Source organism: Globicephala melas, chromosome 12, assembly GCF_963455315.2.
Source record: "Globicephala melas chromosome 12, mGloMel1.2, whole genome shotgun sequence".
NCBI classification, from domain to species: domain Eukaryota; kingdom Metazoa; phylum Chordata; class Mammalia; order Artiodactyla; family Delphinidae; genus Globicephala; species Globicephala melas.
The window spans coordinates 69,227,312-69,288,701 of record NC_083325.1 but is presented as its reverse complement, the minus strand read 5'-3'; the positions used below and the strand labels follow the sequence as shown (position 1 = coordinate 69,288,701).

Here is a 61,390-nt window from a genome sequence, read left to right as displayed (position 1 = left end):
AGTTTCGGCAACACTGGGTAAATGGTCCGAGGGTTCAAGGTCCGGCCCCGCATTCCGCCTGAAGACAAAGCGCTCCTGAGGCTCCTACTGTGTAACCAGGGCACACCCGCGGCCCCCTGTTTGCCCCCTTCTCTCAGGACTCTAAACCCCCAGTCCCCGCCCACCTCCTTGAGCTCCACCAAGAAGCGTGACTGTTCCAGGCACCCAGGAGCCCAGGATTCCCTGTACCCCCATGCCACACCCTGTCACCACTGTGCAGACTGCCTGCCCGCCCCCCCCATCCCACTAGACTTGCAGCCAAGCATGGGTCCCATGACCTGGCTGGCAAGTGGCTTCCAAAAGAATCACCACGGTTCTTGCTTTGATGATGAGAAACTCCAGGAGTGAAGATCTATCTCCTCTTTGTTGAGCCTGGATTTCCTACTCCCCCACCCCCAGACTGGCTGCTGGGAGCACTTCCCCTCTTTGGGGCTCTGCCTCCCCAGCCTCAGGTTTGGAGAGGAGCCTCCTCCCCCAACACAGCTAGGGGCCAGCTGCTGAGCAGGGAAATAAAGGACAGGGACCACCTCAGCTGCCCAGGGCAGAAGCAGCAGGATTAAGTGCAACCTACAGGAGATGCTGGAAAGACGGAGTAGCCAACCACCAGCCACTGGGGAGATCATGCGGACCGAGCGGGAACTAAGGACCATTGAATTAGCTGAGAAGTTATGAAGGGGCAAAGACAATTGGGCGTTTTTTAACCTGAAAAGAAATTGACAAATTATCAGATTACGAACACTCCTCCACATTAAAAGTTGAGTAAATCAGGCTGGCCTAACAGCAGGTCTATCAAGGTTTCAGGGGTCAAGAACGTCTGGGTCGGGTCCAAGTGGTGTGAAAATAAGTTCTGTGTCACACATCCCAGAAACCACAGTTAACTGCACAGTGGCTGGCAGAGTCCTGGTGAAAACACAGGTACACTCTCTCTACAGACGCAAACTTTGAATAGGGCTTGGAGAGGGGTCCAGGTGAATATAAAACTAGCAAGATGTGATATGCTCTGAGAGGAAGTACAGTAGCATGAAGCAGAAGTTGAAGCAAAGCTCAGTTCTAACTGAAGTGGGAGTATATGCCACGCCAGCTGGGAAGGGCTACATCTCATCACAAGAGGCCATTGGCCCTGACATTGGCAGGGCTGCCAGACATGGGGAGTGTCGGTCAGGGCTGGTTTAATGTGCCTCAAACACAGTGGTAATACTCCACCAACTAGCCAAGGAGTTTCTCTTTTGGCCAGTCTTACCCGGTGCCTATTGGCAACAACATGCTGCCGCCATCATTTCCCTGGACAGAAAGGCAAACCAAGGCAGACCTATTTTGCTCTTGGAAGGTTGTCATAAAATATGCCGTTGACCCAGACAGGCAGCCTCTCATACATTACTACAAAATGAACATTTACCTGTGCCTTTGAAAGTGGAACTCTACGTGGGGAAAAACTGGTGTTACTGAAAAATTATGAAATCCTAGGCTGTATTTTGATGACTACAGGACCCAGAGTTAACAGAGTTTCGTGGGGCTCCTGTTATATGTGAGCCATGGGAGCATTGGACGAGAAGACTGGATAGCCCTTTTTGAAAGGCAGTGACACTTTGTAGAAGAGATCCTGGTATTATAAATCCTCCCAAGAAACCAACTGTTAAAAACACTACCAGTGGGGCTTCCCTGGTGGTGCAGTGGTTGAGAGTCCGCCTGCTGATGCAGGGGACACGGGTTCGTGCCCCGGTCCGGGAAGATCCCACATGCCGCGGAGTGCTGGGCCCGTGAGGCATGGCCGCTGAGCCTGCACGTCCGGAGCCTGTGCTCCGCAACGGGAGAGGCCACAACGGTGAGAGGCCCACGTACCGCAAAAAAAAAAAAAAAAAAAAACACTACCAGTGAAGTGATGAAGTGTGTCATTAACACCAAGCTTATTTAAGACCTAGAATGGAAAGGGGCTGGTCTCCTGCATATTAAAAGAAACCATCAGTAGCCTCCCAGGAACGGTGAAAATCCTAAGTTGGTCCTCCTGAGGCCTTTTATGAAGGAGAAAAGCGTCTTTTCTGGCTTAAGAAGACACAGATATTGGCTGGGCTTTCTGCCCACCACCTGTGCTGGAGGATTTTTTCCTTTTCCTTTTCTTTTAAAAAAAAATTTTTTTTTTTTAAATTTTTTGGCTGCGCCGCACAGCATGTGGGATCTTAGTTCACTGACCATGGAATGAACCTGCGTCCCCTGCATTGGAAGCGCAGAGTCTTAACCACTGGACCACCAGGGAATTCCTGTATTTTTTTTCTTTAAAGCATTTCCAGGATGATCTTTGTACAAAGTCAGAACTGGAATTGTTCAGAAGACCCCCTCTGGTTTCTTTACCAGAACTGCTCCACTTAAACTTACATCCCAAGACAGGGAGCTCATCTATTTTAAACAACTCCTAGCTCTTCCTAAATTGCAAAATTGTGAAAGAAGATGGCTCTGATCTTGACAGAAAGGCATCATTTGGGTTAATCATTTCTCCCATAGCTTTTATTTTTTCCCAACTTAATATGGTCCTGGATGGTCATCTCATTACCTGGTGCAATAACTGCTATTTGTAGGGAGTCTTCATTCAATTTGCTCTCACTTATGGCAACTACACATTTATAGAGGGAATTTCTCCTGAGACGCCCTAAACAAACAGGAAGAAACACAGTAGGAAGGAGAAAACTTGGGTTTGTAAAAAGTCTTCGACCGACTGCTGAAGAAGAAACTATATGCCTTATGCGGCTCCTGCGTGAGCCTCATATTTTCTAAGAAAGATTATTGGACTTCCATTTCTGACAATATGGTAGACTCATGTGCAGGAAAACCCTCCTGGTACAGAACACTCAAAATGATGGATAAAAAGCTTTACAGGTTTTAAAATTCATTGCTGGGCTGGCAGAAAAGTGAGGGAAAGGAATAAGAAAGTATAAAACCAAAATTGTTAAGCCAGGGCTTCCCTGGTGGCTCAGTGGTTAAGAATCCGCCTGCCAATGCAGGGGACACGGGTGAGAGCCCTGGTCCGGGAAGAACCCACATGTCGCGGAGCAACTAAGCCTGTGAGCCACAACTACTGAGCCTGCGCTCTAGAGTCCATGAGTCACAACTACTGAAGCCTGCACGCCTAGAGTCCGTATTCTGCAAAAAGAGAAGCCACCGCAATAAGAAACCCGCACACCGCTCGCCGCAACTAGAGAAAGCCTGCGCGCAGCAACGAAGACCCAATGCAGCCAAAAAAAATTGGTAAGCTAGCACTGAAGCCAGTGTAGCCCTGGTGGTATCTGCAGGTTCCTGGTGCCCAAGGCCAGGGTTTTAAGAAGCCAAATCTGGGGACAAGAGACAAAAAGCCCGGGCCCATACAAAATGCAAAGTTGGATCAAAGACTCTGTAATAAACTTGGGATCTCCAAACGCCAACACCCTCAGTGAGTAAAGGAGAGATGAGAATATTTGCCCAAATAGATCTTGGCTTGGGGTGGAAGGTGGGGGAGGGAGTCTCCCACATATTTCCAAGCCCTTAAAGTTCGGGGGTCCAAAAACGCCCCAAATTTTAAGTGATCTCAATTTAGTAATGATTCTAAGCACAAGAAATTACAATTCTTCTCTAGAAGAACATACTTTAAATCAGGCATTGAAGGATTCCCGTGGATAAAATTCTGACAGACTTGAGCTCATAGCAAACAGTTCTAAAAATCAGAAGGAAACATGCTACCATAAGCAATGAGAGTGGAAACATTGAACTTGGGAGTGATAGGATCACACTTGCAATGACTGCAGATACTGTAATTTTTAGGTACAGAATATACATTAAATATGTTTAATATGTTTAAAGAAATAAAGAGTATTTTGAAAAGACAACACAGGAACAAGAGGCTGTCAAACATGACCAGGCAGAATTGAGGGAAAATGTAGAATTTTTAGGCATTAAAAATATAATATTTTAGTTAGAAATCCAGTAGATGATTAGAAACTGCTGAAAACAGAACAAATTAGAAAACAGGTCTGAAAAAAATCACTAGAATTCAGTTCATATGGACAAAGAGATGGAAAATAGAAAAAAAAAAGAATATAAGAGAGTATCTTCATGACCCTGGAATAAGGAGATATTCCTTTAAAAAGATACAAACAGCACTAACCCTAAAGGAAAAAAATTGATACATTATACTACATAAAATTAGGAACATCTATTTATCACAAGATGCTGTTGAGAGAGTGAAAAAAGGCAAGTTCACAGACTGGGAGAGAATATTTGTAATACATGTAATCAAAGGGCTTATATCAGGAATATACTTAAAAACCCCATAGAACAATAAGAAAAAGACTGACCACCCACTTATAAATGGGCTAGAACCCTGGCTGGAAACCTTTCTAAAGAGGATATCCAAGTGATCAAAGATAGTCAGCTTCAATAGAAATTAGAAATATGCACATTGAAATCCCGAGATACCACTACACATTCTCCAGAATGGTTACTACCTGTATCTATTAAATCCAGCAAGTACACACCTAGGTATATACCCCCCAAATATGAGTGCACAAATGGCATCAAAAGATACACACAAGAATGCCCACAGCAGCGTTGTCTGCGACAGCCCCAAACTGGAAACTTGTTTTTGTTTCCTATGGCTGCTCGGGGCTGGACTTCAGCAAACCAGCTGGCACCTTGTTGGACTCCACCCGTAGGGGAAACCTGCAAGGCTGGAGGAGAGAGAAGGGACTGGCTTCTTGTGGTTTGCGCCCAGCAACAGCTCTTTAGGGCAGTTCAAGTTTCCAGCTTTTCCCCGTCTCAGAACCAATCTTACTGTGTGCATCAAAGATACCTGCACCAACTGTCCAGTACTCCTTCCTCTGAGGCCTGAGTTGCACCTCTTCCAAGCTTCTGGATTCCTGTTGCCTTTTTTCACCACTACCCATACAGGGGCTTCCTTCTGTTGCCACGTCTATGTTTCCTGGGCCCTTTCCTTTGGCCTTTGCAGTCCTTATAATAAATTCCCTCTGTTAAAAATAACTGGTAAGGTTTTTATGTTCCTGACTGGACCCTGAATGATATTACAGCCGTAGCAATTCTTTTTGGCAGGTTTCATTCCTGACCTGCCTCCTGACCACGAATGCATTGAACATCCCTCCTCTTTCAAACAGGGAACCTGAGGGCTGCGACAAGGTTCACAGATCCTCCCAGCCTCACTTGGTTGATTGTCAATGGCATCTTGACGTGGTCACAGAAATCTCTCAGAGCTGGAGAGGAGAGCATCTTGGGCGTCTACAGCTGTGACTGCCTGCCAGGAGGACAAGGAAGGTCACACCAACCCTTAGGAACATTCTCTGGCTGCGTGCTTTTTTCTCCTGTGCATGTGCATGGGAAAATGGCCTCTTTCCTAAAGGCTCACAACCCTCCTCAGATGTTGCTGAGGAAACTGGATTTGAGAGCATCCAACTCCAGAGGCTCCCTGCTGTTACTATGGCCACAACTGTGTATGTTTGTGTTTAATAACGTCATTGTAAAGGCTGATTCTTTAACCAGATTGTAAACATGTGTGCAGAGCTTGCCCAGCAAATGAACAAGAAGGTTGTGTAATTTGTGAGAAAAATAACGTGAGTTGAGACCTTGATGGGCCGTGATCTTTCAGCGTTCTTCCCCTAGCAGGCTTGTACCAACTGTTATGAATTATTATAAAGCCACTCCACCCTCCATCCCCCCAAAAACAAATAACCTCATGGTATACAATTTCCTAACCCACTTAAGTACACATCTCCATAGTTCCCACCATTTAAATCTGTGTCTAAATAAAACAGAACACAAGCTGCTTATTCAACAATCTATTTTTATCTACACTTTCAGCCAGAATATTCTCAGAAGATTTCCCTATTGTATACGTTCTAGATGCCAATCCTTTGGTTCTGCCCAGAGGCGTTATCCAACATCTTGGGAACTCAGCTCCTGACCTGCTCAAATGCAAGTTCCTGTTCCCTCACTGCAGCCACTCACTCCTACGGTCATACCCTTTCACCAATAACTGCACCATCTCCCAAATCTCTGTTTCAAGCATTCTGATTTGATATTTTGATCCCTATTTCCCATCCTTCCATCTCACCCAGGCTAGTGCTTGCGGTCCCATATTTCTTCTATCTTATTGAGGCCTCTGATTGTTTTAACACCTTCTGTTTTACTAACCATCTTCCCCCATATCCTTACTTCCTCTTCATTCATCTCCGATTCCATGTTCATTATCATAATCGCTCCCTTGCTATTACCCTTCTCACTTGCCCCTCCCCCTCCACTGTTTTTGCTCCACAGCTTCCTGACCTGATACTATCTTCCCAATCCAGGCCTGAGCACGGCTGGAGATGAAACCATAACTGTGGCCCCTGGCTTCCCTTGACATTTTCACCATAAATCTCAAATGGGACTCAACATTGCAGCAACCTTCCCTCGTACGTTTCCTTTCCCACATTCTAACACATTGATTTCCCACTTCTTTTTTTCCACTAGAGTCCTCTCAGCTTGTCTTCATCACATACTTCATGAGAAAACAAGAGCAGTCAGGCAGGAACTCCTCCATCAGCATACCATCAACCACACCTACCACTTCTCCAGCTGTGTCCACGCTCACGATGGATGAAGCTTGTCCTCTGTGTGGGCCTGAATCCCACCGGCTCTTGCCCTTCTGAAGGGCCTCACTCTTAAAAGTATTCCCTCTGCCTCCTTCTGCATCCTTGGCTTTTTTCTTACCACTAGATAGTTCCTCCCACTTTTATCAGCCTACAGATATTCTCTAGCATAGCATCTCCCACTAAAAAACCCTTCCTTGACCCTGTTTCTCCACCTGCCACCACATGTCTCTGCCCCACCACAGAGAAACACTTTTTCAAAGTTCTCTCCATCGCCTTTCCTCACTCACTTGCTCCAACAAGGTGTTTATCTCCACCATTAAAACTGCCCCCCTTCTGCCGAATTTGATGTTCATTTCTATGGCCTTGTCTTAGTTTCTGTTTTGTTTTGCATCATTGGACCCTTTAGACAACTCTGTGCTTCTTGAAATACTTTTCTTCTCCAGATTCTTTAACCAGCTGTTCCTTCTCAGTCTTCTTCCTGGCTCCTCCTCCTCTGTTCTCCTTATAAATATAAAAGTAGCATGGAGAAAATTAGCAAGGCAAAAGTCACTACAGGTAAAGTTAGAAGGCAAATGACAAACTTGACAAAGAGCATTTACAGTTCAGGTCATAGACATAGTGATAACATCAATCATATTCAAAAAGCTCCTAGAAATTATTAAGAAAAAGACCAACAACCCAACAGAAAAATGGAGAAAGAATATGAACAGACAGATCTCAGGAAAGCGAATCAAATGCCCTTTAACATACAAAGAGATAGACACACTCATTAATAATAAAGAGAAATAAAGATTGAAACGACAATGAAATACCATTTTCAACCATCATACTAATAAAAATCCAAAAGTTTGACAACATGCTCTATGGAAAAGCAGATCTCATATATTTCTGTAACATTAGTGTGAAAAGATCTTTGAGATAGAAATAAATGAAGACAAAGAAAAATACAAAACAGCATGTATTTTACTCTCCCAGAATATATATGATTTGTTTGTATTTGCATAAGGAAACACACACACACACACACACACACACACACACACACAAAACAATGAAAAGCAGTTACTTGTTGGAGGGGGAATTGAAGTGGATGGGGAATAAGGTGAGAGTGAGTCTTTTAAGGCTACTCCTTTTTAGGTTGTTTGGCTTTTGAACTATATGAATGTATTATTTAATTTTTAAAAAGAGAAACAAAGAACAGTGGTCCAAAGAGTGTCTCAGTGAAATTTTTCTATGCATTGGCTTAAGGAACACAAACAAATGTGTTTCATCTTCAGAGGGAGTTAGGGCATTATTATAAGCATGCTGTGTGGATCCTGAGTTGTACTTAAGTCCTGTACCATTCAGAGATGGTCATAACGGACTGAAATGACATTTATGATGACAGGCAAGAGCGTCATCAGGCATATGTTAATCTATTTGAATACTCTGCACTGGTTCCATGACTTGGCTATGTACAGACTCAAATTTTTACCAGAGCACCATCTAAACATTTATCTGCTTCAATTACCACCTTCACCAGAAGCACTGGCATTCATTGGGTGATTTAGTTGCTAGAAAGAAAGTGTTCAAACCAAATACCCAAACAATAACTAACATCAATAGTCATTAGGGAAATGCAAATCAATACCACTGCACACCTACTTAGGCTGGCCATAATTAGAAAAAAAGACAAAACAGAAAATAACAAACGTTAATGAGGAAGTAGGGAACACTTGTATATTGCTGGTGGGAATGTAAAATGGTGCAGTCACTGTGAAAAACAGTGTGGTGGTTCCTCAAAAAGTTAAACAGAATTACAATATAACCCAACAATTCCACTCCCTGGTATGTACCCAAAAGAATTAGAAACATGTGTTTAAATAAAAACTTATGGGGCTTCCCTGGTGGCGCAGTGGTTGAGAGTCTGCCTGCCGATGCAGGGGACGTGGGTTCGTGCCCCGATCCGGGAAGATCCCACATGCCGCGGAGCGGCTGGGCCCGTGAGCCATGGCCGCTGAGCCTGCGCGTCCGGAGCCTGTGCTCCGCAACGGGAGAGGCCACAATAGTGAGAGGCCCGCGTACCGCAAAAAATAAAAAACTTATGAATGAACATCCATAGCAGCCCTATTCAAAATAGCCCCAAAGTGGACACGACCCATATGTCCATCAAATGATGAATGGATAAACACAATGTGGTATATCTACACAATAGAATGTTATTTGTCAATAAAAAAGAATGAAGTATTGGTACATGCTACAACACAAACGAGCCTTGAAAACATGATACAAAGTGAAAGAAGGCAGACACAGAGGTCACATATTGTATGATACCATTTATATGCTCCCAGCATTAATCACTGTGCAGTCCTACAGAAAGTACAGACCACTTCATCACCCCAGAAGTTATGTTGACTATATATCTAGCCAGGGTGAACTGTGCAGACCTACATTCAGGAAAGAGATTCTGTTGTGAAATTTTTACCTGTTTACCTGTTCAATATCTTCTTTCTTCTTGTTCTTTTTGTGTAATCATAAAAATGTCTTTCACTGTTACTGATAAGAACTTTCTTGTAGACATTAGGCATCCAAAAATTTCATATTATCCCTTGTAGAGTGCAACTATCAATCTCCTAGACTTGCTAATGAGTTATCTTGTAAAATACCAGTCAGTGTTGGATCTGTACCTCAGCTACTTAAGTTTCTGGATTTTGCTGTTTGCCAGAAAGTTTTTTAGTTTTATTTTGCTGGCTTCTTCTTCCTTTTGCCAAAGAATTATTGATATAATCACTAATATAGCATATTTGTTGTCGTAGAATGGTGTGTTAAGAAGTTTTTTGTCTATTCTAGTACAAAGAGATGCATGGGAAGAAGCACTGCATTTTCCTTTTTGCTGGATGAAATCCTGTCTTCCTGCATTGTCTGCAGTTGCTGCAGCCATCTTGAAACCCCAAGTGGAAGCATCTCCAACATGCTGAGGATGGCAAGGCAGAAAGATGGACTTGTTGGTCTATTGGGATCTGCAATGACCTTATCAAGCCCCCAGACACCTTGCTATGGACCACCTAGCCCCCAGACATCTTGCTTTGTGAGAAAAATGACTGTCCTTATGGCTGGTCTGTATTTTGGTTGGTTTGTTTTTTGTTTTATCTTTTTGGCCACACCACACAGGCTGTGGGATTTTAGTTCCCTGACCAGGGATCGAACCCGCACCCGCTGCAGTGGAAGCATGGAGTCTTAACCACTGGACCCCCAGGGAAGTTCTGGTCTGTAGTTTTATTTTCTTGTGATGTATTTGTTTGAAGGACACTCACAAACAAACTCTAGACAGGGAAACACTTTCATATTTATTTCTGTTGCCCCAAGTCGCAGAAGTATGAAATTAAAGGTGGTAAGAATGTGATCAAGGATTCTTATTTGAACGTTGGATACGGCACCAAAGGTCAGTTTTGACACCTTAAAAGACCCTGTGCTTTTAACCACTGCTCAGTTTGGGAAGCTGAACCAAGCAAAGATAGTCATGAAACGGAGCAGCATTAGATACGACAAAAGGCAAATTATTATTTATGATAAAGAGAGAAACTTTTTTTTAAAAAGTATCCAAAAGTTTTGAAATGCACCCTTATGGCTACTGAGTCCTATAGGTCCAACTGCAAAAATATTTTCTGTGTCTGTATCCTGTCATGACTTCCTATTTTAGAGAAAAACTTATTGGCAGATAATTTTTTTTTACATCAAAAGGGTCATTGAAGAGTCTCTAAAGTGCCAGAAAAAATCATATGGTGCAATGGTTGTTCGGCAGCCCTTGTATAGGAGGTTACAACACGTTTCCCAAACATTCTGTTGATGGGAGTCCTCCTGACAACACAGAATGACAGTGAGTTTATTTCGTGCGAAATGTGTGAACACAGTGGTTATGGATGACCTGAGAGGCAGAGCACGGGGTGAAGATTAAAGTGAAATGCTGTCACTAAACATTTATAGCAGCAGAATTTGTCATCCTTCACAATAAACTATGACAGGGCAAGAGAAGCCACACGATCAATTGATTTGTGATACGGAAATCCCTCATAAGAGAGAGCTGGAGAAGGGTATCTCTGATTTTGTCTATAAACTGACACAAGTCTGAGGCTCACCCCAGGCTGTTCATGTGCAAGACACACCCAAAGAAGCACACAAAGCTTTAGGTATGAAACTACAACATAAATATATCGATAAATCAACACCCAAGTCCCAGACCAACTCCAGAGTGAGACATGAAAGGGCAGATCCAAACAGTACAGCGAAGTCTTTGAAAACTGAACTGATGCGGGAACTACCTCCCAAAGAAGGTGAACCAGAACTTGCAGTCTGAAACTTGCTGGATTGGTTGCTTGTTAAAACGACAACAAAGTAATCAGCGTTATTCAGAGGATTTCCCAGGACCCAGAACGTCACTTCTAGGTATTTACCCAAGTGAAATGAAAACCTATGTTGACAGAAAAACTGAGAAACCACTACACAAATGTTTATAGCAGAACCTGGAACCAATCCAACACATTGTGGCACGTTTATAAAATGGATTGCTAGTTAGCAATTAAAAGGAAAAAAGTATTGATAGTACAACACAGATGACTTTTAAATATATTACGTTAAATGAAAGAAGCGAGGTTCCAAAGACTACATAATTCCATTTAAGAAAACCCTGGAAAAGGCAAAAATAGAGAGATGAGGAACAGACCAGTGGTTGCGCCTTTGATTCCTTACACTTTCCTGTGTTCTGCTGAGCCAACTGGCTTTCTCTTTATTGGTGCCCTCCACTGGCCCCCTCTATCTGCTGCACCCCTTTCACCAGCTCCCATCTGTTTAAGTCTCTCCATTCTTCTAAATCAGTTATCAATCTTCCATCTGCTTTCATTTTCCAATATCGTGTTGACGTCTCTTAACTCCTGTCATCATTTCTCCTTTCTCTTTAACCCTATGGGTTTATGGTCTTTTTACTTCTTTACTGTTATTATAGTGGGGATTTAGGAAGGAAAGGATAAAACATATTCAATCTTTCATGTTTACCCAAGCTCTCCTTTAATCAAGTCGGCAACATATAGTCTAGGAAAATGATATTATTTTTTCACCAAAAAATATATATACATATGAAGTTTATTTCTGGCCAACCTCAGAAAACTTAGGTGTTTATCAGACATGATCCCAGTAAGTATCTTCAGGCAAGCCATTGGATTTTTGTCTCCCAGAAGGGACACTTTAAAAAGGTTGTCACACTGTTTCCAGTCTGACAGCCGGAATTTCTGAGCTGCCTGGGCTGTAGGCCAGAGTTCACAGGGGTCTGACAAACCAATAGTTTTACACAGGGCTGGGGGAGCCGGGCAGCTGCTAACAGTGTTAAGCTGGTGACTTGCAGAGGGGTTGGGGGCCCATGTTTGTCTTTGAGCAGCCTCCCAGTAGTCACTATAATCAGGACCCAGAAATGCCTTTTCATTACTGACATCATAATCATCCCCTTACATAAAAGCATAAAGATAGTGTTGAATGGGCACTGACTCCCATGGGAAACATTCCTGTTCACTCTCATCATTTCTATGGCACCTTGATCTTCAATCCCAAGTGGTCTTTGAAAAAGCAGTGATACTCAAGTCTTCCACACAGAAAACTCCAGGGTCTCAGGAAGCATCTGGGCTGGTGTTTCCTTTTCTTTAGATGCACAGCAAAGCTGGTGGTGGCTTTTCAAACTTAGGCTCACACAAATGTAAATTACATGTGATAACATGCCCTACACGCATATTATTTTTAACAAATCTGTCACTCTTCATCTGACCATGCCAGCTGACCCTGAAATTTTGGATTTTGTTCTGTAATATTATAAAACTATGATCTTGGATCTCCCCCTGCCCAACCCACTCCCCCAACCCTCCAACACACACACACACACGCACACGCACACGCACACACACGAAAACCCTGGGCTGCATAAACCAGGACTTTCTTTTTATTGATGGTACATGACAAGGTAGAGCTCCCTGAGCCCCTCCCCTCCTTCAGGGAGTCTGGGATGGAAACTGTGGCATGAACAGGAGATTCACATTGTGTTGGGGGATAGGACTGGGGCAAGGACTCCCCAGCAGCTGAGACCCTCTCTCTCCCTCTTGTTCTCTCTCCACTGGTGGTCCAGGGGACTTTCACTCCTTGGATGCCATGTGGACCATAAGGTCGACCACCCTGTTGCTATAGGCAAATTCACTGTCATAACCAGGAAATGAACTTGACAAAGCAGTCATTGAGGGCAATGCCAGCCCCAGCATTGAAAGTGGCTGTTGGGAATTCCCTGGTGGTCTAGTGGTTAGGACTCCTCGCTTCCACTACAGGGGGCCCAGGTTCAATCCCTGATTGGGGAACTAAGACCCCACAAACCACAGGGCGTGGCCAAAAAAGAAAAAAAGAAAAAAAAAGTGGGTGTAACTGTTAAAATCCAGGAGAAAACCTGGTCTTCAGCACAACCAATGGGTCACAATGACCCAATACTCCCTTTGTGTGTGCAGATCTGGATTGTGTAAACTGTTTCAAAAACTTATATAGGGGCTTCCCTGGTGGCGCAGTGGTTGAGAGTCCGCCTGCCAATTCAGGGGACACGGGTTAGTGCCCGGGTCCAGGAGGATCCCACATGCCGCGGAGCGGCTGGGCCCGTGAGCCATGGCCGCTGAGCCTGCGCGTCCGGACCTGTGCTCCGCAACGGGAGAGGCCACAACAGTGAAAGGCCCGCATACTGCAAAAAAAAAAAAAAAAAAACTTATATAATTGTGCTTAGACCTCTAACGGGTGGAGCAGCCCTTAGAGCTTTCTGAAAGACCATCTCCCAGGTTATAATCCTCACACTGGTTTGAATAAAATTCTTCCATTTCTTTCTTAGATCAACTATTGATTAATTTTTTTGGTTGACATTAGCATGGCATAGTGGGCAGGATATCAGTGATACCCACCAGAGGACACCTAGAATCTACACCGAACTGGCACTCAGTACCAGCACAGGCCCATTGAGCCCCACCAGCCTCTCAGTACTCCTCAGGTGTTCTGGTGAATTCTCCTCATATCTGGATCTCATTGTTTTTAAGTGATCATCCTAAAAATGTTATTCAAGCTGTTTTTACTTAAGACTTGGAGTCTTAAGGGGTACCAGTACATGTCCTAAGTAGGGACCTAGGGGAATCTGGGCCGTAGGCTTAGGAAAAATACAGGTGGCTGGGTTTTTGTTAAATTTGGCTTATGTTGAAAAAAAAGGTCAGTGTATGATCTGAACAAACCATTTGCTAGCGAAATGAGAGACAATTATTCATGTCCTAAGAACAAGGGACATTTGCTTCTCTGGCCACAAGGGGTCCTCAGGTGACTGAGAACCCAGCAGAAGTATCTGAGGATCAATCCTCGTGACTGCGGTGGCCCTTCAGAGGAGCCCCACTACAACCGTTAAGTAAATACTGGTACATCAGTCCTTTGATATCCTTGAGGTGACCACCCAATTCTTTGAGGAATTAAAACCAGCTGTTTTAATTCCTCAGTCAGCTGACAGCCCTGACTATAAGACCTCTCCCTATTCCCCAAGGAGGAGTGCACAGTTCTTGAGGCGCTAGCCTGCTATGTTAAGCCACCCTTTCTTTCTCTTCCAAAACCATGTCTCCGTACCTCATTTCAGCATCAGTGTACAGGGAGCCAATATTTTGGCATCAGTATTGTCAAAATTAGTTTGTAAAAGATCTGTATATAATCGACCTAAAGGAAATTAGGTGCTTATATAAATACTCTGAAACATAAATGAAACTAACCCAAATGAATTTCAGGATCACATGATTTAGGATTAATTTTTAATGAATGAAAACAAGTTTAAGTTTGTTGGTTTAATTAATACAGACATGTCTTTAGAGTCACCAACATTAAGTATAATACTTTTATTGTACCTAAGTTTACTAGAAGTCAAATAAGATCTTATTATTCCTGTTACAAAATTTGTCTGCAAGAAAAATAACTTGATATGATGAAATTTTTAAGTTAAATGTAAGTGAGATAAGAGGTTTTTAGGTGAACTCTTTAGGAATAATTATGTTTTATTGTATTTCTACTCAAAAATAGTTTCCACTGAACTGGGTAAGAAATTAGAGAGTTTTAATGGAAAACCTGATGGCTTCATAAAACTGTCAACAGAAGATTAAGATCAAGAATTAGTCACATAGGACTGAGTGAACTGATGGATATGGTTGTAATTTGGCAAGGGGAGGGGTGCCTGAAATATCTCTGGTTTTTAATCTGTGTTTTCCAGATATAAAGAAACCCTTCCCCTCAAGCTAAGTATGACTTACAGAAATTTAATGAATTATAACTTTGTAAGTAGAATTGAAACATTTATCTTTCCTCTACCTGCTCCTTCCAGAAACTAGAAATTCTTAGGTTCCCAAAAGCCTTATCAGGTGAATATGAAGACCACCTCCTGCTGGTTGCAGGAATTTCAAGATATTTCGGGACCTTGAGAAGAGAGGAATCCACCCACATCTATAGATATCTCTGGCAGAATCTGATGGCAAGCCCTTGATGTGGCTTTCCTAGCCTTGAGAGGCCTTTTTTGTTGTTGTTGTTGTTGTTGTTTGCGGTACACGGGCCTCTCACTGTTGTGGCCTCTCCTGTTGCAGAGCACAGGCTCCGGACGCGCAGGCTCAGCGGCCATGGCTCACGGGCCGGGGCACGAACCCGTGTCCTCTGCATCAGCAGGCGGACTCTCAACCACTGTGCCACCGGGGAAGCCCCATGCTGTTCCCTTTTAAGTATATCTTTTATAATAGCGAAAGCTGGATTTCTTTCCTTATTGCCAAATGTATAAATCTATGACTTTGTTTTCCTTCCATATATTCATAAATATTGAGATGAGTGATACTCTTGGACTTATTTTTACCACGTTATTCAGCATTTTTATTTAGAAAAATCCCCTCCCCCCCTCCACCTATGCTTGGAATAATCAGGGGTTTTTTGTTCCATTTGATTTTTTGCTTTAACGGTATGGGAGTGATATATCATATTTCTTTTATTCTATTAGTTATCTTTAAATGTATAACTCATACCTTAATTTTTCTATTATCCAGTGTTGGTCTACATCTTGTTCTCTAAAAAACAGAAAAGAGAATCTTAGTTCAATTAGCTTAGAGAATCTTAGCTCTTGGATTTTAGTTCCAGATTATATTAATTGTTTGAAAAATAATCCCTGCTTATTTAGATGTAACAATAAATATTATTGGTTAATTTGGTCATCATTCTCTCTAACAGTTGACGTCTGTTGACTTTATGTTCCCTTGTATATCTGAAAATGTCTTTATTTCATGCTCCATTTGTATTATGTTTTGATTAAGTGTAAAATTCTGGGTTGGTAAACATGTTTCTCGGACAATAAATCCAAAGAGTTTATTGCTCGGGAGCTAGAACCTCTGCCAATGGCTTAGTGAACACACAGGAATGGTTGGAAGGATTATTCTCTAACTGGCAAAAATAGTTAAATGGACCAAAGACCCCACCCACCCACCACCACCAGCCCTGCCATGAAGTCATCTGTTTTCTGCTTTGTCAGATGACGGGGAGCCAAGGCTGGCTGTTGGGACTGGAGGGTGATAGCCCTTTTGCTTCTCACAGGAAGGGGAACAGCCAGAAATGGCTTCTCAGAGGACATGACCGCTTTAGGAAAATAGAAAATGCATGGAGGCCTTGGAATTCTGGGACCATTGGTGGTGGGAAGTGGGAAAGAAACCCATTCCCTGTCTGAAAGCTGGGAAGGAAGCCTAGCACTACAGTGTTTTTAGCGGATTGCAACACATCAGTAGATCATACATGAAGTTGTGTATTTCCTACTAACAAGAACATTATCCTACATAACCACAACAGAAGCATCAAAGTCAGGAAGTTAATGTTACTTCCATCTAATACTCAGATCCTATTTAATTTTCAGCTATGGTCCCAATAATTACAAGCCAGTTATTTTATAGAATGTCTCTCAATTTTATTTTGTCTGATGTTTTCTTATGATTAGATTCAGGTTATACATTTCTGACAAGAGAATCACAGAAGTAATTACATGTTCTTCCCTTTGCATCTTATCAGGTGATGCATGACTGATTTATCCCATTACAGATGATGTTTATTTTGATCACTTAAGATGGTGTCTGCCAGGCTTCTCCACTACAGTTGTTTTTCCCTTGTAATTAAGTATTTTGTGCAGAGAGAAGTATTTGAAACTATATAAATATACCATACCTTATCTAATTTCCAACTTACTACTTTTATCAGGATGAATTCATGATTTCCTTTTTTCATTCAATAGCTTATAATCCATTACTATTATTTTAATGCTCAGAATGTTCCAGATTTGGCTAGTGAGAGTCCCTTCAAGCTAACTTCTGTGTCCTTTGATATGATCTTATCTTTCCTTGATAAGTTCTTTGCTTTCTGGTACAAGATGTTCCAGGCCTATCTTGTACTTTGGTCCCAGCCCTAGAATCAACTATTTCTCCAAGAAGCCTTGGGTTTTTGTTGTTGTTTTAGTGGAAAGTGGTATTTAGAATCCAAGATCTAGGCACAAAACACTTATTGCTATCACACTTCTGCTCCCAAACCCTCAGTGGACAGAGCTACTTCCCTCCCTGTTTATTTCTATATTTACGTAGATCTGTTGAAAACCATGAACACGTGCGAATATCCCTTTCTCCGATCCACCACCACAGAGTTCATTCTTGCTTTCTCCCTTTCCATGCATGTAACACCCTTCTCCACTAGTGAGAAACGTGGCTCAGGTTATTCCTAATATACTTATTTGATTAATCTCTCAGCATGCAGTCAAAGCCCCAACACTCTCACATATATGCCCTCCTCATCCTACTCTGGCTCTGAGACTGTAATGGGCTGGCCCCTGTGTGGACGTCTTCATCTCCCCACCACTGGCTGCCTCTATGGCAAGTGACCCCCTCACCCTACTTGGACTGCCACCTGATGACAGATCTTCCTCCTGTATAGATGCCCTCCTCACTGCACTCGCACTCTAACAGCCCAGGGTGAGCTGCTTGCATGTGTTGCTCGCACCTGTGGATGCCTTCTTCATTCTTTTTTTTTTGGCCGCACAGCATGTAGGATCTTAGTTCCCCGACTAGGGATCGAACCCGCATCCCCTGCCTTGGAAGCACGGAATCTAAACCTCTGGACTGCCAGGGAAGTCCCGCCGCCTTCACACACACACACACTGGCTCGGACAAGCCATGCTGAGCCACCTACCTTGTGGATGCACTCCTCATGCTGACACCCCACGTCAAGCTGCCCCCCCTCTTAGGCTCCCACCTCACTCACTCCAGCTGACAACCCGCACGTCTTTTCTCCTGTGAGGGCTCCTTTCTCTTTCTCCAACCCCACACCAGGCTCCCGACCCCCATGGACACTCTCCTCATCCAGCTTGGGCTCTGGCATTCAAGCTGGGCCACTCCTGTGCATGGCCTCCCTCCTTTCACTTGTGCTCTGACACCTAGCCCCCAGCATGAGTGCCTACCTTGCTCTGCTCCACATAATGGCTTAAGGACTGAATTATTCAAGGAGGGAAGGAAAAAGGAGAGCTCCAGAAATATTAGTTATACCCACAGACACTTTTTCATGAAATGTTTTAGTAACACAACGCAATATATCAGTATACTGGGTCATGCTGTGAAATACATTCTTACTGTGGGTCTCAAGAAAGGTTTGAAGGCCACTGACTTAGAAAGATTCTAGAACGATGGTACAGTAGCACCCCATTTAGTACATCGTTGTTCTCTGGACTGCTATCTCAGGAGAGACCCTGTCACCTGTGTGAGCACCCTATCAAAAAGGACACTGCTTCCAGGCAAGAGATGTGACTTTGGTGGGCTAATGGGAGTCACAGACCCGGGTTCTAGCTCTGTTTCAACCCTTCACTAGGCAAGCAATCCAGTTACCTTATACATTAAATATGCAGATGATATGGAACGTACTTCTCTCCCGAAGTATAAAATTAGGTAGCACATGAAAAGTGCTTTGAAAACTACAATAATTATCACAATAACTGGCATTTAAGGAATGCATCAGTCCTTTACACACAATATAATTTTGAATCTTTAACTGTGACATTCACACCTAATAGATGAAGTAACTGAAGTCAGTATTTGAACCCAGGTCTGTCCATTGGACTCCACCCTCAATCATTAAATGGTACTTTTAAAACTCTGCATGAAGATAAAAGTTACTGCGTTAGAGACAAAGGAACATCTATGTTCTGTTACAGAGTTTGAATTATATGGAGAATGAATGTTTTTTACCATTCCCCTTAAATATAATTCTTGTAAGTTCTGAGTCCTGTAGGGTCTCCCCTTTTTCTATGTAAATATAGCCAAAATGCAAGAATTTGAGACAAAAAGGGGCAACTCAAAGGCCAACGGTGGCACAGTCATTTCCTTAGCTCTAAGATGGCAGCCAAGGTAAGGCCCTTGAATGAAGTGGGTGATGGATAAATATGTTGAAGAATGAATAAATGAGAGCCCGGCTAGGTCTACAACTCTAGCAGCTGGCTGGGGTGGGGATGTGGGCTGAGCAGTGGCCCTCAGCCCCAAGGTGGGGGGCTGTCAAGAGGAGGGCAGACCTCAGGGCAGAGTCAACCTGGCATTTTCTGGGACTGGCCATGGCTGTGTGTGGGACTAAGTCTCTGCTGAGGGGCCTGGAGAGCTTTCCCAGAGCTGCTTCTGGGCAGTTGGATGGGGCCAAGCAGAGCTAGAGACCAGGTGTGGGTGGACAGGAGCAAAGTGTTCTTCACAAGACCATTAAAATCCACCTCGAATGTTCTATTTTTAAAAGCCAAACAGCAGCATTCTTCCTCCTGCCCCAAAGGGAACATTCCCAGAGCAGCAGTGACTGTACTGGTCGAGGACATGGTGGGTGGGACAGGGAACAGACTGAGCCACAGGGGAAGAGAAGCAGCAGAGGGAAAGTGTGCATCTTCCACCCCATAAGCACAATGCTACCCCCTGTAGACACATCAGCCACAGAGACCAGAAACCTCACCAAGCCATCACTGGTCCCCTGTGCCTCTCTCCTCAGCAGAGGAAGACCTGTGCATGGGAAGAGGGGCTCTTTATCTTTGCCAGGGATAGCACTAAGGTGGACAAGAGCAGGTGCAGACAGTACAGAAGCCCAAATTCTAGCCCAATAGCAGTTTTTACTCCCTAGGAACAAAGAAATGTGGGGAAGAAACTCCAAAAGGAAACAGCATGAATGACCAAATGCCACTAGGGTGGCGTGGCTCAGGAGTCAGGCGGATGGCACGCTCTACAGTGGACCTGGTCATGCCCTAGTTTCTTAAATTAACACTTTCCCCGTCTCCAAGTACCCATTACAGAGGTGGGGGGTGGGGCAGCGAGGAAAAGGGAACGCTTCCCTACTCTACACAAGGGAGATGAATATACCTGTATGCTCCGAGACACCTCTCAGGGACACCAAAACCTCCCTCTCAAGAATGGAGGTAGACAGATAATGAGAGGGGCCTGGGTATCACAGACAACCTGAAAGTAGTGCCACAGGGGCCCTCTGTGGCTGACAGAACGTGTGCTCCAAGGGGACTGCGAGGGAAGCAACAGCTGGCCGACGCAGCTGAGTTTTACGGGGAGATGGTCAATCTTGACAAAGTGGGTCCAGCACTGCTATTTCTATTCACTTCAAAGGAGCCTGATGATGCGGAATTAGAAGCCATTATCCTTTTGTCAGAGGATTCACCTCTATCCCTTTCTCTGGCAAAATCCTACCCTCTGCAAGCCTGGTTCTCTAGAGAACAGACTGGCAAGGAACAAGGAAAAACCCTGTCCTACTCTCACACCTCCCGTGACATGACAGCTTCTACTGCAGCACAAACTCCCAAGAACAAGGCCCTGTGGTGCGGGCGAGGTCATCCAGTCCTTGACCACCCCTGAGGATCACCAAGGAACTCATTCCTGTGTCACAGGGTGGTCTCTGGGGCTGGGTCCCGAGTCCAGATCACAGTGAGGTCTCCTGAACGGTGAAGGTGGGGCTGATCCCCTGGTGGGCTGGGCCTTCCTCAGGCACATCCACGGCCTCCTTGTCTCTGCTGCCCCTCAGCATCCCGTTGCTCACCTTCTCCGGAAACACAGCCGTGTCCACAGAGAGATCCTGGGGAACACAGAGCAAAGGGAGTGGGTGGGGTGAACGTGAGGCAAAGGGAGGTGAAGGAACCTCCCCTTTCTCTTGCAGCAAAGGTGACCCTGCTTTGATCCTGGCTAGAAAGGAGGCCAACGAGGAGCAGGCCCGGGGATGAGCACGGGGCTGGGAGGACGGAGACGAAAGGCCAGCAGCTGCGGCCTCTCGGGCCGAGACCCTTCTGCCCACCAAGCCCCCGCTCCCCTGTGGGAAGGAGCCAGGCAGCTGCTGCGGGACAGTCCAGCTCAGGCCGATCAGCAGAGAAAGGGGGGCTGGGAGGAGAAAGAAAAGGGAGGCACAGGAACCCAGGAGGCGCGGCAGTAGCCTGAGAGGGAAGGGAGGGGCGATCTGACAACAGACGTGCTACCTGGCTGTGCGTTCTGCAGTGAAGTCGCTTCTGACAGGACATGGGCAGGAGGGCAACGAGTTTCGGCAACACTGGGTAAATGGTCCGAGGGTTCAGGGTCCGGCCCCGCATTCCGCCTGAAGACAAAGCGCTCCTGAGGCTCCTACTGTGTAACCAGGTCACTCCCGCAGCCCCCTGCTCACCCCCTTCTCTCAGGACTCTAAACCCCCAGTCCCCGCCCACCTTCTTGAGCTCCACCAAGAAGCGTGACTGTTCCAGGTACCCAGGAGCCCAGGATTCCCTGAGCTCCAGACTCCAGACCCCTGAGTGCCCTCCCTCAGCTGGTCCTTGTTTCCCTGTGCCCCCATGCCACAGCCCCTCACCACTGAGCAGACTGACAGCCAGGCCCACCACAATGACCGTGGTGGAGTTGTGAGCGCTGTACCATAAATACGACAGGGAATAGAGCCGCTGTAGCCCTGTGGGTCTGGGGAGAGCAGAGGGTGAGGACAATTAGCAATTCAGTGACAGGCATTCCACAGGCACCTGGCTCCACCCTCCTACACGGTCCTAGAATCCTGGGACCCAACACCCGACAGCTGGCCCAAGTCCTCTGGTGGCCATCCCTTAGCAAGGTCCCTGGAAAACCCCTCAGAAATGAGCTGTTCTCCGCAAGGAGAAAGAGAGTGAGCTCTGACTCACTTGGAGATAGTAGTCGAGGGCATCAGTGTGGCCATGGTGACAGCAGTCAGATTGCTGGGCAGGGAAAAGCTGGACCCATTAGAGGGAGTGGGCGCTCTGCCAGAGCCCAGGCTGCTCACTGTGCTCCCAATGCCGATCCAGAAGGCCATGATCAGTCCAGCCAACAGGCCCACGATGGCACCCTGCCCAGAGAAACGGCACACTCTCTTGTCTCAATGCCAGCCCCACCAAACCTTCGCGTAAGTTCCCAGCAGTCACGGCGAGAGCCCTGCCAAGTCGTTCCCCAGGTCCACCCCCGCACATGACCGTGGAGCCAGATGGGTCACTCACAGGAGGATTGGCACAAGGAAAGAACATCCCAAGGCAGAAGAGTCCGAGCAGCGGGCCCCCAACCATACCGAAGATGCTGATTGCTGCCTGCGGAGGACAGGGTTGAGACAAAGCAAAGAACACTCAGGCTCAGAGATCCCCAGTCTCACCAGCGTGGCACCGCTACCACCACTGCCTCAGAGCCCTACCTGTCAGATCTGTCCATCTGTTCTACCTGGAATCATCAGAACGCAGGATTCCAGAGGGCAGAAATGGTTAAGGGAATGTGCTCGGGCTTCTCCTGAGGCCGATCCTTAGATATCTCTCAGCCAACAATGACCCTGGGGCTTCTGGCTACTTGAGACTCTGTTCACAGCTAAAGGGAGCTCATCAAAGGGGAATCTCTGACACCTGCCCCTATGTCATTCCTTTCACAATAGCTGTCTTCTTCAATTTCTGGTTTCAATCAGTTCCTTTTCTCCCTTAAAAATTGCTTTCTTCCCTCCATAGTCATTACCTGCAGCACAGGTCCCATCTGGGAGGAAATATAGGCCATTCCCAGACAAAGCAGCCCATAGCCAAAGGCTGGGGAAAAAGAAAGGAGGAAACAAGCAGATGTGAGTTAACACAATAAAACAGGGAAAAGCAGAGCAAAGCTCCTTCCCCAGCCCAACTACTACCTCTGTGTCCCTGGAAACAGGGCACATTACCTCAGGCCCCACCTCCAGGTCTCTCCCACCCCGTCCTCACTCTTATGTGACTCAGAGACCTCCCCAGGAAATTCCCTGACATGTAAACAAGGTTGGTGCTTCATTGGGCAAGTGCTGAGCCCAGGCTAAAACTGGTGCTTCAAAGCAGATGGACAACAGTTCTTAGGGTGTGTCTTAGAAAGAACAAGGCTGAAGAGATGAGGAAGCATAATCCCACCGATGATTCTGGAAAGCATGGTGGCCCGGACTTCAGAGAAATGAGGGAACCAGGGTCGAATCAAGTCTTCCATTGTAACAGTTGCCAGTGAATTGAAAGCAGAGGATATGGTGCTGAAAGAAGAAAGAGAAAGACAAGTCCAGAAGCTGAGAAACGCAAAACAAGGGACCCCACTGAGGGACTAGCACCCTGAAGGCAGGCAAGGACGTGTGCAGCCCAAACACCATCCTGACAGTTGGCAGAAGAGGAAGAGGCCTGGGAGGCAGGGACACCTGGCCTTCTCTGAGTGGGGTACAAGTTTGGTTCAAGTAGATCAATTCCTGGTATCATAAAAGAATCCTTCACCAAAAAGGGGACTCTCCCAGGAGAGGATACACTCTGTCCCACACAGATGAGCTGCCCCTTGTCATTCACACATGAACGAACACAATGAGAGACTCAGAGGGACCCCCGCTCCACCCATCACCTTGTGCCAAGGAGGGAACAGCTGTGTCAAGCCTGATGGAAAAGGTCAGAGTGTACCTTAGGGAGCCACTGAAGAGGCAGGCAACAAAGAGCCCAGGCAGGCCTGGCAGGCCTCTCAGGAGATCCATCACGAAGTACAGGACGAACTGCAGGCGGAGCAGAAACGCACAGCTCCCCTCAGAGAAGCCGCCCCAGGGCACGCCGCCCGCCCCTGCTTGTGTCAGGCAGCGTCTGGAGACTGCGCGTTAGCAAGGGGGCCAGGCACTGAGGGCAAGCCCACAGTAAGTGGAGAGAAAGCAGGCTCTGGAGAGAGAAGGACGCAGCCCACAGCCCAGCTCTGCCCCAGCGAGTGGTGTGGCTTGAGCATGCTGGCCGCCCCGCTGTGCGTCCTTCTCTCCTCTGTAAAATGAGGCTGTCGGGAGGCTCCCCACAGAGCAGGTGGTGCAGAGCGGTGAGTCAGTGAAGGTAGGTCCCCGCCTCAGTAGGGTGGGCACTGTGATTAGCTGGGGGCTGGGATCCTCACATGCTGGATTGCAGATTTCCAGAACAAGAAGGACCTTCCATCCATTTCCCACCCAGGGTGGGAGTCCCTCCTGCAGCCACCCAGACACTCCCCTTGGGGGGTCCAGGAGGGGCGTCAGGGAGGCCTTCTCACCTGGTCAGGGGCTGCTTGAGTCTGCTGGGTGCTCATGGGATACTCCTGGTAGTAGGCGAACATGACCAGGCCAATGAGGCAGCCCATGCAGAGGACCACCTGCTGGCAAGGGAAGACGGCGTAGCAGGAGCTGCAAAAGAGACCAGTGCCAAGCAGGGAGACGGTGCTAGCAGGCACGTCCCCAAGCCCCAGAAAGCAACTCCACGTCCTGCCCAATGGGTGCGCATGCGCTCCAACATCCTGTCCCATCCCAACTGCCTCAGTGGAGCCGGGGCCCACACTTCCCCCAGCCTGTGCTCCCCGGTCTTCCTGGCCCTGCACTCACAGCACTGCAGCCTTCTCCGTGCGGGAACTGAGGTAGCGCTGCACCTGAGCCTGGTTCACTCCATACAAGGAGAGCATCATGAAGACACCCCCGAAGGCCAGCGTCCAGAAAGTGTGCCGCACAAAAGGGTCCGGATCCAGCCTGCCAGAGACACCAACATGTCACTGTTGCCCCAGAGACTCAGCCTTCCCCGCCCTCCTACAACAGGGGGCAGGGCAGAGAGATGGCTGCCAGGGCGAAGCTGGACTCAAGACAGGGCAGCAGGTTGGGTGGGGAGGGGGTGGCTCCATCCCTCCAACCATAGCCTCATCCCAGGTGCTAAAAACATCCTGACACTCAACCACCGGCCAGAACGCTGTGCTCACCCATCTCCACAGTGCCAGCCTCCCACTGGCCTCAGTGCTGCACTTCAACTTCCACAGCTTGCCCTCTGCTTACTACAGCCCTAAGCGCAGGCTCTAGATGGGCTCAGCTGTCAGGCACTATAGACCCCAGCCGGGGAAGGGGTGTACTTACTCGATTCCAGAGATAAGGCCATGCTGGGAAGCCACATCCCACACGTGCCCCAAACCGCCCACCTTGGCCGACCCCACAATGATAACCACCAGCTGCCCTAGGAACATCACCAGGGTCTGGAACACATCTGTCCAGATGACTGCCTTCAGTCCACCCTGCAGGGAAAAGACAGCACACCTGCCACAGCTGTCTACGAAGCCACACCACCAGCGAGGGCACCAGACAGCCGCCAGCGGTGTATAGCTGCTGAGATTCTGCCGACGTCACTCCCAGCCCACCCCCACCTTCATCCCCCACCCCCCACCATAAGCCCATCCCATCTCCTACATCCCATTTCACAGCACCCTAGAAGGTCATGCCCTCTCCTCACCTATATTCTTATCTCATCTACCACCCACCTATTGATCTTATGCCATCTTTTCCCTTTCCTCCCATCTCCCTCCTAATTTCACCTCTTCTCCCTCCCCTAAGACTAACTGCGCTTACCAGAGCAGTGTAGACGGTACAGACAATGCCTAGGGTCAGCACTGACAGCCAGAGATCAAAGCCAGTCACTGTAAACAGATAAAAGTCACATTCCTGTCTCCCGAGGAGGGTTTCCCAGCAGAGAAGCCAGAGAAGGCTTGGTAAGATATGAAGCATTTAGTCATTAAGGATGCTATAAATCATTTACCACAACGGAAAAAAAAAGTTTGCAAAGCTCCACCAAAAGGTGTTGATTAACCAATTCAGATGGGGCCTGGTAATGTTTGATTAGCTTTCCACCTCTAGTAGAGACCAGCCAAGGGCCCAGGCAGTGAAATAATACCCTGGTCAAGGTTGGATTCTTTTCTGCACACTCTCCTCTACCTGCCCCTCCCAAAGGTTCTTCCCAGCCTGCTGTGGCTGGGAGTCAGGGGCTGTGACTCCTCACCTGCATTGAGGGCCAGTGATGGTGCATAGAGGACAACCCCCATGTAGATTACCTGTCGGGTATGGAAAAGAGAATGTGAGGGGAAGAGGAAATGAGGGTGGGCAGAGAGAGGAGGAAAGATGGACCTCAGCTCCAATATCCCAATGGCCTCCCTTCACCTAGGCTCACCCCCCTCTCCCTTCTTCCAAAGTTTGGCTTGCTGCCACCATAGTATCTGCGCCGGAACTGGAAGGAATGGGAAGCAGGATGCCTCTGGGGGCTAGCAGGAATTTCAATCTTGCTAGTCTGAGAGCAAGGAAGGCTCCAGCTGCCTCAGCAAGCCTAAGTCCAGTTCCCCCTACCATGCATCAGGCTCAATTTCTATCCTCATTCCACTTACCATCTGGAAGATGAAGGTCACGGTCCCACAAACCCGCACAGCTTTATTGAACCGGAGCTCCAGGTACTAGGTAGGAGTAGATTTTTTTTTTTATAAAAAGGTATTTCTCTCCACTCCACCCCCAACAATTCACACAAAACTTCCCTCAAGAAACCTAGGAGCAGAGGAAATATCCAACTCGTATCCACTCTGGGCCCCACTCAGCACAGCACCCTTCTTCTCCCCCAACTCCCACCCCGCCCAACTTCAACCAGAGAGAACTTATAAACACACAATGTATTCCCTGTCACTCTCATCAGGCAAAGGAGATCCAGGGGCCCAGATCCCTAGGTGCCCTGTTCCTCCTCTCCACCCCTGACTCTGGGGGTCCTATGTGCTCCTCCCTCCCTACCTCGTAGGCACTGGTGAGATGCAGGCGGTAGAAGATTGGGATGAAGACATGTGCTGGGATCAGCAGCCCCAGGAAATAGGAGCAGCCCAGGAACCAATACTGTGTCCCAAATCGGTAGATCTCGGACGGCACACCCAGGATGGCCACGGCTGACTGGAAGGTGGCCAGCAAGGACAGCGCCACAGGAAAGCAGCCCATTTTGCGGTCCGCCAACAGCAACTGGCCGATGGTATGTCGCCCCCAGCCACGATAGGCATGGTAGAGCCCAATGGCAAGGGAGAGGACCAGCAGCAGGACAAAGACCACATAGTCCACCAGGGAGAAGGTGGATGTGACCATGTTGGTGTCTGAGGCTGGGGGGAGGGGAGCGGAGGTGCTCACCGCCACACTCATTCCCTCTCTGTGTCTGTGACCTGCAGCCACTTGCTGCTCCTGGGCTCTGGGCTGCCCCTTGGCTGGGCAGTGGCAGGCAAGTGGCTACAATCTGACTCCCAGCCACCGTCTCACCGTCCTCCTCCACCACCAAGTGACATTGTCCGGGTGAGCTGCAAAGAAAGCGGCTCTTAGTCAGGCCTACCCTGCCTTCATGGCCACCCACCCTTGGGCCTGTGCATCCCACACCCATCAGATTTGGGCCAGCCAGCTCCGTGGCAGCCCTTGAAGGTGTGGAGATACTGATATGGGTTTGGTAGGGCAGAGAGGGGAGGGAGGAAGCAGCAGACTGAGATGGCCAGGAGACAACTACTTGGCCAAGTCCTTTTTGGGTGTGCACAGCTGTGAAACTTAAGAACCTTCTTAGGTCTCCACCCTAGCAGTGAAAGAAAAATCAACTCTAGCCCATGGTTCTTCTCAGAATTCCCTGCCCCCACCTGCAGGCACAGACCCAGTCATTACAATGTACTAAGCCAGCAGAGCCCAGCCTGGCGCCACAAGCCAGCCGGGAGGAAGAAACAGAGACGAATGACAGCATGGCCTCCTCCACTCTCCCAGCCTCAGTACCTGCACCCCCGTGACCCTCAGTGTCACCGTCCGAACAGCAGCCCTTCTCAACACTGATCACCGGGGAGGCCACCTCCACGGCAGCGCCAAATTCCATTTCAGGCAACCCCAGGCCAACCACTCTGTTCTCCCAACACTACTTAATAAGGCCGGCCACCCACCTCTCAGCTCCTCCACCTATGACACCACAGTCAGTAGGAGATCCAGGAAGAGTGGTGCCTTTCAAAAGTGAGACAGGGGCCTCCCTGGTGGCGCAGTGGTTGAGAGTCCGCCTGCCGATGCAGGGGACACGGGTTCGTGCCCCGGTCCGGGAGGATCCCACGTGCCGCGGAGCGGCTGGGCCCGTGAGCCATGGCCGCTGGGCCTGCGCATCCGGAGCCTGTGCTCCACAGCGGGAGGGGCGGCGGCAGTGAGAGGCCCACATACCGCAAAACAAAACAACAACAACAACAACAACAAAAAAAGTGAGACGGCAACATGCTGGAGCCAGGGTTTCACAGTTGCAATTACAGGGGCACTTTGGAAACAAGCAAAGCAGCCAGGGAGCTGCGGGCAAGAGAAAGTCAGGGAACGTGGTCCTTCCCTCGGGCGCAGACACCCACCTCAAGAAGCAATCCCTGCTCTGAATCAAAGCTGCCTGGAGAAGCTGTGTGTCTGCAGCTGGGCAGAGGCTGAGGATCTGGTCTGTAAGTGGCTGAGGTGAGGTGAGGAACTGGGAGTAGAGGGAAGCTCAGCAGCTATTTGTTCTGGACCCTTCAGGGAACCAATCGCTGTGGACCAAATGGCCCTATCACCCTACAGCCCCCAAACTCCAGCTCGGCCCTAGAGGCTCCAGAATGGGGAGCAGGGAGCTCACATTCAATAGCATTCTTAGATGGATTAGGCTTTCACTGTAAGTCACACTGGGCACTGTGTGCAAGGGGGAACTAGAAAAGAGTTGCTGAGAGATGGGAAAGTTGCTTTTCTAACTCCTGCACAAGAAATACTAATCCTCAAAGAATATACCTACATTATCCTCAGAACAAGGACCAAATCACAGTATGTCAAAACTTAAAGGAATCTTAAGAGATCACTATTGCAACCCCCTCATTTACCAACAAACACACAGAGGCCCATGAATTTAGATAACCTAACACGATGTTAGTTAACATTTTTTGAACACCTGTCATATAATCCAGCAGTGTGTTATGTACTTTATAAACGTTAACAATAATAAATAAGTAACCATACCTACCACTTTCAAAACACCATGTCTCAGGTTCTGTACTTTATATGACACTCTCTAGTTCCCTAGGGTTATACAGCATGATATAAAACAAGGGAGAAAAAACAATGCTGTCAGTAGGTATGACAGCTAATTCACCAGGAGCCCCTCCTTCACTGCTCCCAGAACAAGGGCTGGAGCAGAGTGTTAATTGCTGTCAGTCACTCCTGAAGCAAAGATTAAATTTCAACTAATCTAGAGAGAGATGAATATAAACTATGTCTTTTGTCCTTGTCCACTAGGAGAAAGATCAGCCTAGCTGTCTTCGGCTCTCCTACACTGCGTTCTTGGACAGATGTTGCCTGGCTGGCGAGATATGACCTCATGCAAACCAGTCCTGCACTCTGAACCTCCTGGAGCCAATGGAGAGGAAATCAGAGTTGGCAACTCTTGAATCACATGTTCTACTGAGTCACAAATGTTAGTCCCCAGAACAATGTTCCCAACAGGCCACTCGGGTTGAACCTAAAGAGGCCCTGGGCCCTTGTGCATTGCAACACCTTGAGTTTTCTCACTCCTCTTTGGCAAGTTTTTATTACTGTGAAAGTGGTGACGGGAACTACCAGAGACTAAGGGGAGAAAAGATGCCTGCTGTGTGCACATAACACTGTGTAGAGGTAAAGCGTTAATGATACGGCTAGGCAGGTGGTTGGAGAAAGGAAAAAGGTCCAAGTATAGACAGGAAAACAGATGTACAGAAATGGAGACCCTCTACTGCTGGGGTAAGCTGGCAGGGTTCCTGTGGATTCTATTTGCATGAGATACAGAGAACTCTCTTGGATGGCTGAAGAGAGAGCCAGGCAAGACAGGAAAAACCTGACCCAGAAACAAAGGCTTCATTAGACATGATTCTAAGAACAGGATAGTGGCCTTCTAAAACTGCTACAGTGGGGACTTCCCTGGTGGTCCAGTGGTAAGACTCTGTGCTTCCACTGCAGGGGGCATGGGTTGGATCCCAGGTCGGGGAACTAAGATCCCACATGCCATGTGGCGTGGCCAAACAACCACAACAGCAACACAGCAACAACCGTACACTGATCTAAACCCCATGGATTTGCATAAGAGGGGAGCCAAAAGTAAGAGATAACTTGTTTCACTAAAACTCTAACACACAGGGCACAAACAGCGGGCTGTGGGACTCTTTTAAAAAGTCCAAGATACACACAGACAAGAAAAAGAATCATCCTTCACCACCCTAACTCCACTCTCACTTTGGTCACAAAGTGAATTGCTTTGACTCCTGCAAAAGGCAAAGGTGCCACTGAAGGATAAACCTTCCCAAAAAGATGCCTTCAAAATCCATCTTTGTGGACTTCCCTGGCGGCGCAGTGGTTAAGAATCCGCCTGCCAATGCAGGGGATGCGGGTTCGAGCCCTAGGCCAATAAGATCCCACGTGCCACGGAGCCACGAAGCCCGTGCACCACAACTACTGAGCCTGTGCTCTAGAGCCCACGAGCCACAACTACCGAGCCCACGCGCCACAACTACTGAAGCCCGTGTGCCTACAGCCCGTGCTCCGCAATAAGAGAAGCCACTGCAATGAGAGGCCCCTGCTCTCCGCAACTAGAGAAAGCCTGCGCGCAGCAACAAAGACCCAATGCAGCCAAAAGTAAATAAAATAAAATAAATTAATTTAAAAAAATTGCATAGCTACCAAGGAAATTACTAAAAAAAAAAAATCTGTCTTTGTGCCTGGAATTCCTCAAGCTCTGAAAGGCTTTAGGGGCTCTCATTAAAATGCTAGTAACTACTAAAGCCTTAGAAAATGTGCCAGCCCTCTGAAGGTAAATCCTTTCAGGAGATTCCAGACACCTGGGGGTAGGTGGAAGGGAAGCCAGGCTACTGAAGACGAGCTTTGGTTAGCTTTGATGAGCTTCCTCTAACCCTAACCAAAGCCAACACTCAGTCCCTCCCGGCACGGGGCTCGCTTGGCGCCCTTCGGTCAGGGCGCCGGGCCACCACGGGACAGCGCTCGTCTTTCCCTTACTTCCGTGGCCCAGCCAAGGCTAAGACGGTCCCGTGGTTCTTCCCGAAATCTGCATCGCTCCCTTTTTCTGGGAAGGCAAAGAAATGAGGAGTTAGGGAAGCATCTATCCCGCCCCTACCTCCTCGCCAGAACACAGGACGCCACGTGGTTTCAGGACTGAGCTGAAGGAGACAGGGTGCTCCGGCTCGTCCCTTCCCGACAGGGTTTGCCCTTCGCCCTTCGCTCCTCCATCACCCTTACCCTCTTTATTTCCTGGCTTCTCTCCTTCCCTCCACACGCGAGGCGGCAGGACTACTACCACCTCGTCGCCGGCACCTCCGATCTTCCCGGGCCCCCACTCTAGGGGCCGGCCCATTCCGCCCTTCACCTCTCCGCTCCTCCCCTCCCCTCCCCTCCTCGTCCCTTCCCACCCTGACGCCACTCTCCCGAGCCTCTGTGCTCCGGCCCACCCCCTGTCGGCCCGCCCCAGTCCGGCCCACCTGCCGGGTCTCCACACGTGGGTCCGGCAGCCGCCTGAGAGCCGGCCCCGCAGCGCCAAACCGGGTGACAGCGGGGTCCCGCCCCCTGCCCGCCCACGTCGCCGCGCCGCCATGTTTACTGAGGGCAAATGGATTAACTCCCAGCCGCTACGGATACGCGACTCCGGCTCCAAGCGCAAGGAACACGGGGCTGAGGGAGCAGTGACGGGGAGGCCTTCGCTTAAGGGGGAAAAGGAGAAGGGGGTGGTCAGTCCCCCGCGAACGAGGACTGGGGCACATAGAGAAGAGCGCTGACCTCCGCGACTAGCAGCATCCCCTAGCCCTCCCCGGACCGACGGGCCCAACGGACTAGCCTGGCAGACTAGGCCACGCCCCGGCGAGGGCGTGACACGGTGGGAGGCGGGGCCACACGCGCAAGTCTCGCGATCAGCCAAGAAGGACAGAGGGAGCGGAAAATGGCCCTTCGCGGGCTCGACAGTCCTTTGACCGTGGTGCCCTGGGCTGCAGCCCTACTCCTCGTTCTGAGCGTGGAAAGGGCTTTGGCGCTACCCGAGGTACTGAAGCAAATTAAAGGTTGGGTTGAAACAGAGTTGCTTGCCGGCCCTCGGCTCTCCCCACTCCTCTGCTTCCGCGCAGCCCCGATTTCGTCCCTGGGGCCTCCCTAGACGTAGCCCATACAGCTCCCACTCCGAGTACTCAGGCCGCTGTCTCGCAGCGCCTTCTCCTTGCCGACGTCCAAAGACCTTCTAAATTTGACCTCCTTGCACCTTAAAATCGTTGAATAACTTTAAGTCGTTCTTTCTACAAACGAGACCTCTGGCCATTCTGCAAGCTTAACAGCGTACGAATGCCGTATATCGTGCGTTGGCAGGACTGTACTTTCTGTAATGCTTGATGAGTTCTTTGTGTACCTGCAGTCCTTTTACACCCGCCAAATCGGGGCTGGCAGATTGAGAAGTCATTGGAGAGGGCATAATATGTATGTCCGAATAGTGATTCTCAAAGATGAGGTCCTTCCCTGGACAAGATCTGGTACAGAAATTCTCTGGTGCGCTGTTTTGGCGCCTGGTTCCAAGGGGAAGAAATGCGTCTTCTAGTAAACCTGACATAAAGGTAGGACACGTCCATGCCCTGTGTTAGAGGATTTCTGGAGAGTGTACTGGCAGTTAACTTTTGATCCTTGTTTGTTTCTTGGCTTTTCTTTCTGGAGTCCTAACAGTTTTCTTTCTTCTGCAGATATGCATCCAGTGTCCAGGGAGTGTGCAAAATTTGTCAGAAGTGGCTCTTTATTGTAAGCAGACATCAGACCTAATGCTGCACGCCCGCTGCTGCCTGAATAGGAAGGGCACCATCCTGGGGTGAGGGAGGAGAAGACATCCCTGGATACTGGAAAAGAGTTCCCAAACCAAATTCTTCAAGGCTTGCCTGATTGGCTTTTGAGATAAATATTCGTGCCTGTTTTGGAGGCATCTAAACCATGAGTCTCAGACTTTTTAATCTGTTATAGCATTTTTGGCTAAGTAAACAACCCTGTGGTTCTTCCTGGTTGAAATGCATAAAAGTCATAATTTTTAGCATTTTTTTAAGCTTGTTTCTTTTGTTTATTGTCAACTCTTTGGCTTATTTACTGTGTGTCTGCATGAAATGACTCCTTTGGCCTGAAGGACACTATGGAATATGGTTTTCTTCCCCTTCTCATTAATTCATGTTTGTCTTTGATGCAAATTTCTCTTCTTGTCCCCTTATGCAGATTAGTCTCTGCATTGTTTTCCTCTTACACTCTTGAGAATCCACCTCTTATGGCTTCAACCATTATGCAGGTGTCTCCCAAAACTAGATCTCTTTTAGTTTCCTTTGACCTCTCTCCAAGCTCCAGATACATGTGGGTACCTCTAGGTTCCTGTTAAACATTTCCTCTTTCAGAGCACCCTCACTTCAGACTCAAAATGTCTCATGTCTTGCTTCCATTCTTCTCTTTCCCTCATCTGCCTAAATACTTCTTTATATTAAACTTTATGAAAACCAATTTTTTTCCCTTATTACTCTCTGGCTTTAAAATTAGACTTATAATTGTCTGTTGTCCTAGGATAAAGTTCAAACCAGAAACTACCATAGACTGGCCCAACCCACCTTTTCAGCATTACTTTCAATTATTTGTCCACCCAAACCCTTCATGAGGGTCTGGCAGCAGCCAGACTCTCCTACCTCCAAAAGCATTCCGCCTTTCTTTCTTTGTTCAAACCTCTCTCTTTACCTAAAATTGCCTTCCTCCACCAAATTAAAACATATCTGTCCTTTAATTCCAACATCTTTTGTGAATGTTCCCTACTACTAAAAACCAGAGTAATTTCTTTTTATTTTTTATTTCCTCTAATTCTTAGTGTCTGTACCACTCAAATTAATTTTATATACTGTTCATATTTTAATTTAATGTTGTTTTTATTTTTGGTGATGGTCTTGTTCCCCTACTACATTGTAAGCCACTTGCAAGCTAAGATACTGAATGTTATTTTTAATTCTCCGAAATTTTGCAGTTAGTAGGCACTCAGTAAATATTTGTAGAATAAAGGAACAGACAGCAATAGATACTGAATAAAAAATAGTGTGGCATGGACCTTAATATCCAGTAGTTTACATCCATCCAATCTGTGGTAGGAAATGCACTTGGAAAAAACTTTCATTTATGTGACTTGAATTTTTTTCCCATATGATGGCCTTTTGTGGATCTGAGAATCATAATATTACAATGTGAGTGAGTTTCACTAATCCTGACAAGAAACAAATTTCTTTCAATATATGCACAGATGCATAGATATACTGATAAGAACGGTACTGTCCGGTGGAACTTTCTGCCACAATGAAAATGTTCTGTATCGGTACCTTCCAATACAGTAGCCACTAACCACCTTAGTGGTTACTGAACACTTGAAATGTGGCTAGTGCAAATGAAAGACTGAATTTTTTAAATTTAAATTAAGTAGCTGCATGTTGCTAGTGGTGACTTAATTGGACAATGCAGGATTAAAACATCTACCAGAGTACCTAGGTTGTGGCCCCGACACAGCTGTGTTCAATTAATATTAGCTGATAAGGGGGTTGTATTAGCTTACCTTGGATGAAGGGGAGAGACACACAGTTTTGCTGATTACCTATTTCCTCAGGCTGGATCTCCAGAACTGCTCTCTGAAGGACCCCGGTCCATACTTTCCTCAGGCGCGTACTGCTATCATCATGTAAGTCGTTAATTATCCTTCCCAAAAGGTGATTATGGCAAAGGGTTGATGGGAAAGTCTTTGAGGATGGACTCCTAAAAGGATGTTTAAATATTGTCTACATTTGGACAACTCAGAATGAGAACTGGATTACCAGTCCAGAAACACACTGGATTACCAGTCACACACATTCATGTGTGAATGGAAGTAAGGTGCTTTCCTAGAGCACAGTGCTAACAGTGTGTGCTTTGCAGAGACCTGCAGGCAAACTCCCTCCAGGGTGACTTGGCCAACACCTTCCGTGGCTTTACCCAGCTCCAGACTCTGTGAGTAAGAGGTGTGGGGTGTGGGAGAGAACCAAAGAGAGGCAGTGCTGTGAACTCAGCAACTTCAGGCTGCATATTATGACTGCCTGTGTTGTGTTCAGGATACTGCCACAAGATGTCAACTGTCCTGGAGGTATTAATGCTTGGAAAACTATCACTTCTTATATAAACAACCAAACCTGCCAAGAACAAAGGAACCTTTGCAACAGCACTGGGGACCCAGGTATGTTGTCTCACCTCCACCCCTCCAGAAACTGCCCTTCCTCTCTTGTATTCTCCGATTTAGATCAGAAAGACAGTAAAGTTGCTTAAGTGCCTTTTGTTTGGGTTTCTGAAGCTTTAACCCCTCGGAGAGAAAAGGTCTTAACCTTTTGTTAATATTTTTAAAATAATTTTATGATGATGATGACAATGTTCTGATTATCTGTAATCTTTCCTCGCTACCTTTGACCTAGAAACAGTTGAGAGAATCTAAGTTGAAGGAGATATTTGGGAAACATACCTAATGAAATCCAGTGATGTTCTCTGTTTTTCTCTGGCTCCCAGAAATGTGTCCTGAGAATGGATCTTGTGCACCTGATGGTCCAGGTCGCTTGCAGTGTGTTTGTGCTGAAGGCTTCCATGGCTACAAGTGTATGCGCCAGGTGAGGAATTAGGTCTTCTAATTAGGGATAAGAGAAATGCATAGAGTAAGTACCTCTCTGAAAGAAGAGCTATAAGACCAGGAGCTGATGCAAATCACCTAGAGAAGGAAACTATAAGAGAATTGCCCTGGGTGAGGGGACAGGTATGCTAGGAAAGAACTGGGTGTTAGGTTGTAAGCCCTTGGTGTAACCCTGTGTGAAGTTTTTTTGGTCTGTTATTCACAGGGCTCCTTCTCACTGCTCATGTTCTTTGGTATTCTGGGATCCACCACATTATCCATCTCCACCCTCCTTTGGGGGACTCAACGTCGAAAAGCCAAGGCTTCATGAACCACATAGGTCTTCCTACTGACTAAAGATCATCCCCATCATAGTCCAGCCAGGGAGATTTGCTTCCTAGACGTCATTGGTCAGCGGATCCTCCCTCCCAAGGCAGAGGCCGCCGTCGGAAGGAGGATGGAAATTTGCACAACCCTGGGTGTTGTAGACCCAGTCCAGGAGTGGACTAGTACCGGTTCCCATTTGTGCTGTTGACCATAATAAACAGTTTTTCTTTTTTTCTTTTTCGTCTCTTGGTTGGCGTGGTAAAGGATACTTTGGGAGAGCGGGCTTTCTCAGGTATCCCATCGCTTCGCGCAGGGTAGAGTAGAGGAGGTGACCCAACCCTTTCGCTGCCCTGGCCCCGCCCCTCACGTTCCTAGCCCCGCCCCTCACGCCGCCAGCTGCCCGCGCCGCCGCAGTTTGCCGCCGCCTAGAGCGCTTGGGCTCCTGCGCGGTCCACGCCGCCCTTGATCCAGACACCGGCGCGGCTAGCCACGTGGACCGAATCCGGGCGCGCCGTCCTCACGTGGTTCTAGCATCCGCTGGGGCTTGCTGCGTTTCCCGCTTCTCTGTAATCACCCCGGCTTCTGAGCTCCGCTCCCATGGCGGCCCTGGTGTTGGAGGACGGGTCGGTCCTGCGGGGCCAGCCCTTTGGGGCCGCTGTGTCGACTGCCGGGGAAGTGGGTAAGCAAGTCCGGGCTGGCTGCCGACCTCATCCCACTCTCTGCTGCCCCTCTCTGCCCAGCCTGCCCTGCCCAGACCCCGCCATTTTCCCGCCTGCACACCCCCTCCCCCGCCATTCCCCAGCCCGGCCCCTTTTATCCCTGACGGTCAGGGCAGCCTGCACTGGGGCATTATCCTCGCTCGGGGCAGTGCTCCGAAGAGTGCCCTGCCTAAGCCCCAGCTCTGCCTCTTTCTTGCAGTGTTTCAAACCGGTATGGTCGGCTACCCCGAGGCCCTCACTGACCCTTCCTACAAAGCACAGATCTTAGTGCTGACATATCCTCTGATTGGTAACTACGGCATTCCCCCAGATGAAGTGGATGAGTTCGGACTCAGCAAGGTAGCCACATCCAATGCTTTCTCTACATTCCTTTTCAAATCAGTAATTGTTAACTGTTAGTGAAGACACTGACATTCCTCTAGGCATTCTGGAGAAAGCAGGTACACACTAAAGTGATAGACAAGCACTCTGCAGGGTTTGTTAGGTAACACCTTGAGAAGCACAGAGTGCTGGAGGTGAAGGCGAAGAGTCTGGGCTCTAGTAAGGAACCAGTGAAAATTTTTTAGCAGCAGAGTGATGTGATGGGAGCAGTGCTTTAAGAGTGCGTAAATTAATGGGAAAGAGACTGGAAACTAGGGTCACACCCTTCTCAGTGATGGTGGGTCACAGTTCACCTACCAGACCAATGAAGTTGATTGTCATCTAAACCTGCTTTCCTTACGTTGCCTCATTCTTTACCACTTTTCAGTAGAGTTCTTACAGTATGTAGATAAGAAACTCAGTTTCCTTCTCAGTGAGGTTTCTCCTATTCCTCCTCGTCTGGAATTTGGAAACTAAGTTGCCCTCTGAGAGTTCAAGTAATAAAAAAAAAAAAAATCAACACAAGTTAATTTTAGAGCAGCCATAGCCTCCGGTGCAGTATTCCTCAAAACTCACTTTGTCCTAATTCTAGGGTTACTGAGCCTTTAATTCTTAATATGCTTTCCCTGTCACCCTGACACTTGGAAAAGGAAACTCTAAGAAAGAGAAGTGCTTGGTATTCCTGGAAGAACCATTCCTCATCACATAAATTCACTGCATTCTGTATAAATTCACTGCATTCTAGCTTATAATGCACTATCTTGGTTAATTGACCTAAGTCTTCAGCTTTGTCAACTCTAGATACATGTCAAAGTTGAGTTTATACACTTGCAAAATTGAGGCCCTGACAACCAAGGTGAGTAAGGCCTCCTGGAGCCACCAGCCCACCACGGATGCTTCTGCAGCACATATGCTATAAATGCACTTGTCCATGTGCAGACACCTAGCCATGGAGGGTTCTGCCAAACTAGCCTTCAGATCCCATTCATCTTTCTTTAAACCTTCCACCACTAAGCAGATGTAGTTTAAATATGCCACTTTCTCCTAGATAAACAATCTGTTTCTCTACTTAGTTATTATAAACTTATCTATCGAGTAGCAAATTTACATTACCTTTTTTCTTTTAATTTTTTTAAAAATTTATTTTATTTTCGACTGTGTTGGGTCTTCGTTGTTGCATGCAGGCTTTCTCTAGTTGCGGCGAGCGGGGGCTACTCTTCATTGCGGTGCACAGGCTTCTCATTGTGGTGGCTTCTCTTGTTGCGGAGCACGGGCTCTAGGCGCTCGGGCTTCAGTAGTTGTGGCTCACGGGCTTAGTTGCTCCGCGACATGTGGGATCTTCCCAGACCAGGGATCGAATCCTTGTCCCCTGCATTGGCAGGCGGATTCTCAACCACTGCGCCACCAGGGAAGCCGTACATTACCTTTTTTTTTTAATGATAATCCCTTACGAAGTGGGGGGTGGGGTGGGGTGGGGGTATAATGCCTGGTATTGCACCCTGAAGCTTTGTTTTTATTTAGTAAGGTATTGTGCCGCTGCCTATTCTACACTATGTTTTTATCACACCCTGTGATTATGATATTGTTTTATCTACGTTACTTTATTATTTTCTGGTTCCCTAGGTAGCAAATTAACATTCTGAAAACAGGACCTTGTCTTTTTTTATGCTCGTGCTCCTCCCCCAGCATCTGTTATAGTGCCTGGCACCAGGTGGGCCCTCAGTAAACGCTGACTACTATCATGTGTCAGGTACCTTGCTCTTGAGTTCATAGTTCGCTGATGAAGACATCTGGACACATTTGTAATACAATGGAAATAGCAAGTCAAGTAGAAACAAAGTGAACTTAGGTGAGCTCTAAGGAGGAGACACAAGCTGCAGTGGGTGAGAATGGGGGTGACTTCATGGAAAAGGGGATAGAAGAAAAGGAAGGGAAAAGGAAAATGTCATTTCAATTACTAATCAGGCACCCCAGGCCCACGTGTTCAGTGTTTCATGCGGGGGACAGCATTGCTGATAAAAGGCAAAAGCATGAGGTGCTTGGCATGTTAAAGGAACGACAGGTCATTGAGTGTGGCTGGAGTACAGGGTCCATGGCCCTGCAGGAAGGTGTGTGGCCCTGGGCTCCTCACAGTCTCCTCCTCCCATCGACAGTGGTTTGAATCCTCGGGGATCCACGTGGCAGGACTGGTGGTAGGAGAGTGCTGCCCCACACCCAGCCACTGGAGTGCCACCTGTACCCTGCATGAGTGGCTGCAACAGCGTGGCATACCCGGCCTACAAGGTATGGTGCAAGCACAGGGGTGTCTGAGTGGAGCACAGATACCCAGATGGAAAGAATCAAGGACTCTGTGGACGCTTGGGACTTGAGTCCAAGATTGTGATACAGTGTACCTGATTCCAAAGCTTTAGACTGGGGGCTGGAGCTGGGGGAAGGAACTGAGCTCTCACTCAGATGGAAAATTTCAAACATGCAAAAGGAGAGAATAGGATAATGAACCCCCAGCTTCATCAACTCAGGGCTAAACTTATTTCATCACCACTACTACAACTCCCAGATTATTTTGAAGCAAATCTCAGACATAATATCATTTCACCCACAGAGAGTTCAATAGCTGTGAAAAAAAAACCCTTGTAAAAACATGATCACAGTAACATTACGGTAACCTTTTAAAAATTAACAGTAATTCCTTAATATCAAATATACAAGGAATGTTTCAAATTTCTCCAACTTTCTGATTTTTTAAAAACTTTGTTTATTTGAATCTGGGTCTACGCAAGGTCTGTACATTGCACTTGGTTGATAATCTTTACTCTTTGGGCCTTGTAACCTATTTGACACAAACCGTTGATTTTCCTTTAGAATACCCCACAGTCTGCATTTTATTGATTACATTCCTGTATTGTCATTTAGCGTGTTCTTTTGTTCCTTGGTATTATTTTCTGTAAACAGATCTGGAGTGGTGGTTCAATTCATATGTGATATTTGGGGGCAAGAGTACTTCATGGTAGGGTACTTCCAGCAGGATAGCCCGGGATTTTTGATGCCCATGGAACAGTCACAGTGTGTGACTCAGGCTCTGAAATGGAAGTCTGACGTCATGCGTGACTGCGTTGGGGGAGTGATCTCTCAGAGTCTGCTGTTTGGGCAGGAGTGGACACTCGGGAGCTGACTAAGAAGTTGCGAGAGCAAGGGTCTCTGCTGGGAAAGCTGGTCCAGGATGGGACGGAGCCTTCAACCCTGCCGTTCTTGGACCCCAATGCCCGCGCCCTGGTGCCGGAGGTCTCCATTAAGGTACAGAGGTAGAGTGGGAGAGTATCCCAGACTAAGCACAGTAGTTATATTCTGCCCATACTGAGGGGTGAACACTTGAGGGAGAACCAGAAGAGGCCTCCAAGGTAGGGATTGTTGTGTGTGCACATTATACCTACTAATCACAGCTGTCAACCATCGCCCTTTATTCCTCAGGTCCCACGGGTATTCAATTCAGGGGGCACCCCTCGGATCCTTGCTTTGGACTGTGGCCTCAAGTATAATCAGATCCGATGCTTGTGCCAGCGTGGGGCAGAGGTCACTGTGGTACCCTGGGACCACGCATTAGACAGTCAGGGTGAGTAGCTTAGGTCTGTACAAGGTGACAGACAAACAGCATGGGTGGAAGGTCTGGCCCTCGGTCCAGTTGCTGAAAGTCAACATGAGCTGCAGGGAAGAAGGTGGAGATAAGGGCTTTTGCTCTAGTGGTGTTTCTCTCTAGTTGAACCACGGGTTTTGACATCATCTTTTCTGCCCACTCCAGAGTATGAGGGTCTCTTTCTGAGTAATGGCCCTGGCGACCCCGCCTCCTATCCCAGCGTGGTATCCACACTGAGCCGTGTCTTATCTGAACCGAACCCCCGACCTGTCTTTGGGATCTGCCTGGGACACCAGCTGTTGGCCTTAGCCATTGGGGCCAAGACTTACAAGATGAGGTGGGACTTGTGGGGAGAGGAAGTGCCCACACCTCTGACATGATGAGGTGTGGGGAGTCTTGGGACTGGGAGTAGAGTTGGTGTTCATTAGTGTTGAAATAGGAGTGCGGGTTGTTGAGAATCGTGAGATCAGCAAGAGCTGGGTTTGGTACAGTAGTGAAGGGAGGGTGAAAGGGGCCTGTGACTCAGTACGTTTCCATCTCCAGATATGGGAACCGAGGCCATAACCAGCCATGCTTGCTGGTGGGCTCTGGGCGCTGCTTTCTAACATCCCAGAACCATGGGTTTGCTGTGGAAACAGACTCACTGCCAGCAGGCTGGCTTCCTCTTTTCACCAACGCCAACGATCACTCCAACGAAGGCATTGTACATGAGAGCCTGCCCTTCTTCAGGTGAGCCTGGGTGGTTCTGGCATGATGACTGGATCTGTACGGCTTTGAAGCCCACTGGGACTTGAAGATCAAAAAGTAAAGTGCAGCAGTGGCCCCCGTCACCTTTCCCACTACCTACCTCCAAGGCTGCCGATGATGCTGGCAATTTTTGTGATCCACTCTCTTCAACAGTGTCCAGTTTCACCCAGAGCACCACGCTGGCCCTTCAGATATGGAACTTCTTTTTGATATATTTCTGGACACTGTGAAAGAAGCCACCACCAGGAACCCTGGGGGCCAGACAGGTAAGCACTTGAGTAGAACTGGGTTGTGGATCTAAGAATGGGCTCCAGGAGAGGCATAAGATGGACCTGTCTCGGGAAACTGATAGGTGTTTGGGAGGTTAGGCGGGAGGGCTGGAAGGCAGTCAGGCCAAGATGATTCATGTATGCTTCTTCTATTCAAAGGAACCCAGAATCACAAGTCCTGGCTTCTTCTGGTCCTGCCTCTGCCACTCGTTAGAGGCATGACTTGTTCTTGATTCTTCTGTAAAGTGAGGGGTTAATCTAGATGACCTCTCGGTCTCATTCAGCTCTAACACTCTATGACTTTCTTTGCCTCCATAGTTCGAGAGCGGCTGGCTGAGCGCCTCTGTCTCCGTGGGATTCCCACCCCAGGCTCTGGGCTTCCACCACCACGAAAGGTTCTGATTCTGGGCTCAGGGGGCCTCTCCATTGGCCAAGCCGGAGAGTTTGACTACTCAGGCTCTCAGGTAAAGCACGTGCGTCCCTGACCCTCTGGGTGTGTGGCCCTCAGGAGCAGACAGGGCTGAGGCATGAGCATTAGTTGTAGGGAGGAAGTGACCCAGGAGATCTGGGGAATGTGCAGAAAGGTGAGGTGGTGAGGAACAGAAGTGGGTTTTTAGGGACTGAGAGTCCAGGGAGGGGAGAAGAGGAAGAGAAATACTGGTCTAAGACTGAAAATCTTGCTTCTGCATTCGAGGCCGATATGCCCTTTTTGTCCCCCTAGGCGATCAAGGCCCTGAAGGAGGAGAACATCCAGACGTTGCTGATCAACCCCAACATTGCCACCGTGCAGACCTCCCAGGGGCTGGCTGACAAGGTCTATTTCCTCCCAATAACGCCTCACTACGTAACCCAGGTATGACTCGGGTGAGGCTAGACTGAGGAGGGGACCCACGTGGGCAGGGGGATCCTGTGTCACTCTGGGTTTTTTCAACTTCTCTTTTTTCTTTCTTTTTTTTTTTTTTGCGGTACGCGGGCCTCTCACTGTTGTGGCCTCTCCTGTTGCGGAGCACAGGCTCCGGACGCGCAGGCTCAGCGGCCATGGCTCACGGGCCCAGCCGCTCCGCGGCATCTGGGATCTTCCCGCACCGGGGCACGAACCCGCGTCCCCTGCATCGGCAGGCGGACTCTCAACCACTGCGCCACCAGGGAAGCCCTTTCCAACTTCTTAGATCCACTCCCTAACCCCAGGGTCTTAATGACTATTATTCCTCTCTCCTCCCTCAGGTGATACGTAATGAGCGCCCAGATGGCGTGTTACTGACTTTTGGGGGCCAAACAGCTCTGAACTGTGGTGTGGAGCTGACCAAGGCTGGGGTGCTCGCTCGGTATGGGGTCCGGGTCCTGGGCACACCCGTGGAGACCATTGAGCTGACTGAGGATCGGCGCGCCTTCGCCTCCAGGATGGCCGAGATCGGAGAGCACGTGGCCCCCAGTGAGGCAGCAAACTCTCTTGAGCAGGTTCGGGGCATGGTTGGGGTGGACAGGTGTTGTTTCCTTGACGTCGTATTCTCTCCGGGTCCAGGAGCCCTCCGCGCAGCGCGTAGTCAAGGCCTGATCCGTTTGTCCGTCTCTGCTCGTTGCAGGCCCAGGCAGCTGCCGAGAGACTGGGGTACCCCGTGCTGGTGCGTGCAGCCTTTGCCCTGGGGGGCCTGGGCTCTGGCTTTGCCTCTAACAAAGAGGAGCTCTCTGCTCTCGTGGCCCCAGCTTTTGCCCATACCAGCCAAGTGCTGGTAGACAAGTCCCTGAAAGGATGGAAGGAGATTGAGTATGAGGTGGTGAGAGACACCTATGGCAACTGTGTCACGGTGAGTGACGGAGGAGGGGCATAGCATCAGGCAGTATGAGCCCTTGTAAGAGCCGGGGTCCAGCTGATATCTTTGAGAGTTCGATGTCCCTCAGACCCAGGATGGGTGCGTCTCCAGAGGCAACAGGACCCTGGGATGCAGCCTTCTGCCTCTCCTGACTCCCTTTGGCAGTGACCACTCTGGGACTCTCCCTTCACAGGTGTGTAACATGGAGAACCTAGATCCACTGGGCATCCACACTGGGGAGTCCATAGTGGTGGCTCCAAGCCAGACGCTGAATGACAGGGAGTACCAGCTACTGCGGCAGACGGCCATCAAGGTGACTCAGCACCTTGGAATTGTTGGGGAGTGCAACGTGCAGTATGCCTTGAATCCTGAGTCTGAGCAGGTGAGAATCTAGGCCGTGGGGCTGATACTGTAGCTGTTGGACTGCCTTCCATAATTTTGGGGCCTCTAGGCCAAGAGGCCCTTTAACCCTACAGACCCTGGAGTAGAAGCTGGGATTATCTTCGGTAGGGTCGGAGGATGCTGCTTTATTTTCCTGCCTTTCTGAGACCTTTCCTAGGCAGGCCTTCTAAGCCAGTTATCTGGTAACTCTTTCTCTGTTCTCTCTCTTTGCAGTATTACATCATTGAAGTGAATGCCAGGCTCTCGCGCAGCTCCGCCCTGGCCAGTAAGGCCACAGGCTATCCACTGGCCTACGTGGCAGCCAAGCTGGCTTTGGGCATCCCTCTACCTGAACTCAGGTACAAGGGTTGGGGAGAGATCAGGGAGGAAAGGTGGTGGGGAGCTTAAAAAAACACGTATGGGACAGGGAACGTGGAAAGGACGTTGGCCTGGATGTGTGGGATGGAGAGAACTATCTGGAAGCTCACCATTTACATCTCCTGCTCTGTCCTCTGGCACCCTCACCCGATGGCTCCCAGGAACTCGGTGACAGGGGGAACAGCAGCCTTTGAACCCAGTCTGGATTATTGTGTGGTGAAGATTCCTCGCTGGGACCTCAGCAAGTTCCTCCGTGTCAGCACAAAGATTGGGAGCTGCATGAAGAGTGTCGGTGAGAGACACACCCCAGGAGCCCCCTCCCCGGATCACCTCATGGGGTCCCACATGTCCCAAGGATCTAGAATGTCATAGAGTCAGTTCCTTGGCATGATCTTTCAGCTCCTATATGAGCAGCTTCTTGGGAACACGGTTTCTCAGAACTAATATTTCCAACTAAGATAGCAGTCCTCCTCAGGGGCGGGAATCAAAGACATCTGGAAATCTGTCCGAATACACATGCTACCTCCACTCCCCAGATGGCATGTCAAAAATCTTGGGATGGGGTGATAGCCATTGGACTGTCTCATTTCTCTCATGTTACGAATGAGTAAGCAGGTCCCACAGAAGGAAAGTGTGTGCCTGAGTAAAGGGCGGAGCCAAGAACTGAAAACTAGATCAGTTGCTAGTTGCTTATGTTCCTCTGTTTACAGTATGTTGCCTGTCATGGGTGAGACCAGTTCCATGAAACTCCACGCACAGCACTTCATGGCATTTTGCCCATGGCCTCGTCACTAGGCTGTTAATACAGTGACAGTTTGTTCTCCACGCTTGTTTAAATACTGATTGCTTCAGGGAAACGACGACTGCTGTTTTCCTATGAACACTTCTAAGGCCAAGTCAGCGCAGTGGCAGCCACGCTGAGCGTGTCTCCTTCTCTGGGCACTTCCTGCCATGGTCACTAAATGAAATGTTGTTTAATACAATGTCTAAGATCAGAGCAGGACATCAGACACCTTTTCATAAAAACAGGGACACTTAGTAATGAATAGTGAATGGGCATGATGGTCAGCCTCCAAGCAGTGGAGAGCGTGCTGGGATTGAGTTAGTATGCTTCCTTATACTGACCCTTTAAATTGCCTTGGTTTGTCCTGCAAAGCATTACCATTAAAACAAGCATGTGCATGTACCAAAGTGCCACCAGCTAAGGGTAAGAGCATTTTGCTGTGTTCCAGATTTTCCATTAAGAGCAATAGTAGCCTTTAAACACGTAAGTCTAAGCTCAGATATGATCTCAGAATGTTTAGAAATCTTACAGGACTGCCAAGTTGTTCCTTCTGGAGATGAATTTCTGTTAACGTAAAAATTATAATAAACATGGGAATGAAGCCATAAATTGTGGCTAAAAGAAGTGGATTGAAAATAGGACAATCAAAAATTGATTCCTAGATGAGACATCTAAGTATCTTACATCTATTTGAGTGTTCTTGGAGTGTGATCTGCCATGGTCACTTTTTGTAACTTTTATTATACAAGTAAGATACATGAATCATTGAGAAATTAGAAAAGATAGTTTAACCAAAGAAGAGTCATCACCTGTAATCTTGTCATACAGAGATTAATTTGGGGATATGTGTGATTCCAGGATTTTTCTAGGCCTGCATGTATTAGTGCATTGGGTTTTTCTTTTACCCAGAATAAAAACTTTTATAATATAACCACATTACAAAGGAATTGAGCAAAATCACTCATCCACTTACTTAACATTACTGGTACCATCTTGACGTTTTAAAAATTTTTTTAAAGAAACAAATGTTAGGATTGTAAACAGAAAAATACATTTGGTAAGGAATATTTGAAGACCCTAGGGTAAATTGTCAGAGGACATGAACAGAACTTTATAGAATGGGAAATCAATAAGCAGGGCTGGGGGATGGGGGAAGTTCCCTCTTTTTAGTAGTTATAAATCTAGTTAAAATGAGATAATAATTTTTGCTTATTAGCAAAAACTTTTAAATGATTATACACATTTCTTAGAAGATTGGTTAAATTTATACTTTGTATTGTAAAGCGCAGACTTCTATAAAGCCACTAATACTTATCAAGGGCCAGAAGATTTATCTTACCTATTGCCCACGCACTTCTGGAAATGTATCCTAAGGAGATAACCTAAAGCACGGAAAACATCACAGCCTCACTTAGAATGATGAACACGTCAAAACTAAATGTCTTACAGTAAGTGAGCAGTTACATTATGGTAAATCATACAGGAGTTAAACGGCTGGTAATAAAGTGATATAGAATGTGGGAACAAGCTTACCATGAGGGAAAAAGCAGGATAGAAGTTGTATGTGTACTATAATCATGTATAAAACATATTTGAAAAAAGTCCAGGAGGAAGTACTCTAAAGTGATAGCTGTAAATGTGATTAGCTCTGGATGGATTTATAGAGTGATGGGATCATCTTCCTGTTACCAGACTTTTAAAAAGTTTTAAAGGGTAAGCCAGATCCCAAATGGTATCATCACAATATGAATAAAGCCAACCGAATAACTGGATAACCCAACGGGTGGGTGGGGCCTCTGTGATACAAGTGCAACATGTTCCAGTATCCACATGCCCATTGTAGGCATTTTAGTTTCATTTCACTAATAAACACAAAACATGAAAATGGTAGGGAGAAGAGGTGCAAGTGTAAGATTCTCAATGAAACACCATAAATCCCACAACCGTGGGACTTGACTGTAAACTACAGACATTCTGGGGACTTCCCTGGCCATCCAGGGGTTAAGACTCCAAGCTTCCACTGCAGGGGTTGCGGGTTCGATCCCTGGTTGGGCAACTAAGATCCTGCAGGCCACAAGCTGAGGCCAAAAAAAAAAACAAAACAACTACAGACATTCTGGGCAGCACGCCCCCAGCTGCCTCTGCCCTCTGGCCCTCAGTGCTCACATGGTATCCCTCCAGGTGAGGTCATGGGCATTGGGCGTTCTTTTGAGGAAGCTTTCCAGAAGGCTCTGCGCATGGTGGATGAGAACTGCGTGGGCTTTGATCACACAGTCAAGCCCGTCAGTGACATGGTAAGCGGCTCCCCTTCCCCTGGCAGTACCCTCGGGACGGACCCTGCTTCTCTCTGTCCCCAGCCCCTGAGCTTGCTGCCAGTAGTACTAGCAGCAGTCACTGGCGGACCTTTGCTGTGTTTTCACTTTGCTGAGAGTTCGGTGACTTCATTTCTCATGTTTCATTATTCTGAGGACGTATCACTAGATTTGTTTCTACAGATGGGGAAGCGGAGGCTTAGCTTGTCTGCCCTCTCCCCGTTAGGAGCTGGAGACTCCAACAGACAAGCGCATCTTTGTGGTGGCAGCTGCCCTGTGGGCTGGCTACTCGGTGGATCGCCTGTACGAACTTACTCGCATCGACCGCTGGTTTTTGCACCGAATGAAGCGGATCGTAGCACACACCCAGCTGCTGGAGCAACACCGTGGACAGTCTCTGCCCCTACCCCTGCTGCAGCAGGCCAAGCGCCTCGGCTTCTCAGACAAGCAGATTGCCCTCGCAGTTCTCAGGTCAGGGATGGCGGGGAGGGCCTCGGGCTGAGAAGTGCCGGGCAGAGAACCTTTGTACCAGCGAGGGGCCCTCGGAGGGGAGGATGTGGGGAGCTTTGGAGGCCCCTGACCTTCAGCCCTGGGAATTGTCCTCTCTGATCCCTACCTGGGATCTCCGCCCTCTACTTGGTCCATACCCCACTCCCAGGGCCTACGTTTCTGACCCTTCTTCTTCAGCACAGAGCTGGCTGTTCGCAAGCTGCGTCAGGAACTGGGGATCTGCCCAGCGGTGAAGCAGATTGACACAGTTGCAGCTGAATGGCCAGCCCAGACAAATTACTTGTACCTGACATACTGGGGCACCACCCATGACCTCAGCTTTCGAACGCCTCATGTCCTGGTCCTGGGCTCTGGCGTCTACCGTATCGGCTCCAGCGTCGAGTTTGACTGGTGTGCTGTGGGCTGCATCCAGCAGCTCCGAAAGGTCCAAGAGCTAGTCTTTCCTATGGTTTTCTCTGCTGTTCTAATCAGCTTTGGCAGCTGCCTTCCACCCACACTCAACCCTGGCGCTTTCTAGTCATTGCGGCACCTTAACATCTATTACAGGGCTTTGGGTTGGGGGGGTCCCCTTAAGCCGTCCTGTGCCTCACATGTGGTTCCTCTCCAGAACTCTGTATCTGCTTTTCCGACAGCTTCATTGCTGGTCTGACTTCCCTCCCAAGGCAGCCGTCCTGTACAGCAGTTTCAGAGACAGCTGAGGCGGTGCTCTCTGGAGTACTGCTTTGGCTTTACCCTCTCGGTGCTCTTCTTCCCATCTGATTGCTGAATGTCATTCCCCTCGCTGTCGCAGATGGGGTATAAAACCATCATGGTGAACTACAACCCAGAAACAGTCAGCACCGACTATGACATGTGTGACCGACTCTACTTCGATGAGATCTCTTTTGAGGTGAGACGGGTGAAGGCTGCCCGTTAGCCTGGGAGGCCAGTCAAGTAGGAGTAGCTGACGGACCTAAGACTCTTTAGAACTCGTGGGGTTTGAGGGTGAAGGCTGAAGAGCAGTGAGCAAGAAGACTCAGACCCCTGAGCCTGCCCGCTGCCGCCACCTGTCTCTCCTCCTGCACCGTAGGTGGTGATGGACATCTATGAGCTAGAGAACCCCGAAGGCGTGATCCTGTCCATGGGCGGGCAGCTGCCCAACAACATGGCCATGGCTTTGCATCGGCAGCAGTGCCGGGTGCTGGGCACCTCCCCTGAAGCCATCGACTCGGCTGAGAACCGTTTTAAGTTCTCCCGGCTCCTGGACACCATTGGTATCAGCCAGCCTCAGTGGAGGGAGCTCAGTGACCTAGAGGTGGGCTGGGGCCTGGTGGGGTCTGGAGGCTGGACGACGTCACGGGTGAGTGTGAGCAACCCAGCTAAGCTCCCTTTGCCCTTAGTCTGCCCGCCAGTTCTGCCAGACCGTGGGGTACCCCTGTGTCGTGCGCCCCTCCTATGTGCTAAGTGGTGCTGCTATGAACGTGGCTTACACCGATGGGGACCTGGAGCGCTTCCTGAGCAGTGCGGCAGCTGTCTCCAAGGAGCACCCCGTGGTCATCTCCAAGTTCATCCAGGAGGCCAAGGTGGGAGGCTGCAGACAGGTCTCTGCAGGCAGGCTCCCAGCCTCAGAGGCGACTCCCCTCTCTGGTCCTACAGAAGTTTGTAGGCACAGGGGGCTGGATAGGACGGGTTGTGCCAGGGCTCTTAAAGGAAGGGAAGCTTCCTGCAGGGGCGAGCGGGAGAAGAAGATGGCCCTTGCTCTACATCACATTGCCCTGCACGCCGCCCACCCCCCACCACCCACTAGGAGATTGATGTGGACGCTGTGGCCTGTGATGGTGTGGTGGCAGCCATCGCCATCTCCGAGCACGTGGAGAACGCAGGTGTGCATTCAGGTGATGCCACGCTGGTGACCCCGCCGCAGGACATCACTGCCAAAACCCTGGAGCGGATCAAAGCCATCGTGCACGCCGTGGGCCAGGAGCTGCAGGTCACAGGACCCTTCAATCTGCAGCTCATTGCCAAGGTAGTAAGAGGGGGCAAAAGGCAGGGACCAGAGGTCCGTGGTGCCTCCTTGTTCTGTGCCGGCCCTGGCGCCAGGGAGCCCTCATCGGAGGAGGAAAGCCTGAGGGGCAGGGTCACAGCTCGAGCCCACAGTATTGTCAGGGTTTCTAATAGTCACCCTGCCCCCTGTCCCGGGTTGATGACCCACAGAACGATGAGTGGGGGGAAGAGCCAAGGTCCCTGGGATGGTGTCACAAGCCCACCTGTGGAAGGCCCGACCAGTCCCTCTCTGCCCAGGACGACCAGCTGAAAGTCATTGAATGCAACGTGCGTGTCTCCCGCTCCTTCCCCTTCGTCTCCAAGACCCTGGGTGTGGACCTAGTAGCCTTGGCCACGCGGGTCATCATGGGGGAAGAAGTGGAGCCTGTGGGGCTCATGACTGGCTCTGGAGTCGTGGGGGTAAAGGTAAGGAGGATTGAAGCCCGAGGTTATCAGTCAGCGGGGAGGCAAATAGTGGAGGGAGTTCATCTCCTGCACAAGCTATATGTCAGTCGGCATATAAACCAAGCACCTCCTGTGGGCAAGGCCTTCCTGGGCCGTCAGGGCAATAAGATGGTCTTTGTCTCTTAGGAGCTTCCACTCTAGTGATGGGAGGCAAGAGAAGTCGGGTCCAAAAACAGCTTGTTTCTAGAACAGTGTGTGATAAACCTGCATAATAGAGATAAAAACAAAATGCTAAAGGAGGTGCGACTTCCAGAGAGGGTGGTGACCCTCAAGAAGGCTCAAGAAAAGAAGTGGTATTTGGAATGAGCCTTGGAGGACGGTCAGGATGTGAGATTTGAGATTGGCCAAGCTTGTTGAGGAGGTGTTCCGAGGCCAGGGAGTAGCCTCGTGGAGACCGAGGGGAGCCCGAGCATGTTTGGGAAGCAGCTGATGATTGGTGGGTTCACGTGGAGCCGCACAGGGAAGGCTCACCCCGCTGTCTGGAGGAGGCCGAGAGAGGGGATTGAGGCCCCCCCACTGGTGCAGGATATGGGCCTATCACGCCTGGGCCTCACTCACCTCCTGCTCTCTCAGGTGCCCCAGTTCTCGTTCTCCCGCCTGGCGGGTGCTGATGTGGTGCTGGGTGTGGAGATGACCAGTACCGGGGAAGTGGCTGGCTTCGGGGAGAGCCGCTGTGAGGCCTACCTCAAGGCCATGCTAAGCACTGGCTTTAAGATCCCCAAGAAGAACATCTTGCTGACCATTGGCAGCTATAAGGTACAGAATCCGGGGGGTGCCTGAAGATGGGGGGACAGATGGCCTTGGCTCCCTGGGCCAGGGCTGACCTTGAAGTGGAAGACGGGAGAAACACAGCCTCATCCTCCTTCTTGGTTCAGAACAAAAGTGAGCTGCTCCCAACTGTGCGACTGCTGGAGAGCCTGGGCTACAGCCTCTACGCCAGCCTGGGCACTGCTGACTTCTATACAGAGCACGGTGTCAAGGTATGGGCTGCTCCTGCCCTACCCCACGCTGCCCACTCTCCAAGGGTGTGAGAGCACCCAGGAATTCTCTCCCTGTTCGCCTGCTTTTCTTGTCATTGTATAAATTATATATTCCACGTAGAGCAGTAGAACATACAGAGAAGCAAAGAGAAAAAAAGAATTCCCTCATGACCTCCCCACCATTGTTAACATTTTGGCATGTTTCCTTCCAGAATTTTATCTTTCTGCGTGAAGTGTGGGCTCATACCGCAGAGTCCTTGGTAACCATAGTGTAGATGCCTTTCTTGTCAAGAAAAATGCTTTGCCTGTAGCTAAGAGAGGTAGCCTGGTCCCCATCCTCCTCATGGGCTCCCAGGCCACCTCTCCTCCCTTCCGGTTGGCCTTCCTGGCCCCTGCCAGGCTCGGGTTGGCCCCGACCTTGTCTCTGGGCCACAGGTAACGGCTGTGGACTGGCACTTTGAAGAAGCAGTGGATGGAGAGTGTCCACCACAGCGAAGTATCCTGGAGCAGCTCGCTGAGAAGAACTTCGAGCTAGTGATTAACCTGTCCATGCGCGGGGCCGGGGGCCGGCGTCTCTCTTCCTTTGTCACCAAGGGCTACCGCACCCGGCGCCTGGCCGCTGACTTCTCCGTGCCCCTCATCATCGATATCAAGTGCACCAAACTGTTTGTGGAGGTAACTGACACCTGGGTGCCGGGAAGGGGACAGCCAGCGTCAGTGGGGGAAGAGGGAGAAGTGAGCGTGCCCTGGGGCTGGGAAATCTCAGTACGAAACAGCTATGCTAGTGATCAAGTTTTGTGGCTGCAGAGAGAGAAGGTGGGTATAGAGAGGCTGAAGCCTGGTTTATGGGAAAACCCAATCCCTCTCTGCACCTCCCAGGCTGCCCTTAAGTCAAAGCTGACCGTGGTTCCCACTTTGCAGGCCCTAGGACAGATTGGGCCAGCCCCTCCTTTGAAGGTGCATGTTGACTGCATGACCTCCCAGAAGCTCGTGCGGCTACCTGGTAAGTGCATCTCTTGAGAGAACCTGGTTTCTGGACACTGGTAGAAGCTTGCATGGACCCTGGGTGCAGCACAGGATGGCCGTGGGGCCCACTCTGCCCTGGAGTGTACAGAGTGGGGAGGGCCCAGAATCTGCCTCACCCTAAGCTCTTTTACTCCTCCATCCACGATGCCCTTGACAAACCTCACCACCTCTCACTTGTATCGGTCGCTGCTTATTTTCCTGCCACCCCAGTTCACCTCCTTGATGCCCTGCGTGTCTCGGAATCTTCCTCTAATCTGCTGCCTCCGTGTTCTCCCAGGATTGATTGATGTCCACGTGCACCTGCGGGAACCAGGGGGGACACACAAGGAGGACTTCGCTTCAGGCACAGCGGCTGCCCTGGCCGGGGGCATCACCATGGTGTGCGCCATGCCTAATACCCGGCCCCCCATCATCGATGCCCCTGCTCTGGCCCTGGCACAGAAGGTGAGCCCTTGTTCTCCTGCTTCCTGGTGACCCCCATGCCCCCACCAGCCTCCCCCACCTCCCTGAACCCTGCTCCCTCTGCCCCTCCCCAGGGGCCCAGGCCATGCATGGGTGCCACGCTGGCACCGGTGCTGAGGGGCCTAATCTCAACTGTACCCTCTCCAGCTGGCAGAGGCCGGCGCCCGCTGTGACTATGCCTTATTCCTCGGAGCTTCGTCGGAAAACGCAGGGACCCTGGGTGCTGTGGCTGGGTCTGCTGCAGGGCTGAAGCTCTACCTCAACGAGACCTTCTCCGAGCTGCGGCTGGACAGTGTGGCCCAGTGGATGGAGGTAGGGGTGGGCAGGTGGGAGGAGGCAGCCAACCAGTACCTCCTGGCTTAGGGCCCCACACAGTGGGCTGGCAGCAGTGAGTCAGGAGCTCTGTGAGGGCTTGGGCTCTGCACGGTCCCGGAATGTTCTTCCTGCCCCCAGCACTTCGAGACGTGGCCGTCCCACCTCCCCATTGTGGCCCACGCAGAGCGTCAGAGTGTGGCCGCCGTCCTCATGGTGGCCCAGCTGACCCAGCGCTCGGTACACATCTGTCACGTGGCGCGGAAGGAAGAGGTGAGAGCCCAGCAGAGGTGCCCCTGTTGCTTTCCCAGTAACTCCAGGTGATCAGGGTAGTCCTTGGGGGCAGGAGAGGGGCAGGGCACGAGCAGGGGAGCCTGGAGCCCGTACCCAGCACATCTGCCCCATGACTTTCCGAGAGGGGAGGTGGGCTGCGGGGACTTTGCAGGGTGGGGCCTGGAGGGAGGCCTCCTCGAGGTCTCCCTGCTCTCCCCCAGATCCTGCTGATTAAAGCCGCAAAGGCACGGGGGCTGCCGGTGACCTGTGAGGTGGCGCCCCACCATCTGTTCCTGAGCCGCGATGACCTGGAGCGTCTGGGGCCCGGGAAGGGGGAGGTTCGGCCTGAGCTTGGCTCCCGGCAGGATGTGGAAGCCCTATGGGAGAACATGGCCGTCATCGACTGCTTTGCCTCCGACCATGGTGAGAGGGCCCAGGCCGAACCCCCTCTGCCCAGGCGGGCTCGTGCCCCATCCTCACGGGCAAGGACCTTGGGTTCCATGAAGATTGGGCCTTGATCTGGGTAGGATCCCAGCCTCTAATACAGTTCCTGGTCTGTCATAGGTGCTTGATAAATATTTACTAAAAGAACGAACGAGTAAACTGTAAATGAGAGAATGTGGGTGAAAGGGGTGGGCCCCCAAAGATGACAGCAGTCCCAGTTTCCCTACCTTCTGATTCCCAGAAAAAATTAGCATCGGGGTTGGTAGTGAGGCACCATCTTGGTGGCGTGCGTGACCTCTCGTGTGTGGAGGCGATCGGTTCCGAGGGTCATGCTCTCTTCTCCCAGCCCCCCACGCCGTGGACGAGAAGTGTGGGCCCCAGCCACCCCCCGGCTTCCCGGGGTTGGAGACCATGCTGCCCCTACTGCTGACGGCAGTGAGCGAGGGCCGGCTCAGCCTGGATGACCTGCTGCAGCGACTGCACCACAACCCCCGGCGCATCTTCCACCTGCCGCCCCAGGAGGACACCTATGTGGAGGTGTGGGGTTGAAGGCCGGGGGGCGGGGGCTCCCCAGCCCTGGGAGCCGTTCCACGCCGCAGCCCATGCCTGGCGTAACCCGTGACTCTGACAGGTGGATCTGGAGCATGAATGGACGGTCCCCAACCACATGCCCTTCTCCAAGGCCCACTGGACACCCTTTGAAGGGCAGAAGGTGAAGGGCACCGTCCGCCGTGTGGTCCTGCGAGGAGAGGTTGCCTATATTGACGGGCAGGTATGTGTGTGGCCCATGCTCAGGCCGGTCGTGACCCGCTCGTGCTATATTCTCCTCCCACCCCAGCACATCTCTGTGGTCCCACTACCCGTCCAACTGCCCTGGGTGTGGGTGGGTGCAGGTCCCCAGGGCATTTTTTTCTTCTCGCTGGCTTCCACCCCTTTAGGACCCCAGTCTGGCTCACTTGCCCGCCCCTGCCTTCTGTCCGCAGGTGCTGGTGCCGCCGGGCTACGGACAGGATGTACGCAAGTGGCCACAGGGGGCTGTTCCCCAGCTCACGCCCTCGGCCCCCGCCGCCAGTGAGCTAAACACGGTATGCGCGCTGCTTCGGGCTGGGGGGCGGGGTTGGGGGTACAGTCAGGCGTCGGGCTGGCAGCATTGGTGGTTCGGGGCAGTGGAACGTTCGTCACTTAACACTTAATATCCTCACCACCTACCCCCTCTACTGCAAAACATAGAATTAACTCTCAGTTTAGGAGTCTTCCCACAGGAAACACACCCCATTATTAACCCAAGCAGAGAGACGTCTTGGAGAGGCCAGTGGGCCCGCGCCTGTTGAGGGCAGCCCAGTGGGAGGCGGGGCTGAGGGGACATGATGGAGGTAGAATCCTAGCGGACAGGGAGCAGTTTGGCTTTTCTTGAGGGATTGAATTTGAGGAGGGTCAGGTCAGTACCCAGTGTTGTCTCTCCAGACCCCAGAGAGGCCCCGCCGGGGCATCCCAGCGCTTCCCGATGGCCGCTTCCACCTGCCGCCCCGAATCCACCGAGCCTCTGACCCAGGTTTGCCAGGTAAGAGGAAGGTCCTATGACGTGGAGGGTGGGGCCACCTGGACTTAGAGACGTGTCCAGATGGGCTCCTCTCCCCCGCAGTGTCCCAGGTGGGCTGAGGTTGGGGGCTTTGTGGCCTAGGAACTGTCCCAGCGCCCCCCAGCACCTCACCTCTGTCCACTTACCTTGTCCTTCCTGCTGCCCTCATCTGACCTGCTGTGCCCGCCTTTGCCTAAATCAGCCCGCCCAGCTTGAGGGAGGCATCCCACAGCTTCTTCTCACAGGCCCTTTTTTGTTGTGGGCAGCTGTGTTCCTCCGCCTGGGAGCTGGGATCCCATGGGGCAGCAGAGCGTGGGGTAAATCCAGGTTGTTGGTTGGTGTGAGCCTGGCCGTTCTCCCTGCCTAGGAGCCTTTTGCCAACTGGGAGGGTTCCGGGAGGGCACCACTGATCACACACAACAGCCCCTGTGGGAAATCACGTGTCCGTGCCCAGAGCTGCCGGTCCTTCCTGCCCTCACCTAACCTGCTGTAGCTACTGTGGTGTGAGTTGGTTTAACACAGACACTGTGGTCCGGAGTCCTGGGGAAGCGGGGGCTCTTCACACACCTCAGCCACAGGCTTACATCTGTCCTGTTGCCCTCTTTGTAGCTGAGGAGCCAAAGGAGAAGACCTCCCGGAAGGCAGCTGAGCCAGGTGAGAGATGCCCCGGAACACGCGCTCACCTTGGGGACCTCTCTGATCTGGCCTGGGTAGGAGGAACCCTCTGACCAGCCTCTTCCGCCCCGTCCCTCACTCTGCAGAGCTGATGGGAACCCTTGACGGCACCTGCTACCCTCCACCACCAATACCTAGACAGGCGTCGCCCCAGAACCTGGGGACCACTGGCCTGCTGCACCCCCAGACCTCACCCCTGCTGCACTCATTGGTGGGCCAACATATCCTGTCTGTCCAGCAGTTCACCAAGGATCAGGTGCCTGGGGGAGGGAGGAGGGGAACACCCAGAGCTTTGAGGACCTGGAGAGTCGGGGCTAGGGCCCCTGGGGGCCACCGCCTTTCCAGCTGACTTGGGATCTTTCTTAGATGTCTCACCTGTTCAACGTGGCACACACGCTGCGCATGATGGTGCAGAAGGAGCGGAGCCTCGACATCCTCAAGGTCAGGGTCAGGGCTGTGGGCTGGGGATCCAGGCCCGTGTCAGCAGGGCTGTGCGGTGGTCAGAGGGGTCTCCCTCCCCTGCCATAGGTCCCCTCGTGTGAGTCCACACCCTCCATAGGTAAGCCCTACTCTGGGAGGTCCTGCTCCTCTAGGCCGCCCCCACGCTTGCCCTCCTCCGATCGGTATTCAGCTGACTTGCGGGGCCCTGAGCACCAGCACACAGGCCCGCTGATCTGGTCACTTGATTGGTGCTGGTGTATTCGTGGGAGTGAAGTCTAGGGTATTTCCTTCTCTCCCAGAGAATGAATGTCTCGTTCAGACTCTTAACAATGGCTTTTTGGAGGCAGACCTTTAGCTCAGAGTGACACTATGGTGGAAATGTCAAGGCTACAACAGGTCATGGGAAGGTTTGGGGGACAGGGTTCTAGCACCCCTCTTGCGTAAGTTGGGGAGGCAGGCATCAGCCCACGCGCTCCCCAAGGTGAACACGTGTGTGCACACATGACTCCCACCTCCCCCAGGGGAAGGTGATGGCCTCCATGTTCTACGAGGTGAGCACGCGGACCAGCAGCTCCTTTGCAGCGGCCATGGCCCGGCTGGGGGGCGCCGTGCTCAGCTTCTCAGAAGCCACGTCCTCCGTCCAGAAGGGTGAATCCCTGGCTGACTCGGTGCAGACCATGAGCTGCTACGCCGACGTCGTGGTGCTGCGGCACCCCCAGCCCGGAGCGGTGGAGGTGAGGCCAGCCTGTGTGCCGGGGCAGGATTGATTTGGCTGGACCCAGGGACACGAGGGCCCTCCTGCCCACACTTCCTGTGACTGCAGGTCTCAGTCGGGCCAGATGGGTGCGGGGACCCCAGGAGGAGTGGGACTGCGGCAGGGAGTAGGGGTCCCTGAGACGCAGAAGACAGGATTCTCCTTCCTCGTCCCTGTGTTCACAGCTGGCAGCCAAGCACTGCCGGAGGCCAGTGATCAATGCCGGGGATGGGGTCGGAGAGCATCCCACCCAGGCCTTGCTGGACATCTTCACCATCCGGGAGGAGCTTGGGACGGTCAACGGCATGACGGTGAGGGTGGTGGCAGGGGTTGGAGGCCTGCCTGGTGATGGTCTGGAGAGGGGGACAGTGGGGAGGTGGTTTCTGCATTTCAGCGCGTGTTGCGCGCATTCTGAGGTCTACGTTCTGGTTCTGAGGCCGAGAGCTTTAAAATGGGGGTGCGGGTGTGCTCAGTCTGGGGGCCCTCTTGGTGACCGGCTTCCTCCCCAGATCACAATGGTTGGGGACCTGAAGCACGGACGCACGGTGCATTCACTGGCCTGCCTGCTCACCCAGTATCGCGTCAGCCTGCGCTACGTGGCGCCTCCCAGCCTGCGCATGCCCCCCGACGTGCGGGCTTTCGTGGCGTCCCGCGGCACCAAGCAGGTCAGGCCCTGGGAGCCCGTGGGGGACCTGGGCTGGGCGGTCAGTGCCGGCACCACACTCACCCTGGCTGGGCCTCACCCTCCAGGAGGAATTTGAGAGCATCGAGGAGGCGCTGCCCGACACCGACGTGCTCTACATGACTCGCATCCAGAAGGAGCGCTTTGGGTCTAGCCAGGAGTATGAAGCTGTGAGCACGAGGGCTGAGGAGAAGCCAGGGCTGGAGCTGCTGGGCATCCAGACTGGCAGCCGGGAAAGCTGGGTCCCTCGCTTGCGACAACTGAGTGCGAGGACGGGGGGTGGAACCCAGGCTCGTGGGCTCGTAGCCGCCCCTGCCCGGCCGTGCTCACGGGGCCCCTCTCTGCCTCGCAGTGCTTCGGCCAGTTCATCCTCACTCCCCACATCATGACCCGGGCCAAGAAGAAGATGGTGGTGATGCACCCCATGCCCCGAGTCAATGAGATAAGGTGACGTGGCGTGAAAATTGAGGATACGCTTGGGGGCGGGGTCTGGCTCTGGGAGTGCACTCAGTCCGTTCAGGCTGTCGTGGGCACATGGTAACCCTTCCTTCTCTTGCAGTGTGGAGGTGGACTCGGACCCCCGAGCAGCCTACTTCCGGCAGGCGGAGAATGGCATGTACATCCGCATGGCTCTGTTAGCCACTGTGCTCGGCCGCTTCTAGGGCCCGACCCCTCAGCCTCTTCTCAGGCCCAGCTGCTGGGCATGGAATCCGGTGCCCTCCACGGAGGCAGCACACTTAGTAGATGCTCTCGGGCATCCAGATAGGTCATGTGCTCATACGCACACACATGTGGACCACGCTTCAGACGCTGGACTGGACTGGAGCTGTCTAGCATGGGGGTGGGGCCTCTGATGCTGGGGCCCAGTCGGCCCCGTCTCCCTTATTGCACCTGAAATCTGTACTGTTACTTTTCCACTGACTTAGTAAAACAGCTGAGCTGCCTCTGGTTCTTGCTTCCTTGCATGTATCCTGGCTTCAGCAGAGGATGTTAAGTGTAATAGGCAGAGCTTTCTTCTAGAAAACGAGAATAGTTTCCCAAATACGAGAGCAGCCTTGCCGGGCAGGCTCATGTTCTGGCCAGGGGAGCAGCCAGTCCCCCATTTTCAGAGTGGTGGCTCTTTGGGGTTCTGGGCGGGAACATGCCATTCTACTGGTGCTCTCCGTGGCCCGCACTACACTGATAGGTGTCCAGCCCTCCTTCCTCAATTCAGGTGCATGAGTCGTGGTGAAGGGAGGGCTGAGCATCTGCGTCCTGCTAGCGGTGTTCATTATCCCGTAGGCCTTTTCTCTCCTCTGGTTAATCCTCTCCTCAGTGGCTGAGGTGGCCACTGCATCCTCAAAACCTCGCTCGGAGTTCTCCGGCTGCCGGTACTGGGAGGAGCCCCTCTTACCTACTATCCCTGGGAGCCCGCCTCACTGGACTTCTCAGCCTGGACTAGGGTAAGGGGGGCTGAGGAGCACTTCCGCTTGGGAACCCTGGGCTGGGGGCTGAGGTGGAGTAGCTCAGGTATCTGCACGCTAGCGCTTCTGTGGATCCTTCAAAGTGTGTGAGCTCTTCCATTTCATGAACTTGAGCAGCGTTACATTTCTGGATCCAGCAGGCTAACTTACACCCTCTGGGTACAAAGCACCATGTGCAGTGGGAGTATAAGGATGAACAAGGTAATTCTCATCCTCAACTTGAGGCCTCTTAGGTGGTGAGACATCCAGCGACTTCTACAGATTGAATTGGCACACGATGGTCCAAACTGCTCCAACATCATTCAGGAAGAACCTGCTTTGTGCAAAGAGCTATTAGCAAGTTGCAGGGATGGGAAAAGGAGATGGAACTCGTTTTTTGAAAACTTAGCACGAGCAGGAACTTTCCACATATATTTAATCCTATGCCAAACGTCCAACCGTTTTACAGACGCGACACACTCAGAAGATTACCAGGTGGCTTAACCAAAGTCACATCGCTAGGATTCACATATCAGGACCGCTTGACTTCAAACTCACCTTTCTGTTAAAAAGGAAGAAGTTATTTCAGGCTTTAAGGGCATTCAGAATCAGTGGGAGAGACAAGCCACACAAATCTGAACCACCAGAGAACAAGTCTCAGGTGTGTGTGGGGAGCTGGTTCTCAGAAGAGACCAGCACGGGTCTCCTGGTGTCACAAGGATCCCGGGGTTGGGGTTTGGGCTGGTTCCTGAGGAAGGGGCGAGCTGTGCCAGGTGGCTGGGAGGAGGGCGCAGAATCTTGCCGTCCAGCTTGAACATAGGAGTGGTAGTTCTGTGTCTGCAGCACAGTGAGGACGTACACCTAGACCCAGCAGGACCTTTCTGCTCCATATTGTCAGGCATATTGTTAGGGTTGAGAGTCTGATGAGCCAGACCAAGAGGTTTGGATGTAGATTCCAACAGAAATAGGAGCTTATAACCGCAGGCACTGTTTGAAGAAGGGTGGGACTAGGTATAACGTCTGCTCGTCTGGGTCGCTGAGCTGTCTCCAATCCCCCTAATGTTAGTCCTTCCCAGGCTTTTCAAACCCCTGACCCTGACGAGTTCTCCCTCAGGTACCTGGAGGACCTGGTTGGTTGGAAAGGAGAGCATCATTTCTAGAACGCTGCTACTCCTTTCTAGGACTTCAGTTACCCTTTTTATGCTATTCAAACAAATCAGAGATTATTTTCCCAAGTACTAGGAATCTGTCACACACAGATTCCCACAGAACTCAGGGAGGCTTGTCCTCAGCGGAAGCGGCGTTTGCTGCCAAGAGGCACACACATGCCACTCAGCTGCTAAGTGGTGGGAGGTGTCCCTGCCCTGACCCTTTCTTTGGCTCTGCTAATTGTAACACAGCTCTAAGTTGAATAAACTTCTTTCTCCTACAACCAGAAAGGAGATCTTATGACACTGGGAAGTAAAAAGAGACTCAGCAAGAAATGAAAACAGACCTTTAAAGAAAACACCCATGTGTGAGACTGTCCCACATTCATTAAGAAACACCCTCCTGTGCTCCATGGGATTATCGTTAACCACATAAAGTTAATAAAGTTTCCTGGTCTCCCTTCCTCCTGAGATACTTAAGAGATGTGATCTATTTTTTTTAAGTTAACATGGGTCTAATTATGTGCCAAGCACTGTTCTAGCACTTTACAACTATTCACATTCTTTTTTTTTTTTTTTTTTTTTTTTTTTTTTGCGGTACGCGGGCCTTTCACTGCTGTGGCCACTCCCGTTGCGGAGCACAGGCTCCGGACGCGCAGGCTCAGCGGCCATGGCTCACGGGCCCAGCCGCTCCGCGGCACGTGGGATCTTCCCGGACCGGGGCACGAACCCGCATCCCCTTCATCGGCAGGCGGACCCCCAACCACTGCGCCACCA

At 50.2% G+C, this 61,390-nt stretch overlaps 3 protein-coding genes across 11 annotated transcripts; 2 read left to right on the top strand and 1 right to left on the bottom strand.

Moving 5' to 3' along the window:
• Positions 1 to 16,631: 16,631 nt before the first annotated feature.
• Positions 16,632 to 31,827, bottom strand: SLC5A6 (solute carrier family 5 member 6). Of its 5 annotated transcripts, none has more exons than XM_060309802.1 (17): positions 31,794 to 31,827; positions 31,020 to 31,086; positions 26,769 to 27,313; positions 26,378 to 26,443; positions 25,999 to 26,050; positions 25,572 to 25,639; positions 25,086 to 25,240; positions 24,570 to 24,710; positions 24,245 to 24,374; positions 23,647 to 23,735; positions 23,125 to 23,237; positions 22,715 to 22,782; positions 22,219 to 22,305; positions 21,889 to 22,070; positions 21,570 to 21,673; positions 21,208 to 21,323; positions 16,632 to 20,813 (listed from the first exon to the last, which is right to left on the bottom strand). In XM_060309802.1, exons 3-17 carry the CDS (start codon positions 27,159 to 27,161, stop codon positions 20,661 to 20,663), a joined length of 1,917 nt encoding a protein of 638 aa, XP_060165785.1. In that variant the 5' UTR covers positions 27,162 to 27,313; positions 31,020 to 31,086; positions 31,794 to 31,827; the 3' UTR covers positions 16,632 to 20,660. The 5 variants fall into 5 exon arrangements, with proteins under 5 accessions (XP_060165785.1, XP_060165783.1, XP_030714007.2 ...); XM_060309800.2 differs by having other exon boundaries at positions 31,499 to 31,807; XM_030858147.2 differs by lacking the exon at positions 31,794 to 31,827 and adding an exon at positions 31,260 to 31,398.
• ATRAID (all-trans retinoic acid induced differentiation factor) lies at positions 31,623 to 36,243 on the top strand. Of its 2 annotated transcripts, none has more exons than XM_030858152.3 (7): positions 31,623 to 32,052; positions 32,735 to 32,856; positions 34,660 to 34,731; positions 34,965 to 35,036; positions 35,138 to 35,259; positions 35,583 to 35,680; positions 35,906 to 36,243. In XM_030858152.3, the coding sequence occupies exons 1-7, from the start codon at positions 31,954 to 31,956 to the stop codon at positions 36,008 to 36,010; spliced, it is 690 nt and encodes a 229-aa protein (XP_030714012.2). In that variant the 5' UTR covers positions 31,623 to 31,953; the 3' UTR covers positions 36,011 to 36,243. The 2 variants fall into 2 exon arrangements, with proteins under 2 accessions (XP_030714012.2, XP_030714010.2); XM_030858150.3 differs by lacking the exon at positions 31,623 to 32,052 and adding an exon at positions 32,065 to 32,611.
• A 111-nt stretch (positions 36,244 to 36,354) lies between these two features.
• Positions 36,355 to 61,148, top strand: CAD (carbamoyl-phosphate synthetase 2, aspartate transcarbamylase, and dihydroorotase). 4 transcript variants are annotated; one of them, XR_009566286.1, is made up of 45 exons: positions 36,355 to 36,685; positions 36,925 to 37,064; positions 39,239 to 39,368; positions 40,237 to 40,379; positions 40,554 to 40,695; positions 40,882 to 41,053; positions 41,260 to 41,445; positions 41,617 to 41,729; positions 42,051 to 42,196; positions 42,454 to 42,585; positions 42,957 to 43,190; positions 43,316 to 43,537; positions 43,737 to 43,925; positions 44,159 to 44,283; positions 44,464 to 44,594; positions 47,268 to 47,380; positions 47,625 to 47,869; positions 48,086 to 48,332; positions 48,699 to 48,797; positions 48,978 to 49,202; positions 49,288 to 49,470; positions 49,695 to 49,913; positions 50,189 to 50,356; positions 50,969 to 51,151; positions 51,271 to 51,375; positions 51,811 to 52,050; positions 52,297 to 52,378; positions 52,679 to 52,845; positions 53,011 to 53,175; positions 53,317 to 53,448; positions 53,670 to 53,871; positions 54,239 to 54,429; positions 54,524 to 54,664; positions 54,876 to 54,977; positions 55,357 to 55,453; positions 56,081 to 56,125; positions 56,233 to 56,402; positions 56,513 to 56,587; positions 57,109 to 57,321; positions 57,527 to 57,652; positions 57,851 to 58,006; positions 58,092 to 58,193; positions 58,376 to 58,470; positions 58,583 to 59,465; positions 59,935 to 61,147. XR_009566286.1 is itself a non-coding variant. In XM_030858143.2 (44 exons), exons 1-44 carry the CDS (start codon positions 36,604 to 36,606, stop codon positions 58,683 to 58,685), a joined length of 6,678 nt encoding a protein of 2,225 aa, XP_030714003.1. In that variant the 5' UTR covers positions 36,355 to 36,603; the 3' UTR covers positions 58,686 to 61,148. The 4 variants fall into 4 exon arrangements, 1 of the variants encoding a protein (XP_030714003.1); XR_009566287.1 differs by having other exon boundaries at positions 58,583 to 60,126; positions 60,902 to 61,146; XR_009566288.1 differs by having other exon boundaries at positions 60,902 to 61,145.
• The last annotated feature ends 242 nt before the right edge of the window (positions 61,149 to 61,390 follow it).

Excerpts from the sequence above, each read along its gene's own strand:
- SLC5A6 (XM_060309802.1), bottom strand. The coding sequence starts at position 27,161 with ATGAGTGTGGCGGTGAGCACCTCCGCTCCCCTCCCCCCAGCCTCAGAC. Across the intron at positions 26,444-26,768 it reads ATCTCACCAGTGCCTACGAG|TACCTGGAGCTCCGGTTCAA; the intron begins GTAGGGAGGGAG and ends ACTCCTACCTAG. Across the intron at positions 22,783-23,124 it reads CATGCTTTCCAGAATCATCG|CCTTTGGCTATGGGCTGCTT; the intron begins GTGGGATTATGC and ends CTTTTTCCCCAG.
- ATRAID (XM_030858150.3), top strand. The coding sequence starts at position 32,504 with ATGAGGTCCTTCCCTGGACAAGATCTGGTACAGAAATTCTCTGGTGCG. Across the intron at positions 32,612-32,734 it reads CTAGTAAACCTGACATAAAG|ATATGCATCCAGTGTCCAGG; the intron begins GTAGGACACGTC and ends TTTCTTCTGCAG. Across the intron at positions 35,681-35,905 it reads GCTACAAGTGTATGCGCCAG|GGCTCCTTCTCACTGCTCAT; the intron begins GTGAGGAATTAG and ends TGTTATTCACAG.
- CAD (XM_030858143.2), top strand. The coding sequence starts at position 36,604 with ATGGCGGCCCTGGTGTTGGAGGACGGGTCGGTCCTGCGGGGCCAGCCC. Across the intron at positions 52,846-53,010 it reads CTCTGGCCCTGGCACAGAAG|CTGGCAGAGGCCGGCGCCCG; the intron begins GTGAGCCCTTGT and ends TACCCTCTCCAG. Across the intron at positions 57,653-57,850 it reads GGACGGTCAACGGCATGACG|ATCACAATGGTTGGGGACCT; the intron begins GTGAGGGTGGTG and ends CTTCCTCCCCAG.